Source organism: Dendrobates tinctorius, unplaced genomic scaffold (genome assembly GCF_039654945.1).
Source record: "Dendrobates tinctorius isolate UK_male_01 unplaced genomic scaffold, ASM3965494v1 ptg000231l, whole genome shotgun sequence".
Lineage (NCBI taxonomy): Eukaryota > Metazoa > Chordata > Amphibia > Anura > Dendrobatidae > Dendrobates > Dendrobates tinctorius.
Genome location: NW_027361898.1, coordinates 9321647 through 9393735, shown reverse-complemented (window position 1 = coordinate 9393735; position 72089 = coordinate 9321647).

Here is a 72089-nt window from a genome sequence, read left to right as displayed (position 1 = left end):
TGGCTACTTGCTAATGGTATTGGGAGTGTAAAAGCACAGAATGCACTCAGTACAGGTATCAAAACAGTGTTTTTTATTAACATACCAACAAGACAATTTTTTTTACACCATTTGCTCTTGCCATTCCACCCGTCCTACATCTGAGTTGAAGTAGACCGCAAATTGGTCCCTCATTTGGCCAACTTCAATTGATGACCTGAGAGGGTGCTGAGTAAATTCAGGCAATGGGTTAGGAGCAACATTATCAAGATCTAAGCTCGGGTGCTCTCTAGCAATTACAAAATTATGTAGAACTACACACGCCTTCACCACCTCATCCACTGTTTCCAGTTTCAGATTAATGGCTGTGCCGAGAATGCGCCATCTAGATACAAGTATACCAAATGCACACACTACTGTTCTCCTGGCCCTGGTCAGCCTGTAATTAAAAATTCTTTTGTTGTGGTCCAAGTCCCAGCTGGAGTAGGGCTTGAGCAGGTTTTGGCACATCTGGAATGCTTCATCACCAACCATTACAAAGGGCTGTGGCGGACCTTCGGTGTTGGGAAGAGGACGTGGCATGGGAAAATTGAAGTGGTTGCCATACAACCTCCTGCCCATGTCTGAGTTCTTAAAAGCCAGGGAGTCATTCCCACCACCAAATGCCCTAATGTCCACAGCAATAAACATACAGTCTGCATCCGCAATGGCCATGAGTACAGTAGAAAAGTACTTTTGATAGTTGTAGTACTCAGAGCCTGTTCTTTTGGGCTTGATAATCCGGATGTGTTTCCCATCCACCGCTCCCAAACAGTTAGGGAAATTGCAGACACTCCAGAATCTTTTGGTGATTTCCAACCACTTTTCTGCGGTGGGCAGAGGCATGAATTCTGGACAAAGAACGTTCCACAAAGCCCGGCAGGTGTCCGCTACAATTCCAGACAATGTGCAGATTCCAATACGGTACTGGAAGTGCAGTGAAGAGAGGGTCTCTCCAGTAGCCAGGAATCTGTGACACAAAGAAAAAAAAATTTATATTTGTGTATAGGGATTTTTGTACACACCTAAAATTCACTAAAAAATATATATCTGCAGCCTTTTGTTCAATACATGCCATAAAAAAATTACCGCAGCCTTTTGTTAACTACATGGCAGAACTCTAATTCTGCCAGATCTGGAAGAGTACATGTCACAACAAAGAAAATTAGGCAGGCATTGATTTTGCAAAACTACATACCGTAATGTGACCAGGAGCTGTTCCTCAGGAGTAATCGCACGCCGAAGCTGCGTGTCCTGTCTCCGGATGACTTCTTGGACCTAACCAAGCAAATAGTTAAAGGTTTCTTGGGACATCCGGGTATAATCTGTAAATTTCTCCGGGTTTGCTTGTAGCTCACCGTAGAGGGTGTGGTACGCTCCACGGCTCTCCCGGAGTTCAATAATGGGATGTATCCAAAAACGCCGCCGCTGCCGTCTTCGCTGCCTCTCTCTCTCTCTCCCTCTGTTCATGGCAAGCAACTGCATAAGCCTGAGCCATCCTCATGTCCAGATCCAAGTCAAAGTAAAAACTCTTCCAGTGCAGATCCATGTTTATCAAGGCAAATGCAAGAAAATGTGAAGAATTCAGCTGTAAACAGGGTCTATATAAAGAATTTCCATAAGCCACTCCCACTGCCGTCCCATTGGTGGAGTGGGTTGCAAGAATTTTTCAAGGATTTTTCCTCCTGTGAAGTGACACCATTGCGCATAAAAAATGCAAAAGCATGAAAAACGCTGTTAAACGCATAAAAACGCTGCGATTTTTTGTCGTAATGCGCACAAAAATGCTACAAAAAAACGCAGCATTTACAAGCGTTTGCATGCGCTTTTGACATGCGTTTCATGTGCGCTTGATACACTGCGCAAAAAGGCGCAAGTGTGAAACTAGCCTTTGCGATTAAGTCTTTGGGACTTCCACCACCCCATGTCGTGGGTTCTGGCTCCGAGCGACGTCCCCCCCGGCTCAGAGCCCTCTAGTTTTAATGGCCGCCGGGTGGGTATATCCCACGCCACTGACACTCTCGAGAGAAATGGCCAAGTTCTCCACATTCACAGCACTGCCGGGGTTGTGAGGGCCGGCCGCCCCTGGGATTGCGGGGCGCCCAGGGCCCCAGGCATGCAGGATGCTCACTGGTGGCCTCGGTCTTCCTCTTCACCTCAGCCAACTCGCCCCTGATGCTTTTCAGCTCCTGTTTCATCTCTTCCACCCATTGGGGCTCCCCAATGGCGCTCATGGAGACCTCTGTGCTCTGGACCTTTCCCACAGGGACTGCCAGTCCCTGCTCCTGCTCCCGGGCATGCGCCTGGCTTCCCACCTCGGGAAAAGCCATACGCGGGTTCAACCGAACTTGCTCTCATAATGCCTGCTAGGTCAGAGGGTCTCGGAGTCCAGTCACTAACAGGTCATGTAGGTGTGGCGCCTCTGAGGCTCAGTCGCCACAGAGGTACTGCACCTTCTCCTAAGGTGTAGTGCCCCACCAACTAGGTAAGGATAGCAGAGCACCTTTCGTAGGTCCTTGCTTCGTAACACGAGATGTGCTGGGAGGTGGGCGGAGTTGAGATATATAAAAGAGTGGGAAGGTTTAGAATTCCAGTTCAGCTCAGTCTGGAGTTCAGTCAGACGGGGAGTCAGAGTCAAAGAGCAGGCTGAGAGGAGGTCAGCCTGACGGGAGGTCAAGGCGGAGGAAGACAGTCAGTCAGGAGAGGCTGATGACTGGTCTTAGTGGAACAAGCTCCCTAGAAGAGGAATAGAAGAAGGAGTGCTGCAGCTGTCTCTGTGATCTGAGTCAGCAGGGACTGGAAAGGAACAGAAGGAGAAAGACGTAGAACTGCAACCTAAGCTTCCATAGGAGAGAGAAGGAACAGTGCGGAACGAAGGAGTAGGAGAACAGAGAGGAGTTGTGGGTTGGAAGAGGAACCCTGCCTATAGGTTCTCAGCGCAAGGCCGGGGCCCGGTCCCCGAGGTTGTATGGACACTTGCGCTCGAGTCCGACACATCGCTGAGCGGGTTGACAGATTACTGGGAGGGGCTGGAGAGGATCCAGCGGTCATGGTGCACATTGGCACAAATGACAAAGTTAGAGGTAGGTGGAAGGTCCTTAAAGATGATTTCAGGGAATTAGGCTGTAAGCTTAAAGCAAGGACCTCCAAGGTGGTATTTTCGGAAATACTTCCTGTACCACGTGCCACACCAGAGAGGCAACGAGAGATTAGGGAGGTTAATAAGTGGCTCAGGAATTGGTGTAGGAAGGAGGGGTTTGGGTTCCTGCAGAACTGGGCCGACTTCTCAGTTGGCTACAGGTTCTACGCTAGGGACGGGCTGCACCTCAATGGGGAGGGTGCCGCTGTGCTGGGTGAGAAAATGGCTAGAAGGTTGGAGGAGTGTTTAAACTAGGGACGGGGGGGAGGGTATTCCTTTTATAGGAGGGGAAGACAGTGCAGATAGAGACCTGGGCACAAATAATGACATTGGGGGTGGAGGTGGCATGGGGGGTGGGGTTAGAACAGTTAATAATTTAAGAAAGAATAGAGGTACAGAGAGATACATAAAGTGCATGTATACTAATGCCAGAAGTCTCGCCAACAAAATGGAGGAATTGGAGTTAATGTTGTTGGAACATAATTATGACATGGTGGGGATATCTGAGACATGGCTGGACGAGAGCCATGACTGGGCTGTTAATTTACAGGGCTATAGTCTGTTCAGAAATGACCGAACAAATAAGCGAGGGGGAGGCGTGTGTTTATATGTAAAATCATCCTTAAAACCCATCCTTCGTGATAATATATATGAATCTAATGAAAATGTAGAGTCCCTGTGGGTAGAGATAAGGGGAGGGGGGAAAAATAATAAATTACTGATAGGGGTTTGTTATAAATCTCCAAAAATAATGGAAGCTACAGAGAATATCCTCATAAAGCAAATAGATGAAGCAGCGACTCAAGGAGAAGTCATTATTATGGGGGACTTCAACTACCCTGAAATACATTGGGGAACCGAAACCTGCAGTTCCAGCAAGGGTAATAGGTTTCTGACAACGATGAGAGACAATTACCTTTCACAACTGGTTCAGGACCCAACAAGAGGGGGGGCACTGCTAGACCTAATATTAACCAGCAGGCCAGACCGCATATCAAATGTAAGGGTTGAGGGTCACTTGGGTAATAGTGATCACAAATTAATAAGTTTTCATGTATCCTTTAATAAGACGTGTAGTAGAGGGGTTACAAGGACACTAAACTTCAGGAAGGCAAATTTCCACCGGATGAGAGATGATCTTGGTGCAATTAACTGGGACGATATCCTGAGACATAAAAACACACAAAGAAAATGGGAGACATTTATTAGCATCCTGAATAGGACCTGTGCACAATATATACCGTATGGGAATAAACATGCGAGAAATAGGAGGAAACCACTATGGCTAAATAGAGCTGTAAGGGGCGCAATAAGGGACAAAAATAAAGCATTTAGAGAATTAAAGCAAGTAGGTAGTGATGAGGCATTAACTAAATACAGAAGATTAAATAAATTCTGTAAAAAGCAAATCAAGACAGCAAAGATTGAGACAGAGAGACTCATTGCCAGAGAAAGTAAAAATAATCCCAAAATATTCTTTAACTACATAAATAGTAAGAAGCTAAAAAATGATAGTGTTGGTCCCCTTAAAAATAGTCTGGGTGAAATGGTGGATGAGGATGAGGAAAAAGCCAATATGCTAAATAACTTTTTTTCAACAGTATTTACACAAGAAAATCCCATGACGGATAACATGATCAGGGATAAAAATTCTCCATTAAATGTCACCTGCTTAACCCAGCAGGAAGTACGGCGGCGTCTACAAATCACTAAAATTGACAAATCCCCGGGCCCGGATGGGATACACCCCCGAGTACTGCAGGAATTAAGCACAGTCATAGATAGACCACTATTTTTAATCTTTAAAGATTCCATAATAACAGGGTCTGTACCACAGGACTGGCGTATAGCAAATGTGGTGCCAATATTCAAAAAGGGGACAAAAACTGAACTTGGAAATTATAGGCCAGTAAGTTTAACCTCAACTGTGGGTAAAATCCTGGAGGGTTTTCTAAGAGATACTATACTGGAGTATCTGGAGAAGAATAACCTTATGACCCAATATCAACATGGGTTTACAAGAGACCGTTCCTGTCAGACTAATCTGATAAGCTTTTATGAAGAGGTAAGTTCCGGACTGGACCAAGGGAATGCAGTGGACATGGTGTACATGGACTTTTCAAAAGCTTTTGATAAGGTGCCACACAAAAGGTTGATACATAAAATGAGAACAATGGGGATAGGGGAAAATATGTGTAGGTGGGTTAAGAGCTGGCTCAGGGATAGGAAACAAAGGGTGGTTATTAATGGAGCACACTCGGACTGGGTCACGGTTAGCAGTGGGGTACCACAGGGGTCAGTTTTGGGCCCGCTTCTTTTTAACATATTTATTAATGACCTTGTAGGGGGCATAGAGAGTAGAATTTCAATATTTGCAGATGACACTAAACTCTGCAGGGTAATTAATACAGAGGAGGACAATTTTATATTACAGGAGGATTTATGTAAACTAGAAGCTTGGGCTGATAAATGGCAAATGAGCTTTAATGGGGATAAATGTAAGGTCATGCACTTGGGTAGAACGAACAAGTTGAATAATTATGTGCTTAATTGTAAAACACTGGGCAAAACAGTCACTGAAAAAGACCTGGGTGTATGGGTGGACGACAAACTCACATTTAGTGGCCAGAGTCAAGCAGCTGCTGCAAAGGCAAATAAAATAATGGGATGCATTAAAAGAGGCATATATGCTCATGAGGAGAACATAATTTTACCTCTATATAAGTCACTAGTGCGACCACACTTAGAATACTGTGTACAGTTCTGGTCTCCGGTGTATAAGAAAGACATAGCTGAACTGGAGCGGGTGCAGAGAAGAGCGACCAAGGTTATTAGGGAACTAGGGGGTCTGCAATACCAAGACAGGTTATTACACTTGGGGTTATTTAGTTTGGAGAATCGAAGGCTTAGGGGTGATCTTATTACAATGTATAAATATATGCGGGGACAATACAAAGACCTTTCTAATGATCTTTTTACTCTTAGACCTGTGACGGGGACAAGGGGGCATCCTCTACGTCTGGAGGAAAGAAGGTTTAAGCATACTCACAGACGCGGATTCTTTACTGTAAGAGCAGTGAGACTATGGAACTCTCTGCCATATGATGTTGTAATGAGTGATTCACTACTAAAATTTAAGAAGGGACTGGATGCCTTTCTTGAAAAGTATACTATTACAGGGTATATACACTAGTCTCCTTAATATTGCGTTGATCCAGGGAGCTAGTCTGATTGCCGCATGTGGAGTCGGGAAGGAATTTTTTTTCCCCAATGTGAAGCCTACTGTTGCCACATGGGGTTTTTTTGCCTTCCTCTGGATCAACATGTTAGGGCAAGTTAGGATAGGATATGGGTTGAACTAGATGGACTTAAAGTCTCCCTTCAACCTTAATAACTATGTTACTATGTTACTTATGGTTCTGCAGCAGACACCGGTGGAGTAGTTGGCTGTAAATGCACTACTCCCATCCAAGACTTGGGACACAACAGCAACACGGATAGAGAGCCGGGATCCAGGAGGTCCCTGATCAGGCTAAAGCTGTCTGTCATACAAGTAGAGTTGTTAGGAACATCTGACAGGAGGAACTTCAGAGTAACCATGGTACTGGAGCTCTTCACACTAAAAGGCGCAATAGAGGAGTCATTCAGGAAAGGTTCATGTTGGCGGAGTGTTGGAGAGGAGAAGCCTAACTTGCCTGGGAGGTTGATTGAGTCTCTGCCCCGGAGGACACGGCATGGAAGTGGGCACCAGTGGTTACCAAGAACTGTGAGTAAAGCGTTGAAACTGCAAGCCCTGGTGTCCTCCATTCCTTCTTGCGTCCGCCAGCACTGCTATATTCCCTGCGCCGGACACTACACCATCAAGGTGTCCCCACATCTACACTGCCCTGGGACAACAGCCCTGCCTGTGGAGGGCTATACCACCATTGCTGCATCCCACCATCTGTCCCAGAGGATCTGTCTGCAGCGTCGGCTTAACATCTCCCTTGCCGAACACAACAAGTGGCGTCACGAACTCTTCAATTCCATTACATCATTACATTTCCCTATTACTTGGGTGCCCAGGGCCATGGACCGGGTCACTGCTGCTGTGGCACATCCCACTGACACCGGCCCGGTACCGAGTACCCCACAGCCCTGGGAGGGCGACCCATAGGGTGATGTCATTGGCCCCACTCCCACACCATCCTTCCGCTCAATGGCCGTATATAATTCCTGCAGGATGTTCATGTACTGGGTGACTGTCTCCCCTTCCCTTTGCATACGGCTGAACAGCCGGGTTCTCAGCTCCCCCACATTTATCGGGTCCCCATGGGTCTCCTCTAATATCTGCAAGACCCGAACGAAGGTGTTTCGATGCCCGGGGGGACTCAACATTACTGAATCCCGAGCCTCCCCATCCAAGGCCATAAGGGCCACCTCTGCTTCTAGGTCGCGGGTCATTGGGTGCATTCTGAAGAGGCCCCGCATCCGCTCTGTCCAACTCCACAGCATAGTGTTGGAGCCGGAGAACCTAGGCAGGTTGCTCAGCATAGCCCCCCAAAGATATACTAGACCGGGGGCCTTCGTTGTCGGTCGGGTCCACGACCCTGCCTTGGTCCGTGGCACCTCCGTCCGTGCTCAGAGACTGCATCCTGCTGACTACGCCAAATGTATGCAGGTGTGCCGACCGGGGGTGGCCCCTCTCTTTGCCGTGAACAGTCTGAGACAGAGACTGATGTGCGTCCAACAGGTCCTCCTTTATTGGCCGTCCTCTCAACGACCGCAGCACCACACAGCAGCTGCACAACAAGCTCCGCACACAGGTCCGGGTCCCTTTCACTTTCTTCTGTCTTCCTTATTGACGTCCCTTGCGGCTCTTTCACTGTGGCTGCCCTAGGCCTACCACCACAGCGCTTCACCCGTCTGAGTCTGTCTGTCTCCGATACCACGAGGCCTCCTCTGTTAGGGACGACGGAACGCACTAAATATTAAATAATAGAGAGTGCGTTCGCCGCCCAGGGTCCACCATGCAGAGGTGTTAAACTGCTGCTATAATAATGGTGGACGCACAATATGGCGGTATATCGCACATGGGTTGAACGTCACCCGGTGTGCACTGGGCGTACTCTATTATCTTCACAGAGACGCCTAATGAATTAACACAAATGCTGAGTCTGTTGGACTCACAGGTCTCAGAGAAATGCACGCACGGTATATGGTCACAGGAGCTGGGCCCGAGGCAGCGTGTCAGAGTCCTTCTAGACCTACCGTGCGTGCGGCGTCGCTACCGCGGACGCCCTAAAGTATTGCTGATGGCAGTGCACCGACTGAGACAGCCGCTATATAACAATGCCCAGGAGGGGCGCACTGTCGGACGCTAGCTTTGTGGAGATGAGCTCTGTGGCTTGCAGCATGCCACTGACTGGCGCTGACTCTAAGGCCGGAGTCATACTGGCGAGGAATACGGCCGAGTGAGAGGCGCTAAAAGCACGCATTAGACACGGACCAATGATTCTCTATGGGGTCCCTCGCACCAGCCGTATATTTCTCATCTGTATTCTACGGTCCGTGCCAATCGCAGGATGCTGCGATTGTCAGCGTACTACGGCCGTAATACACCAATGCAAGTCTATGGGTGTGCAAAAAATATGGATCACACACGGACCACACATGTGACCTGCGAGCAATACGCACCCGGTGTCTTTTAGCAAAGCCGGCAATTCAGTGCGCTATACAGTAAACTCACACTGACAGGTTTAATAAAGAAACGAAAGAATAGATATTTACACATAGAATACATATATATATATATATATATATATATATATATATATATATATATGTGTCTATATCTATTCTTTGGCTTCTGTTATAAACCCTGTCATAGGGCTCCATTATATGTCCATTTTGCAAGCCTGCGAGAAAATCTCGCCATACGGATGCCATACGGATTACATACGGATGCTTACATGCGCAAAATACACGACCACACCTTGCTTACGGATGACATACGGAGCACTATTTAGGGGTCTGTCATCCGTATTACGCATGTAAAATACTGACCGTATTTTGCGTCGGTTAGTGTGACCCCAGCCTTAGGCAAAGTCCCTATCCACACACGTAATATCAGAGGGAGGGGATCTTAATGAGTCATTCGCAGGTTCATGCATTCATCATCATTCACACAGTAGCAATTAGAGACTATACCAGCGCATGGCCGAGTGGCCATGCGGGCCTTTTATAGCCGTGCGCTTCCGTGACCGTTACATGCACCCCAATAAACCTTTGAACCCACATACTGGATGGCCACAGGAAAACCAAGTTCACTTTATTCTTTTGGTACTGCCAAAGTGTTAGCCTATGCATTGAATGCAAGGCCTGCCCTGCACCAAAGTTACGTGCACCCCAATAAGCCTTTGAACTCAGGTACTGGATGGCCACAGGAAAACCAAGTTCACATTATTCATTTGGTTCTTTCATACCATTAGCCTATGCAGTGAATGCAAGGCTCATCTTGCCACAAAGTTACACGCACCACAATAACCCTTTGAAATGATGTACTGGATGTCCACAGGAGAACCAAGTTCACATTATTCATTTGGTTCTGCCAAAGTGTTAGCCTATACATTGAATGCAAGGCCTGCCCTGCACCAAATTCACACACACCCCAATAAGCCTTTGAACCCAGTTACTGGATGGTCAGAGGAAAACTCACTTCACATTATTCATTTGTTACTCCAATACTGTTTGATTATGCATTAAATGCAAGGCCTGCCCTGCGCCAAAGTAAAACGTACCACAATAAGCCTTTCAATAGACATACTTGAGGGCTTCAAAACACAAATGTTCCTATTAGAAGAAAGTGTGTCTCCCATAGTGTTTGCCTATGAATTGAATGCAAGGCCTGTCCTGCACCAAAGTTACATGCATCACAATAACCCTTGGAACAGATGTAGAGGTGGGCCTCCTGGAAACAATGTTTCCATTATTAGGAAGTGAGTTTCCCATAGTGATTGCCTATGCATTGAACTCAAGGCCTGCCAAAAATTAGGAGGCACTCCAATGCCTCTTGAAAGAGACGTGGAGGAGGGCCTCATAAAAAAAATGTTCCCATTATAAAGGAGCAGGTCTCCTTTACTTGGAATGCTCATACACTAAGTGTATGGGCTGACAAGCATTTCCTCCTGTGGGGTACATATTTTTTTTTAAATTTTTTGACGGGCATCATAAACACCCTTTCAAAAAAACTAGAGTGGCTGTAGCAGCACAGAACACGGTCACCCTCGTGTTCTAGTGGTGGTGGTCTGGTGGATGATGAGGATGAGAAGGAGGAGGAAGACACCAATTAGCCAAAATCAGGAAGTGTATACCCATGTGTGGGTGTGAAAAGGTGCATGGGAATACAGCTCCCAAAAAAGACACTGTATTGGAGGTTATGTTTCGCTGTTATCATTCGGTGGTGTAGAGAAGTTTGGCCCAATCCAGCCCTTTTTCATTTTTCTAAGAGTCAGTCTGTCTGCATTTTCAAATGACAGGCGAATGCTCTTATCAGTTATAATTCCACCAGTGGCACTAAAAACCCGCTCTAACAAAATGCTCTGATAAGCGGGGGACGTTGCTAAGGTCAGCAAGATACTCCATCAGCATCTTTCAAAACATTCCATTCCTTGTGACATTACCCCGCGCCTCAGGGCCAGGGCGATGGGAGGGTCTGAGAAAACTCTCTCAGAACTTTGCCAGTGTTCCCCTGCCTCTGCTTTATTGAAGTTGTGTCTCTCTCACCTGTACTCCTTGGTTGTCCAACATACTGTGACATCTGCCGCCAGCGTTTTCAGATGAGAATTTTTTTAATAATTCCGCAACATGGGCCAACTGGTACTGCACCAATTCAATAGACCTGTCTGCCTCTGAAAAATGAGATTCACAGTTCTCCTTGTAGTGTGGGGTCGAGAAGTGTCAGCAACCAGTAATGCGTGTCACCGTAAATTTTCATAATGCGAGGGTCGCGAGAAAGGCTGCGCAACATAAAGTCGGCCATGCATGCTAGACTGTCCTCACCAACAGGACGACTGGTGTCCTCCTCCTCCCCCTCTTCCTCCCTGTCCTCAGGCCTTCCACGCTGAAGATGTATTACCATGGCCGCCAGGGGGTAGCTTCTGCGGTCGTTCCAGTACTCTATGTGCTGGAGGCTGTTTCATCACCCATATGCTGTTCACTTTGAGGACTCAATTGACTGCAGGCAGAGGCTGGAAACAACTTTAACAACTCAGCTTTATTCTCTTCAGGGCACAGCATATCCACAATGGCTACCGGACTCTTTACTCGATAACAGCAATACATCTTCATCTACAGCAGTATGTCACTTCTTCCTTCACTTCACACGTATGAACCACACAGACAAGCTGATACGTCACACGGAGCACAATGAACATGGAACACTTCCCTTCTTCCAGAGCCCGACTTCAGCCCACGAAGGTACCTGACCTATCCATTACAGCTCACACCTTTACGGCACTGTTGCTCCTGTTCGAGTCCTAGGTTGGCAGCTCACTGAACTCTCCACAAAGCTCCCGTACTCCAGCTGCTACTTCCACAGGGGCTCACTGTAGTGAAACCTCCACCAGGGGGAGCTAGTGAGGGAAGAGAGGTTACACACCAAGAGCAGCAACCCTGAGCAACAGCACAAGTGCCACAGGTAACGAGAGAGAATAGTCAGACGAACCGAGTCAGAAACTAGCAGGAGCAGACTACCAGAAGGAGCAGCAATACACATAGTCAAAATGCCAAGCCGAGAGTCAGAAAGCCAGAACATGAGCACGGGGTCCAAAACGTGAGACAAAATACGTGGTCGGGGTACAAGCCGGGGAGTCAGATGCCAGAGAGGGAACGTAACAGCAGAGACGAATACCAAGAGACGGGGTCAGAAATCAGTCCGGGTCATACACGTGAATATCAGTCAAAGGCAGGAGGATCACCAAGGTACAAGGGTCAGAGGCTCTAAACTGGAAGCTTGAGCTATCACTAACACTGGTCAGCAGGCTGTGAGAGACTGAAATAGCCCAGCTAGCTCCAGAACGAGGATGAGGAGATTAACTCCCGCATGACCAGTCCGGAGTGAAGACAGCAGAAAATTAACTCCGGACTGGACCATGACACTCACACTGACCTCCCTGGCTTGCACAATTCCAGACACGGGCTGATTTCAATAGACTGGCTTGGTTGTCACTTCAGCTCTTCCTTGCTAGCTGACTTGACCACTGAGACTCCTTCTTCGGTCTCCCTAGTCATGCAGTTCCCAGTCTCTAACTGCAGGACCTACAGCACCATTACGTGCTGGCTACTGCTGTAGGCATTCGCTGTGTTCACTTCTGTCCTGTCCAGCTACCCCTGGTTCAACCGACTCATGGAGGGAAAACTATCTCCTTTTGTGTCTCTCACTAGCCACTCCTCTCGGGTTCCCTCCTAACAGTCTTCTCACTAGTTGAGCTCAGTACCCCCATCTAGTGGCCCTTTTCTAATACTACAACTAACTAACTAATGTTGTGTGGATGCAAACACACACACACAACATACATAAAACACACAAATACACAATAATGTTACTATTTACAGGGCGAGGCCCTTGACCTCCTTACACTCCCCCTTCCTGAAATCATTGACGTCCCCGGCATTGCAGTCACACATATTAATCTCTACAATTTGTACACGTCTATATCTAAAAATTCTCTCTTTTTTTTTTTTTTTTACACATTTTTGTCTTAAATGCTCCTACTAAGCATAAACACACTTTACTAGCATATCTATATATATATACGTCTCAACATATCAAATACCATTTTTTTAATATATTTTTCCATTAAATATATCAATCATCAATATCTTGCGAAAAACACAGTTACGTATTACAACTATCAAAGTTCTCTTTACATCTTGTAAAAATGCAGTACACAGTTTTTCAGCATCAAAACTCTTATCACTTCTACAAAAGTATGTCACACGAGAAAAACAATAATGTCCATTTTTTCCTTTGTAACACGATGACGCACGTGTCCATATATAAAACTTCTTCAGAGAAAAAACAAGTGTCCTTTGCCCCCCTTCCTGTAAGGGGAGCACCACTTATTTTCTTACCACATGCTGGTGTGCTGAAACAGTCCTCCTAAGCACACCGTCAGTCCATCTTTACAAAATATCTTCACTAGAGCAAACCTTAAAGGGGTACACCCCCTTCCTGGTGTACAGCACAGTCCGGTGCTACATGTGCGGGCTGTCTGGTAATCATACGCAGTCTGTTGCTGCAGCCGCATTTGGTCCCGAAGTCCATGGACCTATGGCCCCACGCAAGGGAAGTCCCAAAATTCAGTAGAAGGGCCATCACTACCAATTATATACAAAATAACATTTTCTTACAGGCCATACCGGCCGCATTGCTCCCAAACTTGAGAGCGCATAAGTGCTCCTTGGAAAAACACAATAAAAGGGGAAAAACATCTTCACAAAAAAGGTCTCGTAGACCTTCATAGGCTCTCCAGAAGAGTGTTGCAGGGTTCCCTTACCCTGAGGGGACGCGGAACAGTCCCAAATGGTGCAACAGGCACTTAAAGGGTTAAGCAAAGTCAGTTCAGCAGTGCGCATTCTGCGCAATTTTTCTACTTGTTGCCCGGCCCCTGGTGCGGGCTAAAAAGGACTCTGCAGTCGCAGAGTCTCCATAGCACAAGAGGGCCCAGATCTCTCCTTAGCCTTCTACCTGGCTATGATGTCCATGATCCACACGGACAATCACGTAGGTGGCGATGGACCGGTATCTCCAGGGGAGGGCTGGCTAAAAAGTGGAGGCTCCGGGGCCTCGTCAAGCACCTGGCGATAGTGCGGATGCTCAGTGAGGTGGAACTTGAGCCGAGTGTCCCCGCAGTGGGACAACGCTGGGGCTGTGTGATCTGCTAATGGCGGAGGCTGAACAGCACTCACCTCCGTCTGCACCACAACTCCGCTCAGGCCAGGTCGCAGCTGCTCCTTAAACTTCTGCCATTGGGAAGTAAGGGTCGCCTTTGGCTCTGTACTCTCTTCCACTGCAGCGTCACCGCCAGGCTGATCCTCCTCAATATGCTGGGGTCCTTCTTCCTCCTGCCGTCCTGCAGGAACAACGTCCTCAGGCTCCTCGAGGTGAGAAGCGGGCTCTGCTTCTTGCGAGATTTCTGGTGTCGCGTCCTGCGGTGAGTGAGGGCATCTCTCCGGTGCAGCAGGGCCAGGTGTTGGTGGCTCCGTGGGCAGCGGGACTGCGGTCCAGGTAAGAGTTCAGCACTCCTGCAGCTGCTGCTCCCAGCTCTGAGTGACACGTCCGGCCTCCTCCTTCCGTCACCATCGCCACTTTGCACATTTTGCAGGGCCACTCCCATTCCAGGGTGGAGCTCTCGCCGGTCTCTCAACCTACTTCTCAGCATTCAGGATGAAAGTGCGCTGCACATACCACTCCTTCCAGGGCCGAACCCGACATTGCTGACAGCTCACATTTGGCACCATCCAGACGCTGTCACGCCCACGAACCACAGCTTGTTGACAGACAGTCCATTTTGGTGCCAGAATTCTCCATCTTGCTGGCAGCCATTTTTGGTTTCACAGGGTCACTTTGCAGATCTTTTTCTTTGGTCACATATGGTCTCTTGGTCTCACTTTTCATTATTTTTTCAGTCACAATGGATATTTTTATCATCTTCATTTTCCCATCACTGCATTCTTTAATTTGCATTTTATAAGGCGCTGCAGTCACTGTCACTTTCTTCACCTCCACTGCGGTCTTGCCGCCATTTTGGGCAGCGAGATCCTGCCCAACTACGCCAAATGTAATAGCATGGCCGCCGGGGGGCAGCTTCTGTGGTCGTTCCAGTACTCACTGTGCTGGAGGCTGTTTCATCACCCGTATGCTGTTCACTTTGAGGACTCAATTGACTGCAGGCAGAGGCTGGAAACAACTTTAACAACTCAACTTTATTCTCTTCAGGGCACAGCATATCCACAATGGCTACCGGACTCTTTACTCGATAACAGCAATACATCTTCATCTACAGCAGTACGTCACTTCTTCCTTCACTTCACACCAGAGGCGTAGCTATGGTTTCGGTTCAGGTGGGGGCGAAACTTCTGAGTGGGCCCCTAACTAGGTAACTTTGATTACAACTCGGTGACGCACCCTAATAGTGGATGTAGGAGATGACTGTGCTGTTACTGAAAATAATCCCTATATAAAGACCAACATGGATATTACCGCAATAAGGTCAGTGGTAAATACCAGTCCTACAAAACATGTGATTACTGCACAGGTATAGTTTGTGTCTTACCGCTGACGTTCTTTCTGATGGAATCGGTCACTTTTCACGTCTTTTCCATCTGGCCCAGACCGACATGACAACTCCTCCAGCCAGGACTCGGCTACAGAGAATACAACAACGACACGTTTCACTTCTCATATTTTAGCCCCATCACCATGTATCCCCAACCTGCACAAACCCATCATCCTGCTGATACCCCAATGCTGAGCCGCTGCTACCGTATGTGTCCCTATTACTGCACCTGATACCCCAATGCTGAGCCACTGCTGCTGCCGTATGTGTCCCTATTACTGCACCTGATACCCCAATACTGAGCCGCTGCTGCCGTATGTGTCCCTATTACTGCAGCTGATACCCCAATACTTAGCCGCTGCTGCCGTATGTGTCCCTATTACTGCACCTGATACCCCAATGCTGAGCCACTGCAGCCGTATGTGTCCCCATTACTGCATCTGATACCCCAATACTGAGCCTCTGTTGCCGTATGTGTCCATATTACTGCACCTGATACCCCAATACTGAGCCACTGCTGCCGTATGTGTCCCTATTACTGCACCTGATACCCCAATACTGAGCCACTGCTGCCATATGTGTCCCTATTATTGCACCTGATACCCCAAAGCTGAGCCACTGCTGCTGCCGTATGTGTCCCTATTACTGCACCTGATACCCCAATACTGAGCCTCTGCTGCCGTATGTGTCCTTATTACTGCACCTGATACCCCAATACTGAGCCGCTGCTGTCGTATGTGCCCCTATTACTGCACCTGATACCCCAATACTGAGCCTCTGCTGCCGTATGTGTCCTTATTACTGCACCTGATACCCCCTATACACACACGGCTCTGCTCCACACCCCCTATACACACACAGCTCTGCTCCGTACACGCTGTACACAAGCGGCTCCACTCCGTACACCTTGTACACACCTGGCTCCTCTCTGTATACCTTGTACACACACGGCTCTGCTCTGTACACCCCGTACACACACGGCTCTGCTCTGTACACCCTGTACACACTTGGCTCTGCTCCATACACAAACAGCTCTGCTCACCCCATACACACACGTCTCCGCTCCTCTGTACACCTTATACATGCATATCTCTGCTCCGTACACCTTCTACATACACGGCTCCGCTCTGTACACCTCATACACACACAGCTCTGCTACATCCACCCTGTAAACCCCTCCTGAGCCCACACAGAAACTTACTTCACCTCATCCAGCACCATGACAACCAGCACAGCAGAGCCCTGTGCTGAAGCCCTGATCATGTGACCACCTGACTCCGCCCCTCCTGTGACCTCATCACAGGTCCTGTGCGCACAGAAAAGCTCATAATGACGTTGCTGGCTGTGAGGTGGGGGGCCCACTGCTGGCACCGGGGCCCCCCATGCCTTCTTAGGGGCCCATAGCGGCTGGGCGGCAGAGTAGGGAGATGGATTCTTCCTGCTCTGCCGCAGAATGTAACTGTATGGGCACGCTGTGCACACCGATACAGTTACAGTAGCGTAGCTCAGTGGGCCCTTCAGAGCTCGGGGCCCAGGGCGACCGCCCCCTCTGCCCCCTGGTAGCTACGCTACTGCTTCACGCGTATGAACCACACAGACAAGCTGACACATCACACGGAACACGATGAACATGGAACACTTCCCTTCTTCCAGAGCCCAACTTCAGCCCACGAAGGTACCTGACTTATCCGTTACAGCTCACCCCTTTATGGCACTGTTGCTCCTGTTCATGTCCTAGGTTCGCAGCTCACTGAACTCTCCACAAAGCTCCCGTACGCCAGCTGCTACTTACACAGGGGCTCACACTGACCTCCCTGGCTTGCACAATTCCAGACACAGGCTGATTTCAATAGACTGGCTTGGTTGTCACTTCAGCTCTTCCTTGCTAGCTGACTTGACCACTGAGACTCCTTTGGTCTCCCTAGTCCTGCAGTTCCCAGTCTCTAACTGCTGGACCTCCAGCACCACTATGTGCTGGCTACTGCTGTAGGCATTCGCTGTGTTCACTTCTGTCCTGTCCAGCTACCCCCGGCTCAACTGACTCATGGAGGGAAAACTATCTCCTTTTGTGTCTCTCACTAGCCACTCCTCTCAGGTTCCCTCCTAACAGTCTTCTCACTAGTTGAGCTCAGTGCCCCCATCTAGTGGCCCTTTTTCTAATACTACAACTAACTAATTAATGTTGTGTGGACGCAAACACACACACACAACATACATACAACACACAGATAATACACAATAATGTTACTATTTACAGGGCGAGGCCCTTGACCTCCTTACAAACAGATGGTATGACTGTTGTGCTTGTAGTACCTTCTATAGCGCATGAAAATAGCTCCTGTTCTTCCTCCTCTTCCTCATTGTCAACCAATTCACGTTGGGATGACATGAGGCTGAGCTGTGTGTAATCAAACTGTATGGTTCCTTGCTTCATGTCCTCGTGCTCCACTTGCAATGCATCCTTTTTCATTGTGAGCAGAGAACTTTTCAGAATGCAGAGAAGCGAGATGGTGATGCTAATTATGGCATCATCGCCGCCCACCATCTTGGTGGAGTACTTAAAGTTTTGGAGGATGGTACATATGTAGTAGTGGCTCGGATTGGGGGGTGGTCCACTGCTTACCGCACACAGCCGACACAGAGACAAGACAGGGGCAGATTTCAGTTGCAACAGGTCTGGATTTTATTGGTCGTCCTCCTGACGACCGTAGCATACACATACACCGCAGTTCCTTTACAGCTCTACGTACTCAGGCCCGGGTACCTTCACCTTTCCTTCAGTCATAGTGACGTTCCTCACGGATCTTTCGCTGGGGCTGTCTTAAACCTATCTACCGCCAGTGCTTCACCTGCCCGAGGTTGTCGTCCAATCGGTACCCCTGGGGCCTCGTCTGTCCTGCGGTTCTTGATGTCAGGGCCACCCCCTGACTGTCTCTCCCTGTCAGTCCCCTGGTCGAACACTCCACCGTTGTCAGTCTTCTGCTCCAGAGCTCCTCCCGGGACTAGACTCTCCTGGAACCCCGTCCTGTCCTATTTCTCCCCTCCCTTGGGAATTTCCCTCCTGGGTTCCTATCTCCCCTTCCCCCCTTGACTAAGCGGTTACTATAGCCGTAAGCTGCTGTCAAGTCCTAAACTACACTCCCCCCTGCCATCTTGTGGTCAAATCTAGGTATTGCACTCCCTTTTCTATCTTCCCCAGCTGTTACCCTTCTGTCAATGCCAATATCCGTCTATAGTGCACAAACCGTCCCTTCTTCCTCCAGTTAAGTCTGCCCGTCAAGTCACCTTCCCCACACATATGTCTGACATCCACCCCTGAGGTCTTATGTGAGGAATCTGACCTGAATAACGAGGGCCTTGTTGAGGTTGGTAGTCAACAACTGCCTTCTTCTGCTCACAAATCCTTTCCAACATATGCAGTGTAGAGTTGCAACCAGGGGCAGACACAGACTGTAGTGGGCCCCTTTGCAAGAAATTTTTCGGACCCCCTAACCCTTCATAGGGCAACAAAGTTATTTGTTATTTGTTGTTATCTAATATTGAGGCTATGCAGGGCTGGATATAATATCTGTATAGAACATAATGTAACCCCCCCAAAGAATATAATGCAGTCCCCCCCATATAGAATAATGCAGCCCCTCCATAGAATATATTGCAACCCCCTCATAGGATATAATGCAGCCCCTTATATAGTATAATGTAGCCCCTCCATAGAATACAATGTAGCCCTCCTTATATAGAATAATGCAGCCCCCATAGAATATAATAAATATAATACAGCCCCCCTATAGAATATAATGTAGCCCCAAATAGAATAAAATACAGCCCACCTCCCCATAGAATATAATGTAGCCCCCCATATTATATAACACAGCCTCCCCTTATAGAATATAATGTAATATGTACCCCCATGGTATATAACACAGCCGAATAGTATATAGCCCAGCACCACATGGTATATAGCCCACTCCACCATGGTATACAGCCCACCATGGTATATAGCCCACCATGGTATAATACAGCCCAGCATGGTATATAGCCCCCCAGAATGGTATAATACAGCCCAGCATGGTATAGTACAGCCCAACATGGTATATAGCACCCCCAGCATGGTATAATACAGCCCAGCATGGTATATAGTCCCCCAGCATGGTATAATACAGCCCAGCATGGTATATAGCCCCCCCAGCATGGTATATAGCCCCCAGCATGGTATAATACAGCCCAGCACGGTATATAGCCCCCCCAGCATGGTATATAGCCCCCCCAGCATGGTATAATACAGCCCAGCATGGTATATAGCCCCCCAGCATGGTATAATACAGCCCAGCATGGTATATTGCCCTCCCGAGCATGGTATAATACAGCCCAGCACAGTATATAGCCCCCCCAGCATGCTATATAGCCCCCCAGCATGGTATATAGCCCCCCAGCATGGTATGATACAGCCCAGCATGGTATATAGCCCCCCAGCAAGGTATATAGCCCCCCAGCATGTCCCCACAGTCATGCATGGTATATTGCCCCCCATCATGGTATAATAGCCCCCCAGCATGGTATGATACAGCCCAGCATGGTATATAGCCCCCCCAGAATGGTATGATACAGCCCAGCAAGGTATATAGCCCCCCCAAGCATGGTATAATACAGCCCAGAATGGTATATAGCACCCCCCAGTATGATATAATACAGCCCAGCATGGTATATAGCCCCCCAGTATGGTATAATACAGCCCAGCATGGTATATAGCACCCCCCAGTATGGTATAATACAGCCCAGCATGGTATATAGCACCCCCCAGTATGGTATAATACAGCCCAGCATGGTATATAGCGCCCCCAGCATGGCCCCACAGCCCAGCATGGTATATAGCCCCCCCAGCATGGCCCCACAGCCCAGCATGGTATATAGCCCCCCAGCAAGGTATAATACAGCCCAGCATGGTATATGGCCCCCCAAGCATGGTATATAGCTCCCCCAGCATGGTATATAGCCCCCCAGCATGGTATGATACAGCCCAGCATGGTATATAGCCCCTCCAGAATGGTATGATACAGCCCAGCAAGGTATATAGCCCCCAAGCATGGTATAATACAGCCCAGAATGGTATATAGCACCCCCCAGTATGATATAATACAGCCCAGCATGGTATATAGCCCCCCCAGTATGGTATAATACAGCCCAGCATGGTATATAGCACCCCCCAGTATGGTATAATACAGCCCAGCATGGTATATAGCACCCCCCAGTATGGTATAATACAGCCCAGCATGGTATATAGCCCCCCCAGCATGGCCCCACAGCCCAGCATGGTATATAGCCCCCCCAGCATGGCCCCACAGCCCAGCATGGTATATAGCCCCCCAGCAAGGTATAATAAAGCCCAGCATGGTATATGGCCCCCCCCAGCATGGTATATAGCTCCCCCAGCATGGTATATAGCCCCCCCAGCATGGTATGATACAGCCCAGCATGGTATATAGCCCCTCCAGCATGGTATATAGCCCCCCAGCATGGTATATAGCCCCCCCAGCATGGCCCCAGAGTCCAGTACTCACACTAATTTAAAAAAAGCAAACAAAAAACAACACACTCCTCACCTTCTCCTCGTGCCTGCGTTGCTCCTGTCTCCTGTCTCCTCTCTTGCACTGTCTGGTATACAGTGAGAGCGTGATGACGTCATCGCGCACCCACTGTGTCAGAGGCAGAGCGGGGAATGATGGGAGAGGGAGCGTCAGCTGATGCTCTCTCCTCCAGGCTCCATCACTGCCTCCTTCAATGCGGGGAGGGGAGGGTGGAGTCGGCGCTGGGGGCAGGCAGGCCCCCCTGCCTCACAGAGGCCCCTTTGCCTCCCGCAGCACTGCTCTCCTCATTGCACTACTCATGGCTAATTTGAATTTTGACATAATTAGCCATGCGGTGCTGGAGGGGCCCCCATGCAATGCACGGTCTGCACGGGCGGTAGGTCCGCCCCTGGTTGCAACGTGTGGGGACATCACAAACGCTGCTGAAGCATGGCAAGGATGACGGAAGCTGGAGCAGACTTTCAAAAATGGGCACACAGGCAGCATACTTTCACAAGCAGATCCGGCAGCTCTGGGTAGCTTTTGAGAAAAGGTTGAACAATGAGGTTAAGCATGTGGGCCGGGCCTCAGAGCTGCGACCAGGTTGCGGCCATTGTCACACACGACCAGGCCTGGCTGTAGGTTCAGTGGTGCCAGCCACACATCTGCCTGCTCTTTCAGAGCTGTCCACAACTCTTCAGCATTGTGCGGTTTGTCACCTAAGCATATAAGCTTCAGTACTCCCTGTTGATGCTTGGCTGAGACAGTGCTGCAGTGCTTCCAGCTGGTGACTGATGTGCTCATTTCAGAGATGGAGGCTGAAGAGGAGGAGGAGGAGTTGCAGGAGCTGTAGACTGTGGGGGCAACCTTGATTGTCATAGGGTCCGCAATCCACGGTGTCGGGAGGATGTGTTCCCTTCCAAGGTCCGTCTGGGTCCCAGCTTCCATTATGTTAACCCAGTGTGCTGTCATCGAGATGTAGCATCCCTGCCAAAAGCACCTGTCCACGTGTCCGTGGTTAGGTGGACTTTCCCAGTAACAGCATTGTTCAGGGCACGGGTAATGTTGAGGGACACTTGCTTGTGTAATGCTGGGATGGCACACCAGGAGAAATATTAGCAGCTGGGGACCGAGTACCTTGGGATGGCTGCCGCCATCAGCTTGCGGAAAGCTTCCAACTCCACAAGCCAAATAGGAAACATTTCGACATCAAGCAGATGAGAAATGTGTGAATTTAGTACTGTGGGGCATTGGCTGCATATTTCCGCTTGCGTTCCAATGACTGGGGTATGGACAACTGAAGGCTGTGCCGGGACAAGGACGTGGACGTGCTTGATGATGGTGGTAGTTGAGTGTGGGCAATGACAGGTGCAGGGCAGGAGGCACCTTCGCATGCACCGTGTACAGGGCATTGGCTTGCATGCACAAAAGTGAAAGAAGCAGTGTTTTCACCCACAGACACTGTTCCTGGAGCCTGAGGTTCGGCCCACAAAGTCCGGTGCTTTGCTGCTATGTGCTTGATCATGCTGTTGGTGGTCAGGCTGTTAGTTTTGCTACCTCTGCTGATGCGGGTAAGGCAGGTGGTACAAATGGCCTGTTTGTGGTTATCGGCAGAGTTTTTAAAAAACAACCAGAGTCGGGAAGACCTAACAGTTAAACTGCCAACTTCTGTCATGCTGGTGTTACGAGGAACGGTTGCCCGCCTTCTGTCTGCAGCCAACACACTGCTTCTTCCTGCCTGTTGGGGTGCTACGTCTACCTCCCTCTGTGTGCTGCTGTCCTCGCTCTGCATGTCCTCCTGTCAGGTTGGGTCAGTTACTATATCATCCACCACCTCTTCTTCCAATTCCACACGCTGGTCCTCCTCCTGACTTGCTGGCAATTGTGTCTCATCATCATCCACCTCTTGTGACGTGTTCCCACCATTGCCTTTGTGTGACTGTGGCTGCTCAAATATTTGGGAATCGCTACATGCAATCTCCTCTTACCCCGCTTCAAGTGGACCGGGCAAGAGACCCAAATCTATAAATGGTGTAGAAACTGCAGGAACTTGAGATGTCATCACAGACAGGAGACAGATCAAGAGTTAGCAGAGTTTTATTAACAACAAATACACTCCACGCAGGGAGTGGCAGGATAAAGGGGGGTATGTTAGGACAAAGGATGGGAAAGGGAGTTTGAACGGGGCGAACGAAAGTTCAGGGAAAAAAGAGGGAAAAACTTGAAAAATCTGTAGTCTTCTTGACTGCAGCATCTCAGTTCTCCAACGGTTGCACCAGCAACAGCGGCACATGGCGTCTTGGAGGTGTCTGTAGAGAACCGGTTTCCAATCCATGGAGAAGGAGAAGAGTCTCTGAAGGGGGCGAGAAGCTCCCGCACCCAGGAACTCCAAACGCTGTGTTATTCTTGAACAAGTGACCGCTGGAGTGAGGTAATTACACACAGCCCAGCCTCATGCCATCCCAAAGTGGATTGGTTGACAATGAGGAAGAGGAGAAGGAAGAAGAACAGGAGCTACTTTCATGTGCTATAGATGGTACTACAAGCACAACTGTCATACAGTCTGTTCAGCGTGGATGGCATGAGTACAGGAGGAGGAGGAAAGCATGATCAGTCATCGTGTTGGTGAGGACACGGAAGTCTTGCCTGTTAGCAGTCTGGCACGCATTGCAGACTTTATGTTTCGCTGCCTTTCCCGTGACCCTAGCATTATCAAAATTTTGGCTGACAGTCATTACTGCTTGGTAACACTTCTATACCCATGCTACAAGGAGAACTTTCAATCTCTTCTTCCAGAGGCAGATAGGTGTACTAAAATGTTGCAGTACCAGACGGTCATTCTTGCGGAATTATTCAAAAGATTCCCATCTGAAAACGCTGGTGGCAGAGGTCACAGTTCGTTGGACAACCAAGGAGTAGAGGCGAGAGAGACACAGCTCCAATACAGCAGAGGCAGGGGAATACTGGCAAAGTTCTGGGACCCTCCCATCGCCCTGGTCCAGAGGCACGGGGTACTCTCACCAGGAGTGCAAACTTTGGGAAGATGCTGAGGAATACCTTGCTGACTGTACCAATGTCCAACGTGATTCCTCTGTGCCTTTTAATTATTGGGTATCCAAACTGGACACGTGGCGTGAACTGGATCTCTACGCCTTGGAGTTCCTGGCCTGCACTGCCACTAGCGTTTTGTCAGAGCGGGTTTTTATTGCCACTGGTGGAGTTATAACTGATAAGCGCATCTACCTGTCAACTGAAAATGTTGACAGGCTGACTCTTATAAAAATGAACAAGAGCTGGATTGGGCCAGACTTCTCTACACCACCGAATGATAACAGCGAAACATAACCTCAAATCCAGTGTCTTTTTTTGGGAGGTGTATTCCCATGCACCTCTTCACACACACACATGGGTATACGCTTCCTGATATTTTGGCTGTTTGGTGTTATCCTCCTTCTCCTCATCCTCATCATCCTCTGCCACTAGATCACCATGGATACTGTGGTCCGTGATGCAACAGCCAACTTACTATGTAAAAGGGTTGTTTTGATGCCCTTTGAAAAAATGTAAACACAGTATGTTGATGTGTACCCCCAGGAGAAAATTACAAGTTTAGGAGACCAGCTCCTTTAAACTGGGAAAACATTTTTTAGAGGCCATCCTCCACGTCTCTTCAGGCACCTCCACTTGAACATGAGGGTGAACGTGTTCCGTGATGCAACAGCCACTATACCTTTTAGCAAGAGTGCTTATGATGGCCGTAAAAAAATATTTACACAGTAGGATGATGTGTACCCCCCAGGGGGAAATGTTTGTCAGCCCATACACTTAGTATATGGGCATTACAAGTATAGCAGACCCGATCCTTTAAACTGGGAAAACATTTATTTGTGGCCTTCCTCCACGTCTCTTCCGACACCACCACTAGATCACCAGGGTGAACGTGTTCCGTGATGCATATATACTCGAGTATAAGCCGAGATTTTCAGCACATTTTTTTGTGCTGAAAACACCCTCTTGGATTATACACGATTCATTGCCAGCTGGGGAGGGGGAATGGGGAGCAGAAGACATCATGCTCACCCTCCTGGCTCTGCTACATCTCCTCAGTCCCTGCATCTCTGGGCACCGGCATCTCTCTTCCTGTCTCCTTCCTGTGCTGAGCCGTCACATGGTACCACTCATTAAAGTAATGAATATGCACGCGTCTCCACTCCCATATGGAGTATCTTATGGGGCCATCATTAGCCTTTGTGGAGCATTATATGGGGCATATTATTCTATGGAGCATCTTATGGGGCCATAATTAACCTTATAGAGCATTATGTGGGGCATATTATTCTATGGATCATCTTATGGGGCCATCAACCTTTGTGCAGCATTATATGGGGCATATTATTCTATGGAGTATCTTATGGAGCATTGTATGGGGCATATTATTCTATGGAGCATCTTATGGGGCCATCATTAACCTTTATGGAGCATTATATGGGGCATATTATTCTATGGAGCACCTTATGGAGCCATCAATCTTTGTGCAGCATTATATGGGGCATATTATTCTATGGAGCATCTTATGGAGCATTATATGGGGCATATTATTCTATGGAGCATTTTATGAGGCCATCATTAACCTTTATAGAGCATTATATGGGGCATATTATTCTATGGAGCATGGGATGCATGTAACTTTGGGGCAAGACAAGCCTTGCATTCAATGCATAGGCTAACAGGATGGCAGTACCAAATGAAAAATAATGGGAACCTTGGTTACATGTGGCCATCCAGGATGTCTGGTCAAAGTGTTATTGTGGTGCCTGTAGCTTTGGGGCAGAGCAGGCCTTGCATTCACTTCATGGGCAAACTTTCTGGGAGTACAAAAATCATAATAATGGGAACTTTGTTTTCATATGGCCATCCAGTACATCGGTTCAAAGGGTTATTGGGGTGCGTGTAACTTTTGGGCAAGGCAGGCCTTGCATTCAATGCATAGGCTAACAGGACAACAGTACCAAATGAAAATTAATGGGAACTTTGGTTTCATATGACCATCCAGGACATCTGGTCGAAGTGTTTTTGGGGTGCATGTAACTTTGGGGCCAGGCAGGCCTTGCATTCAATGCATAGGCAAATACTATGGAAGACCCATTTTCTTATAATGGGAACATTTTTTCATGAGGCCCTCCTGTACGTCTCGTCAAAGGGGTATTGAGGTGCGTCCTAATTTTTGGCAGCCCAGCCATTCACTGCATAGGCAATAACAGTATAGGAGACCCACTGTTTAATAATGGGAACAATGAAAAAATAGCCGGCTTATGGCTCTCTAAGAAAAGTGAGGGCCGACTGCTGAGCCTATAAAAATAGACTTTGTGACTTTCAGAGTCCCTCCTTCATAAATGAAACAGGATTTGTCTGATGATGTGTCATACTCCACATGGCCAGCTAAGGTTATTAAATGTTAAAATTACATTTCCCAGTGAATGCATTTGTATTGGTTGAAAGCATTGCTACCGTGGAAAAATGCATCAAAAACGCTACGTGTGAACATAGCCCAAGTGGTGGAGGAATATTATTGTTTTGTGCTATTTATTTTGCCTTACATACAAATCATTACCCTGGAAAGGATGTTCCTTAACATATTTCCCAGGAAAATCCATTTTGGTTTAGTTTTTGTATGTTTTTGTGTGCGCCTGTAAAATTGGCATAATACTCTGAAAACATTGTTCACAGCTGTGAACTGGGAGTCAGAAATGCTTCCAAGGGTGCTCTCCATGAGGTTCCCATGGCATTTGAGCAATGTTACTATCGATTTCAGACATTTTTAGACCCTAAAAGGACCCCCGGTGGGATCGTGGCAAAAATGCTTGGTTTTCCCATTGACTTATGTAGTCCCAGTCCAGAGTGTGTCTGTCCCTTTAAGTAGTCCTGGATTGTGAGTAGCTTCTGTACACTAAAGCTCACTCTCTAACTGCCCCTCTACATTATCCCCTGCATTTGTGAGCTATAATTCTCCATTTCTAGTCATCTCCATTTTAGATGCAATGCATTTCTCATTTGCTGTTTTCTGGCACCATCTAATGGTGAAAGTGTACAATGACTTGCTTTGCAAGGATCTGAGATGTGAATTTGGTGTCCTATTGGCCAGCTCCTAGTCACATGGTTAATAGGAGGAGCTGTTTTCCAGGCAAGTCTAGAATGTTCTTTAGTCTGAGGTATGTCTTCAGAGAGAGCAGAACACATGAGGAGGCTGTTTTCACTACAAGATCTCCTGCAGACCTAAGAGACTGGGTTCCCTCTCTAACCTGTACAGACAGGGCCGCCATCAGGGCATGACAGGCATTACACCTGTATGGGGCCCCCCTACAATTATTTCAGCGGTTTGGGCCCCCATTTTCCCCCTCAGCCTGCTCTGCCTGTGTCGGATGGTCACTGCAGCTCCGCCCCCGGCTCACGTGATGTGACGTCACACATTGCCTCTTCACTTCCTCATTCCTGAGAAAGCTGAAGAGCGGTGTGCACGTGCCATCGGTGTGGGAGCGGCTGCAGGCCTGCAGCAGAGCAGAAGACATTGGGCCCCTGGGCTGGGTGGCAGTCTGACGGTGCTGTGGAGGTAAGTGAATTCTTTTTATGTCTGTATGTCTGGCTGCAGCCTGCTGATCATGGGGATGGGGACATTGGGCCGAGGGCCTGTTGTCTCAGTCTGATCATGGGGGTGAGTCTCTGGGGGCCCCGGCGCCTGGGGCTGGTTGCTGTCTGAACATGGGGGGGAAGTCTGGGGGCCCCGGCGCCGTAGGCTGGTTGTCTGATCACAGGGGGGGAGTCTGGGGGCCCGGGGGGGCTGGTTGTGTCTTATCATGGGGACATTGGGGGGCCTGGGGGACCCAGGGGCCCAACTGATGATGGGGGGACCCAGGGGCCCGGCTGTCCGTGGGTGGTCACCCAGGGGCCCGCCCGGCTGTTCGTGTGGGATCACCCAGGGGCCCACCTGGCTGTCCATGGGGGGGGGCCTGGGGGACCCAGGGGCCCAGCTGATGATGTGGGGGACCCAGGGGCCCGCCCAGCTGTCCGTGGGGGGTCACCCAGGGGCCCGCCCGGCTGTCCGTGGGGGGTCACCCAGGGGCCCACCCAGCTGTCCGTGGGGGGTCACCCAGGGGCCCGCCCGGCTGTCCGTGGTGGGTCACCCAGGGGCCCGCACAGCTGTCCGTGGGGGGGTCTGGGGGAGCCAGGGGCCCAGCTGATGATGGGGGGGCCTGGCTGTTCACGGGGGGGTCTGAGGGGCCCGGCTGATGGGGGGGGGGTCTGAGTGGCCCAGCTGATGGGGGGGCCCAGGAGGCCCGGCTGATGGGGTGAGCCAGGGCCCAGGGGGACAGATCTCCAGTGCCAAGATTAGTAGGCACATTGTCTCCACCTGCAGCTCAGCCCGTAGTCCTATCCTTTTAGTTATCACAGACTGTGCTGACCAGTACCAGCATGTTGACTGTCTCCTCCTGCAGCTCAGCCCATAGTCCTATCCTTTCCGTCAGCACAGACTGTGCTGCACATGCACAGAACCAGCATGTTGACTGTCTCCACCTGCATCTCAGCCTGTAGTCCTATCCTTTTAGTCAGCATAGACTGTGCTTACTAGTACCAGCATGTTGACTGTGTCCACCTGCAGCTCAGCCTGTAGTCCTATCCTTTTAGTCAGCATAGACTGTGCTGACCAGTACCAGCATGTTGACTGTCTCCATCTGCAGCTCAGCCTGTGGTCCTATATGGGGTATCAGCCTACTCAAGACAAATTGCACAACTACTGTTAGGGTCCAATTTCTCATGTTACACTTGGGGAAAAACAAACATTGGGTGTGAAAAGATCATTTTTGTGAAAATAAAATTAGATTTTAGATTGGCGCCTAATAAAAACCAAATACAAGCGGTTAGTATGTTAATCAAAAGCCCAAGACAATAGAAAAGGCCGCTTTGTAAACAGGGTTAAAGTTAGAGTAGAAAAAAAGGGGTTACTAGAAATACTAGGGTCAATGATAATACCCTTTTCTTATGAAAAGTGACTTCTTCCACTCCTGATGAAGTCACGTTAGTGACGAAACGCGTCGAGTAACAAGAGTGGCATCCCGTTCCTGGGACCAGGGCATTCATTATGGCTCGTCATGTTCAGTGAGCATGTCTTTGTTCTGCTAGTAGCAAGGGTGGCTTATCATAAGAAAAGGGTATTGCAAAGTGGCCTTTTCTATTGTCTTGGGCTTTTGATTAACATACTATCCGCTTGTATCTGGTTTTTATTAGGTGCCAATCCTATTGCTAACATGGCTGTTTGTTATTTATAAGGTGGCTTGTTGTAATATCATCAATATTTCTTGTTTAAGCATAAGACTTTTTTGATTGTAGAGTTATTTGAAATTCGGAGGATTTCATTGGCCACAACTAATACACTGAATATATGTGTTTATTATGTACTTGTAGCTCTGGCATGCTACATAGAATACGGAACTTTTATTGAATATTGTTGTACATTTATATATTGCCCAGGACCGTCTAGCCGCTCCCTTATATACAGGTCACGTTTGGTGACACCTGCATATATTTTAAATGTTTTTATCATTTGTGGTGTTTTTCTGCACATCTATATGTACTAAAAATTAACTTTATAAGGGTGATCCCTGCATGTGTGTATGTCTACTATGCTTTCTTTTTTTCTATTTGGATCTACTTTTTGACATACAGCGGTTGGATCCCCGATATATTTGGTCTGATTGAGGGCATGGTGAAGTTTTTCGATGAAAGCGCGGAGGGATTTTGGAAGGTTCGCATGGTGAAGGAGGAGCTAGGGTGGAGGCGGAACTCGGGGTGGAGCCTGGGCGGAGTCTCAAGGGGGCCCCATAAATTTTGCCAGTATGGGGCCCCGAAATTCCTAGTGGCAGCCCTGTGTACAGACATCATTCTAAAGTCTTTCTGACAGGATTCACCACAGTTTTTACATTCACCTATAATACTTGTGCATGTGCCATGACACACTGTGGAGTTAACCCCGAGTATAGGTCTGTAACCTCTAATTGCTGCGTCTACCTCCTTCTGTAAACTACCAAAAGACACTGTCCAGTGCTCTTAAAGCTCCAGACCTCAATAACATCTCAGTATCTAAGCATGAACTGTAATTGCCATGGACTTCCCATGAGAGACTGTTCCTTATTTGTTCCAAGTTATAATTCCCGTTCCTGCTGAAGTAAAAGCAACTGTTATCCCCAAGACCAGTGTGTCATAATTACTTCGGCTGTGGACACCGTGTGGGGGTGGATAGCAGGGAACGTTCGGCCTGGTCATTAGACTTACAATGGGCTCATTACTCGGGTCGAGCACCCGAGCATTCCAATTAGCTCGACCTGAGCAACGTGCACCCGAGCATTTAGTGCTCGCTCATCAATACTAATTATTAGTTTAAAAAATGGATATATTATCCAGTTAGATCTCACCTTTAACTGTGTACAGATGCCCTTGTATATATCTGCATAAATCGTATGGTCTTTCCTTTAAATTCTGGTAAGTTTGACAGGATGTGTCATGTAGTTATATCCCCTGATCCTGTTGCAATTAAAAAGCACCACATGCTGGAGAGAGGAGTGCTCGATCAGAGAGCTAATATACAAATGACTAAAAGACTGACTGGCACTTCCAAGATAGAATCCTGCCTACCCATAAATTCAGGCTTTAAAGAGAGGTATTCACATCTACCCAGAAAATCAGACTTTAGTCTAAGGCCGGGGTCACACTTGCGAGAAACTCGCACAAGTCTCGCGTCTCAATACCCGTCACTGCCGCTGGTACTAAGGACCAGAGTGTGCGGCTGCATGTATTTCTATGCTGCTGAGCGCTCCAGTCCGAGTGCCGGGTATAGAAATGTGAGACTTGTGTGAGTTTCTCTCAAGTATGACCACGGCCTAAGAGAGGTATTCACACTAGACACGTAGGTTCCCAACAGTTCTGAGACCGCCTTGTCGCTGGCTGCTGGGCATGCATGAATTGGCCAAATTATGTGCTAAGCATCTCAGTTTTTTCCTATTGTTCAGAAGCAGTATTGCTATTCATATTTCAGATCGTCATGCTTTAGCTCTACAGAGTGCAACTTTTTTGTTTACAGGTTGTGTTTGGCATAGCAGCTTTGCTTCAACAAAGTTAATAGAGCTGAGCAGCAATGCCATACATAACTGATAAACAGACGTGATGCTGTTTTTGAAAAAATGCAGACATAGTCTTCCTTTTCTGGACAACTTCTTTAAATTTCCAATTTTGATCTGGCTTGCAGATCAAACTCGCCCATTGAAGTTAACGGTAGCAAGAAAAAAAATAGACAGCTGGGTGATGTATTTTTTCACTGACTAGTTGAAGATGAATCTTGGGATTCTCTATTAGAGAAAAAAGGATGACACACGGATGGGAAAAAAATAGACGTGTGAAAGAGACCTAAACTGAAGTGTACCCCTCAAGTAAATGAGACCCTCCACCAGAGTGAAGAAATGGGGCTCTGTGGCTACAAAGTGAGACATTTGTTTGCAGGTAGTCCCTTCTTTATCCTTTTCGAAAAATTATCATGGTAATGAATGCTTAAAGTAGTGGACTACCCCTTCATGATCTAAATGTTTGGCCGGGATAAAATAAAAAAACCTATACTCTCCTCCCGTGCCGGTTCAATTCGACAGGAGGTGTTGCAGTGACGCCAACGCTGATTGGGCGCCGGTATCATGTGTCACAATAAAAGCACGGGAGCCCTGGGGAGAGCAAGTGCCGACACCACGGGAACGGAGCCGGCTCAGGAGGTGGGTACAGGCTTCATTATTGTATCAGTGCCAAGCATGGAGTGAGTAGTAGACTTCTTTAAATATAAGTAATAATGAGACAGCACCTGTGTAAGTTTACTTGGCCACATTGGAAAAGCAGTAAAACCTATAAGTTCGTGGAGCCTATGTGCAGCTATACAGTGGTTATGTGAAAGTCTTCAGACCCCTTTACATTTTTCACTCTTTATTTCATAGCAGCCATTTGGTAAATTCAGTAAAGTTTGGTAAAGTTCATTTTTTTCATTAATGTACAATCTGCACCCCATCTTGACTGAAAAACCCCCCAGAAATGTAGACATTTTTGCAAATTTATTAAGAAAAACTGAAATATCACATGGTCATAAGTATTCAGACCCTTTGCTCATTATTGAGTAGAAGCACCATTTTGAGCTAGTACAGTTATGAGTCTTCTTGGAAATGATGCAACAAGTTTTTCACACCTGGATTTGGGGATCCTCTGCCATTCTTCCTTGCAGATTCTCTCCAGTTCCGTCAGGTAGGATGATGAACATTGGTGGACAGCCATTTTCAGGTCTCTCCAGAGATGCTCAATTGGGTTTAGGTCAGGGCTCTGGGTGGGCCAGTCAAGAATGGTCACAGAGTTGTTCTGAAGCCACTCCTTTGTTATTTTAGCTGTGTGCTTAGGGTCATTGTCTTGTTGGAAGGTGAACCTTCGGCCAAGTCTGAGGTCCAGAGCACTCTGGGAGAGGTTTTCATCCAGGATATCTCTGTACTTGGCCACATTCATGTTTCCTTCAATTACAACCAGTCATCCTGTCCCTTCAGCTGAAAAACACCCCCCATAGCATGATGCCACCACCATGTTTCACTGTTGGGATTGTATTGAGCAGGTGATGAGCAGTTCTTGGTTTCTACACCAATATCACTTAGAATTATCATCAAAAAGTTCTATCTTCGTCTCATCAGACCAGAGAATCTTATTTCTCATAGTCTGGAAGTCCTTCATGTGTTTTTATTATCAAACTCTATGTGGGCTTTCATATGTCTGGCACTGAGGAGAGGCTTCTGCCGTAAAGGCCCGACTGGTGGAGGGCTGCAGTGATATTTGACTTTGTGGAACTTTCTCCTATCTCTCCATTGCATCTGTGGAGCTCAGCCACAGTGACCTTCAGGTTTTTCTTTACCGCTCTCACCAAGGCTCTTCTCCCATGTTTGCTCAGTTTGGCTGGACAGCCAGGTCTAGGAAGACTTCTGTTGTTCCCAAACTTCTTCCATTTAAGGATTATGGAGGCCACTGTGCTCTTAGGAACCTTGAGTACTGCAGAAATTATTTTCTAACCTTGGCCAGATCTGTGCCTTGCCACAAGTCTGTGTCTGAGCTTCTTGGCCAGTTCCTTTGACCTCATGATTCTCATTTGGTCTGACATGCACTGTGAGCTGTGAGGTCTTATACAGACAGGTGTGCGCCTTTACAAATCAAGTCCTATAAGTTTAATTAAACACAGCTGGACTCCAATGAAGGAGTAGAACTATCTCAAGGAGGATCACAAGGAAATGGACAGCATATATGAGTGTCTGAGCAAAGGGTCTGAATACTTATGACAATGTGATATTTCAGTTTTTCTTTTTTAATAAATTTGCAAAAATTTCTACATTTCTGTTTTTTTTAGTCAAGATTGGGTGCAGAGTGTACATTAATGAGGAGAAAATGAACTTTTTTAAATTTACCAAATAGCTGCAATGAAACAAAGAGAGACAAATTTAAAGTGGTCTGAATACTTTCCATACCCACTGTATGTAGAATCATGTCTTTTACATGAAATTACAGCTTTTTGCAGTATTTCCTGCCCTTCTATAACGTAATCTCTAGTGTTGCCATATTTTGCAGTGAGAGTTAAAAGTGGGACTGGACAGTCGGTGATTTTCCACTCTCTGCTATGTAGAAAATTTGCAAAAAGGTCAACAGAAAAATGACAAATCTGCAGAGGGAACAGGGACCCTCTTACAAGTAGATGAATGTCCATATTTATACACAGCAGCTGGGAAGTGTGCAGATCACTTTAACCCACAGAGTGCTGTTTCCCACAGCAGATCTCAGACTGAGATACTTATCACTGAATGGCTGTGGTTTATTGTTTTTCTTGAGAATTGTCACATTTGTCTTAGATCCACTTATGTGTAGACTTTAATACATTCTGTACATTGATCTCAAATGCCATAGTTACACGTCAAAACCATTAGATTTGCCCTAATATCCCAGCAGTTGTAAATTTCCATGTTATGATATGTCAGATGCGAGAATTGGAGAATTTCCCAAAATGGGCCCCATTGCCGAGATTTTAACCTTCCTGCTGAATTTAAAATTCCATGCAAAAACCATAGTGCTCACAGGATAGTCCCTAGCCCCTGCCAGCCCCCAGAACAAACAGCCACTCAATTCATTCAGACGAGTGAACACCATACATTACAATCTGTAATTACAAGCTTACCGGGAAAGTTATGAAAGTCACATTTGGACATTATTAAATAAAAAAAAGCAAAACTGATAAGTTTGTAAAGTGATGAAATCTGTATCAGAAAATTATTGGTTAATCGCAGCATTGTCGAGGTTGCTCCGTTTTTTAGATGAAACTCGCCTATTCAAATCTATGGGTGCACAAAAATAAAAGGGACCCCATACAGATCAACCGTATGGCATCTGATTATTGTGGATACATTGCCATTATTACCTGGGATATTGTATTTGATCATGTGCATTATAAAATCTTGATGTATAAATGTGGATGGCATACGGATGTAAGAAACAGACAAGGATGACGAATGGATGACAGCTGTCCAATTTTTCCGGATGAAAGTCAAACCATATTTCATCGGCTTATCTGAAACCGACTTGTGTTATTTATCTGGACATAATCTGGACACAACTCCTACGGGTGACATCCCTATTTTTTTCCAGTCTTGTTAAGGTAAAAGGTCCTTAATTATGAAGAAATAGGGCACAGAAGATGGCTTCCTCTGTAGCTGGGTGAGATGCTACGTAATAATCTGGTAAGCTGAGTGACGGGACATGTAACATATGTCAGTCATATTCACGCCACAAACAGGTAAATGCTTTCAGAGGTAAACGCTCATTAGAAGAAAATACAACTCACATACTTCTTCCTTTTAACCACGAGTATTGATTTTGCTTTTGTAAATTGATAATCAAAGACTTCTACAGGTCTCACTAGCTTAGGCTGGGTACACATTGCATTAGGGCAATCTGTTTAACGGATCCGTTTGTAAGCAGCACTAAGGAATGTAACAGACAAGTTAACAGACCCATAGACTTCCATTAGTGTAACGGATCCTAACGCATGTCAAAATTGGCATGCATTTGCAATGGTCCGTTAGTTTGTGACTCACCTTTCAACGCGAACTACCACGTTTTCGGGTCCGGTACGGCGAACGCACTGTAAATGGAAGCGTTCGTTCTGCTATAGAATGCTATTGCAAACGCAGGCAGGCGCAATTCAACCAATTTTACAAATTTTAGCCCAGCATTGGATTGCGTTCATGAGGGTTTGTGTGACATCGGCGGCTATGCCCGCCGATGCCCCTCCAGCAGCAGCGCACGCCGCAGCGTCTCCTTACCCACGTGCCCCCGTCCAGGCGCGCGCTCATCCTGCGTTCCTCCTCACTGCAGCTCCTGGTACCCGCTCTCTGTCGCGCGCGAGCGCGCCCCCTCCCGCTCTCTCCCTCCAGCGGTGGGTGGCGCTGAGGGGCAGGGCAGGGGGACGCACTTCCGGGTGCTAGGATACTTCAGGCGTCCTCGCAGTGAGGAGGACGCCTGATGATCGTGTAGTCTCCTGCACCCTCTGGCCGCTACAGTACTCTGTAGTTCCCTTTGTCCATGCTCTGTCTCCCTGCCGTGCCCTGTGTTTCATGCCTCTGTAGTTCCTCTTGTCCACGCTCTGTCTCACTGCCTTGCCCTGTGTCACATTCCTCTGTCCGTCAGTTCCGGGCTCGAATCTAAGCCAACCTCCTCCCTAGTCCTTATTTGTCCGTGGAGCCGTCCCTCTTGGTTCCGGTTGTCGCGCTTCCGTCCCCTGTGGTCCTGCCCCAAACGATCCCTGTATAGGGGTCGGTCTTCACCTGGTGTGCTCGGCCCAGGGGCTCCTGATCCGCGATCCAGAGGGTCCACTCTCCAACGTAACTCTTACCAAAAACTTCACAGTATCATCAGGCCATGGACCCCGCCGGTGCCGCGGCTGCCACTCAAAAGGAACTGCTGTTCTTAAGGGAGAATCAGACCCGGATTATGTCCTTCATGAAATCCATGGACACCCGGCTTTCCGTCCTGCAAACCGCTGACCCTTGGGCACGCCCCTCTCTTAGCCAGTCTCCAGCAGGAGCTTGCGCAGCAGCGTGATGCTCAATCTCACATTCTGGGGTACATGGCGTCCGTGGATGATCGACTGCTTGCTCTACAGTCCTCCGCGGTCGCCTCTACCCAACCCCGGGACGCTGTCCCATCTCCTCCTCCCCGTCTTGGAAAGCCGCCCAGGTATAGTGGGGACCGGAAGTTGTGTAGGGGATTTTTAAACCAGTGCAGACTGCACTTTGAGCTTCTGCCCCAACAATATCCCACGGACCGCGCTAAGGTGGCCTTTATAGTGTCCCATCTAGAGGGAGAGGCGCTGGCTTGGGTGAATCCCTTATGGGAGAGGGATGACCCGGTGGTCACCAGTATCCGGAGTTTTTTGGAAACATTTCGCAAGGTATTTGATGAACCCAGGCGCCTTGCTTCCACTACGGAGGCCCTCTTAAACCTTCGCCAGGGATCCCTGACGGTAGGGCAATACGCCATTCGTTCCCGAACCCTGTCCTCGGAGCTGGGGTGGAATAATGAAGCTCTTGTAGGTGCCTTTTGGAGAGGTCTTTCTAGTAAAATCAAGGATGAGCTGGCCGGGCGTGACTCTCCAACCACCCTGGAAGATCTCATCTCTCTGGCTACTCGTATTGATCTGCGTTTTCAGGAACGCGCCAGAGAGTCAGCCAGGGAGCGAAGGCCCTTTAGGTTATACCAAGCCCCCATTCCGCGCTCGGTTGCACCCTCTAGTAACTCTGCTCCTGAGCCTATGCAGGTGGATCGCGTCAAGCTGTCCGAACAACGGCGCAGGGAGAGGATGACTAATGGACTCTGTTTATATTGCAGAGGGGCCAACCACTTCGTACGCACTTGTCCTGAGAGACCGGGAAACGCATCCACCTAGGCCAGGTAGGAGAGGGCCTCCTAGGTGATCAGACCTCCTCTCTTCCACTTACCCTTTCAGCTCTGCTTATTACAGGTCGGGGGCGTGGCTCCGTGGAGGCGTATGTGGACTCGGGTGCAGCGGGCAACTTCATCCGCCAGGAAGAGGTGGACAAACTCCAGATTCCCGTGGTCGTCCTAAGAAACCCGCGAGCAATCACCTCCGTCGATGGCAAACCTCTGCCCGGACTCATCACCACGGTTACCACCGAAGTTGAGCTACAAATTGGTGCCCTTCACTTCGAGAAGATTGCCTTTTATGTCCTGCCTCAACAATCCCACGCCATTCTCTTAGGGTTACCCTGGCTCAGGCGGCATGAGCCAGTAGTCGACTGGCGCTCAAGGGAGATCTTGCGCTGGGGGCACGCCTGCCATGCACGCTGTTTGCGGACCCTTGTTCGTCCCCATTCTCTGCCTAGGCCAACCGATCTCCCGGGCCTTCCTGTTCCATATCACGCGTACGCTGATGTTTTCTGCAAGAAGGAAGCGGATTCCCTGCCACCACATCGGTCCTATGACTGCCCTATTGACCTGATTCCCGGAGCTGTCCTTCCCAGAGGAAGAACATACCCTCTTTCCCCAGCCGAGATCTCTGCCATGACGGAATACATTCAGGAAAACCTGATCAAGGGGTTTATCCGGAAGTCCTCTTCCCCTGCGGGCGCGGGTTTTTTCTTCGTCCGGAAGAAGAATGGATCACTGCGACCTTACATAGATTACCGGGGCCTAAACAATATCACCGTTAAAAACCGATATCCCCTTCCGTTGATTCCTGAGCTCTTTGACTGGCTGAGAGGAGCTCGGATCTTCACGAAGTTAGATCTGCGGGGAGCTTACAACCTGATCCGGATACGCGCAGGGGATGAGTGGAAGAAGGCCTTCAATACCCGTGACGGGCATTATGAATACTTAGTCATGCCATTTGGTCTTTGCAACGCACCAGCTGTATTTCAAGAATTTATTAACGAGGTGTTCCGGGATCTGCTCTATTCCTGTGTGGTGGTGTATTTAGACGACATTCTCGTTTTCTCGCCCGATCTGTCCTCCCATCGCATGAGCGTCCGCTTGGTCTTGCATCGCCTTTGAGAGAATCGACTCTACGCCAAGATTGAGAAATGCCTTTTTGAGCAGACGTCGTTGCCCTTCTTGGGATATATCGTCACCGATTCCGGTCTGAAGATGGATGCCGAAAAACTCAGTGCAGTACTCAAGTGGCACCGTCCAGTGGGGATAAAGGCCATCCAGCGGTTCCTTGGGTTCGCAAACTATTACCGTCAATTCGTGCCTCATTTTTCTACGGTTACCAAACCCATCACGGCCTTGACCCGTAAGGGAACGAAATCCAACAGCTGGTCCCCCGAAGCTGAAGACGCCTTCCTGGCTCTGAAACGTTCTTTTGCATCTGCACCCATCTTGCATCGGCCAGTGACCTGCAGGCGCTTCGTCCTAGAGGTGGATGCCTCCTCCACCGGAGCTGGGCGGTCCTGTCCCAGCAGACCTCATCCGGGCGTCTGGTTCCTTGTGGTTTTTTCTCTAAAACCTTTTCGCCTGCGGAGTGCAACTACTCCATTGGAGACCGGGAATTACTTGCCATTAAGATGGCCTTGGCTGAATGGCGATATTTACTCGAGGGGGCTGTACATCCCTTCACCATCCTTACGGACCACAAGAATCTGGCTTACCTGCAGTCTGCCCAAAGACTCAATGCCCGGCAACCCAGGTGGGCCCTGTATTTCTCCCGCTTTGACTTTCAACTTCACTTTCGACCTGGTAATAGGAACATCAAGGCCGATGCCCTTTCCAGGTCATTACAGTCACCAGAGAAGGATGATGACCCATCCTATATTATCGAGCCTGCTAAGATGATCACAGTGGCTCCTGTGAGTTTTTCCACTCCTCCGCCAGGTAAAACTTTCGTCCCTCAAGGCAGACGTTCGGAGGTGCTGCGCTGGGGACATTCCTCCAAAGTTGCTGGGCACATTGGGACTAAGAAGACTCTCTTGCTGCTTTCCCGGTATTACTGGTGGCCCACGCTTCGCCAGGATGTGATAGACTATGTAGCCTCGTGCACAACCTGTGCCCAGAACAAGGTGGCTAGGGCTTTGCCCTCCGGTCTTCTTCACCCATTACCAGTTCCAGAGGCTCCCTGGCAGCAAATCGCTATGGATTTTGTGACTGATTTACCCCGCTCAGCTGGATGTACCACCATCTTAGTCGTAGCAGATCGTTTTTCCAAGATGGCACTTCTCCAACGCCCATCAGGACAATTAGGTCGCGCTCCTACCTTGGGCTGAATTCTCACACAATAACCATCCCAGCGAATCTACCGCCAAGTCACCATTCTTTGAGGTAACCGGTCAGAATCCAGGTATTCCGCTACCCTTTTCCACGTCTACGGGAGTGCCCGCAGCAGATTCACTCGCAATGGAATTCTCGCAGATTTGGAGGGAGACCAGGGAAGCGCTCAAGAGTGCCAAAAACCGAATCAAGAAACATGCGGACAAAAGACGAAAGGACGTGCCTCCATACCATCCGGGTGACAAAATCTGGCTTTCAACCAGACATATCCGTCTGAGAGTTCCCTCTTACAAGTTGAGCCCTCGGTACATTGGGCCGTTTGAAGTGATCGGACGCATTAATGAAGTGGCTTATAAGCTGAGGTTGCCTGCTTCGCTCCGGGTTCCCAACGCCTTTCATGTCTCGCTCTTGAAACCCATAGTCATGAATCGGTTCCAACCAGTTTCCATCGCCTCTCCTTCACCAGTTGGCTCGGACGACGTCTTTGAGGTCAAAGACATCTTGGCTATGGAGAGAGTCAAGGGAAAGACCCTTTTTCTTAACGATTGGAGGGGTTTTGGCCCCGAGGAAAGGTCCTGGGAGCCTCGAGAGAATATCAATGCCCCCCTGATTCTGAAAAGGTTTTTGGCCAATCTCAGTAGGGGAGGACGTAAGGAGGGGGTACTGTGACATCGGCGGCTATGCCTGCCGATGCCCCTCCAGCAGCAGCGCACGCCGCAGCGTCTCCTTACCCACGCGCCCCCGTCCAGGCGCGCGCTCATCCTGCGTTCCTCCTCACTGCAGCTCCTGGTACCCGCTCTCTGTCGCGCGCGCGCCCCCTCCCGCTCTCTCCCTCCAGCGGTGGGCGGCGCTGAGGGGCAGGGCAGGGGGACGCACCTCCGGGTGCTAGGATACTTCAGGCGTCCTCGCAGTGAGGAGGACGCCTGATGATCGTGTAGTCTCCTGCACCCTCTGGCTGCTACAGTCCTCTGTAGTTCCCCTTGTCCATGCTCTGTCTCCCTGCCGTGCCCTGTGTTTCATGCCTTTGTAGTTCCCCCTGTCCATGCTCTGTCTCCCTGCCGTGCCCTGTGTTACATGCCGCTGTAGTTCCTCTTGTCCACGCTCTGTCTCACTGCCTTGCCCTGTGTCACATTCCTCTGTCCGTCAGTCCCGGGCTCGTATCTAAGCCAACCTCCTCCCTAGTCCTTATTTGTCCGTGGAGCCGTCCCTCTTGGTTCCGGCTGTCGCGCTTCCGTCCCCTGTGGTCCTGCCCCAAACGATCCCTGTATAGGAGTCGGTCTTCACCTGGTGTGCTCGGCCCAGGGGCTCCGGATCCGCGATCCAGAGGGTCCACTCTCCGACGTAGCTCTTACCAAAAACGTCACAGTTTGCTATGTGGTCATTTGACAGGAAATGTGATTTCAGCCATTTGGAGCCTACACTCTGCAGTCTGCAACCCAAGCAACACTGTGTGCACTGTGTGACCTACTGGAGCCAATGTAAGCACTATTTTTATATATGTACTAGCTGAAGAGCCTGGTGCAGCCCGGGCATAGTAACTCCGCATAGCCACATTCACTATAATATCCCACATCATCCCGTCAGCCAGAGCTACCGGACTACTACCCCTAATATCCCACATTGTCCCGTCAGCCAGAGCCATCGGACTACTACCCCTAATATCCCACATCATCCTGTCAAAGCCACCGGACTACTACCTCTAATATCCCACATCATCCCGTCAGCCAGAGCTACCGGACTACTACCCATAATATCCCACATCGTCCCGTCAGCCAAAGCCATTGGACTACTACCCCTAATATCCCACATCATCCTGTCAAAGCCACCGGACTACTACCTCTAATATTCCACATCATCCCGTCAGCTACCGGACTACTACCCCTAATATACCACATCGTCCCGTCAGCAAGAGCCACCGGACTACTACCCCTAATATCCCACATCATTCCGTCAGCCAGAGTCATCGGAAAACTACCACTAATATCCCACATCCTGTCACAGCCGCCAGACTACTACCCCTAATATCCCACATCATCCCATCAGCCAGAGCCACCGGACAACTACCACTAATACAGTTGTGGCCAAAAGTATTGACACCCCTGCTATTTTGTCAGATAATACTCAGTTTCTTCCTGAAAATGATTGCAAACACAAATTCTTTGGTATTATCTTCATTTAATTTGTCTTAAATGAAAAAACACAAAAAGAATTGTCCTAAAGCCAAATTGGATATAATTCCACACCAAACATAAAAAAGAGGGTGGACAAAAGTATTGGCACTGTTCGAAAAATCATGTGATGCTTCTCTAATTTATGTAATTAACAGCACCTGTAACTTACCTGTGGCACCTAACAGGTGTTGGCAATAACTAAATCACACTTGCAGCCAGTTGACATGGATTAAAGTTGACTCAACCTCTGTCCTGTGTCCTTGTGTGTACCACATTGAGCATGGAGAAAAGAAAGAAGACCAAAGAACTGTCTGAGGACTTGAGAAACCAAATTGTGAGGAAGCATGAGCAATCTCAAGGCTACAAGTCCATCTCCAAAGACCAGAATGTTCCTGTGTCTACCGTGCGCAGTGTCATCAAGAAGTTTAAAGCCCATGGCACTGTGGCTAACCTCCCTAGATGTGGACGGAAAAGAAAAATTGACAAGAGATTTCAACGCAAGATTGTGCAGATGTTGGATAAAGAACCTCGACTAACATCCAAACAAGTTCAAGCTGCCCTGCAGTCCGAGGGTACAACAGTGTCAACCCGTACTATCCGTCGGCGTCTGAATGAAAAAGGACTGTATGGTAGGAGACCCAGGAAGACACCACTTCTTACCCCGAGACATAAAAAAGTCAGACTGGAGTTTGCCAAAACTTACCTGAAAAAGCCTAAAACGTTTTGGAAGAATGTTCTCTGGTCAGATGAGACAAAAGTAGAGCTTTTGGGGCAAATGCATCAACAGAGTTTACAGGAGAAAAAAAGAGGCATTCAAAGAAAAGAACACGGTCCCTACAGTCAAACATGGCGGAGGTTCCCTGATGTTTTGGGGTTGCTTTGCTGCCTCTGGCACTGGACTGCTTGACCGTGTGCAAGGCATTATGAAGTCTGAAGACTACCAACAAATTTTGCAGCATAATGTAGGTGTCAGGAACACCGCACTGCACTTGCTCACTGTGCCAGTGCGGGTGTCCTGAGTACAAAGACAGTACTCACAAATACCTGTGGAGCAGGGCAGCAGCGGTGACGATGCGTGCTTCAGAGTATCAGGACCTGAAGCACATGACTGCTGGGGGCGTGGCCTAAGCTCCACAGATCTAGGAGCTGCAGGGAAACTCCTAGAAAGGTAACTACGGGGCAATGTTACCAAGGGGCATAGACAGAGACAGAAACCAGACGAAGCCAGGGTCAAAGCACCGGATAGCAATACAGTACCATGGGGTTTAGACAGAAAGGATAGTCAGGACGTAGCAATAGGTCAGAAAACCAGAACGGGCAATAGACGGTACAATAGGGACAAACTGTAACAGAGTAACGATAGCCAAGCCAGGAGGTCAGAACCGGAGAAGACAGTAGTACCAAAGCGAGAGACGGAGTACAGAGTGAGGGAACAGGCCGGGTCATACACGGGAATCAAACAAGCAACGCAGAATACACACACACCAGGGGTCAGACACACCAGAACAACAGTATAGCTGACAGAGAACCCTGGTAAAGAGTGAGTATAAATACCCCTCCCAGATCCAGAAAGAGGCCACGAACACTTAACCCTGTGAGTGCAGGGCAAGAACCATGTTGAAACCATGACAGTACCCCCCTCTTAAAGGGTGGCCACTGGACCCCCAGGCTTGTCTGGGTATCTGGCGTGGAAAGCCAGCACCAGACGATCGGCATGCACCGAACTGGCCGGAACCCATGACCGATCCTCCAGAGAGTACCCCTTCCAGTGTATCAGATACTGGAGTCTCCGGCGCACCCACCGGGAGTCAACAATGCGCCCTACTTCATACTCCAGCTGCCCCTCTACCAGCACTGGCGGAGCATTTGATGAGGGATCCTCTCTCACCGTCCCCACAGGCTTTAACAGGGACCTGTGGAAGACATTAGAAATTTTAAAAGAGGTGGGAAGCTGCAGTCGGTAGGCTACTGGGTTAACAACCTCCACAACTTTGTATGGGCCAATAAACATGGGGCCCAGCTTTATAGAAGGTATCTTAAGCTTGATATTGCGGCTGGATAGCCACACCTTCTCCCCTACTGCAAATGCTGGACCTGGCCCCCTCCTCCTGTCAGCAAACCGCTTATAGTTTTCCTGGGCCTTGGAAATATTCCTCTGAACCTCCCTCCAAAGAATTCTAAGACGTTGTGTCACATCCTCAGCACCAGGACAACCTGAATCCATATGGGAAAACTCTCCAAAATGTGGGTTAAAGCCATAGTTGACCTGAAAAGGAGACTTCCCAGTAGACTGACTCACACGACCGTTGAATGCAAACTCTGCCATGGGCAATACCTCACACCAGTCCTCCTGCCTGGAAGAGGCCAAGCATCTCAGAATCTGCTCCAACGATTGGTTCGTGCGCTCCGTCTGTCCATTAGACTCTGGGTGGTAGGCAGAGGAGAAGGACAACGAAATCCCCAGCTTTTTGCAAAAAGCCCTCCAGAACCTGGCTACAAACTGTACCCCTCTGTCTGACACCACATTCATAGGCACTCCATGTAACCTAATTATATGCTGCATAAATAAGCGGGCCAGGGTTTCAGCAGATGGTAACGCGGGGAGAGGTACAAAGTGAGCTTGTTTTGAAAACCTATCCACCACCACCCATATCACCGAGTTGCCCCTGGAAGGGGGAAGATTTGTGATAAAATCCATGGACAAATGTGTCCATGGTCTATCCGGAATTGGCAAAGGCACCAATTCCCCGGCCGGCCGGACCTGAGAACTTTTAGAACGAGCACACACCCCACATGCAGTCACAAACTTTTTAATATCTGTTACCATAGAGGGCCACCAGAAATCCCTCGCAATTGCCCCCCGGGTAGCTGCAATCCCAGGATGAGCACTCAACACAGAATCATGAAATTCCTGCATAAGTCCGAGACGGAAACGTTCCGGTACAAACAATTTACCCGGGGGTTTACCACCAGGAGCCCGAGCCTGGGCCTCCAAAATCCCTCTCTGTAACTCAGATGAGATTTCGGCCACCACTACTCCTGGCTGAAGAATGGAGGAGGGAGGTTCTGGAGGGGACACCGAATCAAAGCTTCGGGATAAGGCATCAGCCTTGATGTTTTTAGATCCCGGGCGGAATGTGATGGTAAACTGAAAACGAGAAAAAAAAAGTGCCCACCGAGCCTGTCTGGGGGTCAATCTCTTGGCAGACTCGATATAGGCCAAATTTTTGTGATCAGTGATGACTGTAATGGGATGAACAGACCCCTCCAGGAAATGCCTCCATTCTTCAAAATCCAACTTTACCGCCAACAACTCTCTATAGCCGACATCGTAATTTCTCTCAGCAGAGGAAAATTTTTTAGAGAAGAAGGCGCAAGGCCTCAGGTTAGTAAGGGTAGGAGGGCCCTGAGACAAAACTGCCCCCACCCCCACTTCCGAGGCGTCAACCTCCACGACAAAAGGTCTGGACGGGTCGGGTTGTACCAATACAGGGGCTGAAGAAAAGCACTTTTTTAATGTCATGAAAGAGTTTTTTGCAGCTACAGACCAATTTTTTACATCAGCTCCCTTGAGAGTGAGGTCCGTTAGAGGCTTTACCACCTGCGAAAAGCCCTTAATAAATTTCCTATAAAAGTTGGCAAAGCCCAAAAATCGTTGCAACCCTTTCAAGTCATGAGGTTGCACCCACTCCGTAACAGCCTGGACTTTCTTAGGATCCATGCGGAACCCCTCTCCTAACACAATCAACCCCAGAAAGGATACTTCTTGCATGAAAAATGAGCATTTTTCCAGCTTGGCATACAAATGATTCTCCCTCAGTCTCATGAGAACCATCCGCAAATGGTGCAAGTGAGATTGACTGTCCACCGAGTACACCAGAATGTCATCCAAATAGATAACCACAAAACGACCGATTAAATCAGAGAAAATTACATTAATAAAATTCTGAAAAACAGCAGGAGCGTTGGTGAGACCAAAGGGCATAACCAAGTTTTCGAACAGCCCTTCAGTCATCAGGAATGCTGTTTTCCATTCGTCCCCTTCACGGACTCTTATAAGGTTATATGCCCCACGTAAATCCAGTTTAGAGAACCACTTGGCCCCGGTGAGTTGGTTACATAAATCAGGAATTAGGGGGAGAGGGTATGTATTTTTCACAGTAATTTTGTTTAATTCCCGAAAGTCGAGGCACGGCCGCAAACCACCATCTTTTTTCTTAACAAAAAAGAAGCCCGCTGCCACAGGTGAAACAGAAGGCCTAATATGCCCTTTGCGGAGACTCTCAGTAATGTACTCCTTCATGGCTAGACGTTTGGGCCCGGACAAATTGAACAGGCGAGCCTTGGGTAACTTGGCTCCAGGGACTAGATTAATGGCACAATCAAAGGGTCTATGTGGTGGTAGTGCCTCAGCCTCACTTTCAGAAAATACGTCTTGAAAATCTTTCAGGCACTCCGGAATACCTTCCAGATCGACAGACGACACTGACACAGATTTTACTGGGGTGACAAGGGTTGTCAAGTTACAACATAGACCATTAGCCATACAACCCCACTGAATGATCTCCCCTGTGACCCAGTCAATAGTAGGATTGTGACGTTGAAGCCAAGGCATACCCAGTATCAGTCCAGCCGGCAGATTATTTATGACAAAACATCTTAATTTTTCCACGTGAGTGGAACCCACTTTCAGAGAAAAGGTATCAGTCATGAAACAAATTCCCTCCTTGGTGATAGGAGAAGAATCAATTGCCACGATTTTAACAGGATCTTTTAACCTGACTGTCCCTATCTTATGAAAAGTCACAACTTTGGCATCGATCAGATTAATAGAAGAACCACAGTCAACAAAGGCGGTAGTCCCAACCGGGCCGCCTGTAAGTTCCAGTTCCACCGGAAGCAGAATTTTAGTAAGCGAGTAAAAGGGTACCTGGGAGTCTGGGTAACCTCCTCGATTGTTACCCAGACTCAGTCGTTTTCCTGACGGCTTCACTGAAGAAGGGCAAGAAGGACAGTTCCTTCTCCAATGTCCAGCGGATCCACAGTAAAAGCACAATTGGTTGTTTCTTCGGTGTCTCCTCTCTTTTTCCTCCAATGACATGGCACCAACCTCCATAGGCTCAGGACTAGATGCAGAGTCTCTCAGATTGGAGAATAAAGGGGTCTCCTGCAGCATGACCCCTCTTGCCCGCAGCCTACGGTCCATGCGGACAGCCTGGATCATAGCGTCCTCCAAAGAATCCGGTGGAGGATGAAGGGCTAGGGCATCTTTCAAACGTTCGGACAGGCCTCTACAGAACAAACCCCGGAGGGCAGCGTCATCCCAGGAGACCTCCGCTGCCCAGCGTCTGAACTCAGAGCAGAACCATTCAGCAGAGTTCCTTCCCTGTGTCACACTCATCACCATATCCTCTGCCAGACGCACTCTATCAGGCTCATCATAAATGTGCCCCAGAGCCTCAAAGAACAAATTCACAGACATGCGTTCAGGAGCAGAGGAAGAGAGAGAGAAAGCCCATGCCTGTGGAGCCTCCCGAAGTAGGGAAATGACGACCCCCACCCTCTGGAACTCATCCCCGGAAGAGCGGGGCCTCAGAGAAAAAAAAAGCTTGCATCCTTCTCTGAAAGACCTGAACTCCTTTTTATCCCCTGAGAAAAGGTCTGGCAATTTGACAGGAGATTCTGGGAATGCCAATGACACATCTCTATCCCCAGCACAAGAATCCCCTGTAGAGGCAGCCCCCTGTACCGTATCCACCAACTGTTGCTGGGTCTGGGCCATCATGCGCTGTTCCACATTAAGTTTGTGGAACATTTGGGTCAGGGCTTGACCTGATCAGCCAAGGCTTGTATGGGATCCATGAGGATAACACACTTTTTTTTTTTTTTTCTCAGAGGGGGAAAAAAAACAAAACTGAAATGGTCAGCTATAATGTCAGGAACACCGCACTGCACTTGCTCACTGTGCCAGTGCGGGTGTCCTGAGTACAAAGACAGTACTCACAGATACCTGTGGAGCAGGGCAGCAGCGGTGACGATGCGTGCTTCAGAGTATCAGGACCTGAAGCACATGACTGCTGGGGGCGTGGCCTAAGCTCCACAGATCTAGGAGCTGCAGGGAAACTCCTAGAAAGGTAACTACGGGGCAATGTTACCAAGGGGCATAGACAGAGACAGAAACCAGACGAAGCCAGGGTCAAAGCACCGGATAGCAATACAGTACCACAGGGTTTAGACAGAAAGGATAGTCAGGACGTAGCAATAGGTCAGAAAACCAGAACGGGCAATAGACGGTACAATAGGGACAAACTGTAACGGAGTAACGATAGCCAAGCCAGGAGGTCAGAACCGGAGAAGACAGTAGTACCAAAGCGAGAGACGGAGTACAGAGTGAGGGAACAGGCCGGGTCATACACGGGAATCAAACAAGCAACGCAGAATACACGCACACCAGGGGTCAGACACACCAGAACAACAGTATAGCTGACAGAGAACCCTGGTAAAGAGTGAGTATAAATACCCCTCCCAGATCCAGAAAGAGGCCACGAACACTTAACCCTGTGAGTGCAGGGCAAGAACCCTGTTCAAACCATGACAGTAGGGCCCAGTGTGAGAAAGCTGGGTCTCCCTCAGAGGTCATGGGTCTTCCAGCAGGACAATGACCCAAAACACACTTCAAAAAGCACTAGAAAATAGTTTGAGAGAAAGCACTGGAGACTTCTAAGGTGGCCAGCAATGAGTCCAGACCTGAATCCCATAGAACACCTATGGAGAGATCTAAAAATGGCAGTTAGGAGAAGGCACCCTTCTAATATCAGGGACCTGGAGCAGTTTGCCAAAGAAGAATGGTCTAAAATTCCAGCAGAGCATTGTAAGAAACTCATTGATGGTTACCGGAAGCGGTTGGTCGCAGTTATTTTGGCTAAAGGTTGTGCAACCAAGTATTAGGCTGAAGGTGCCAATACTTTTGTCTGGCCCATTTTTGGAGTTTTGTGTGAAATGATCAATGTTTTGCTTTTTGCTTCATTCTCTTTTGTGTTTTTTCATTTAAGACAAATTAAATGAAGATAATACCAAAGAATTTGTGTTTGCAATCACTTTCAGGAAGAAACTGAGCATTATCTGACAAAATTGCAGGGGTGTGAATACTTTTGGCCACAACTGTATCTCACATCATCCCATCACAGCCGCCGGACTACTCCCCCTAATATCCCACATCATCCTTTCAGCCAAAGCCACCGGACGGACTACTACCCCTAATATCCCACATCATCCCATCAGCCAGAGCCACCGGACTACTACCTCTAATATCCCACATGATCCCGTCAGCCAGAGCCACCGGACTACTACCCTTAATATCCTACATCATCCCATCAGCCTGGGGTCAGAACCAGAGCGCTGAGTGGAACAGTCCTAACTTCCATACCGGGGATCCCTTTAAGAGAGGCCTGGCATCAGAACCAGAGTGCTGAGTGGATTTGCCCTGACTTCCATACCAATGATCTCTTTAATAGAAGCCTGGGGTGAGAATCAGAGCGCTGAGGGATTTACCTCAACTTCCATACTAGAGATCCCTTTAAGAGAGGCCTGGGGTCAGTACCAAAGCGCAGAGTGGTTTTGCCCTCACTTCCATACCAATGATCCCTTTAAGAGGGACCTTGGGTCAGAACCAGAGCGCTGAGTGGATTTTCCCTGACTTGCATACCAATGATCCCTTTAATAGAACCCTGGGGTCAGAATCAAAGCACTGAGGGATTTGCCCTAACTTCCATGCAGGAGATCCCTTTAAGAGAGCCTAGGGTCAGTACCAAAGCGCAGAGTGGATTTGCCCTAACTTCCATACCAATGATCCCTTTAAGAGACCCTGGGGTCAGAACCACAGAGCTGAGTGGAACGGTCCTAACTTCCATACCGGGCATCCCTTTAAGAGAGGCCTGGGGTCAAAACCAAAGCGCTGGATGCATTTGCTCTGACTTCCATACCAATGATCCCTTTAAGAGGGAAGATGTGCCTATAGGATGGAGGATGTGTGATGGTATATGGGCACAGGAGGGGGGATTCAGTTCTGTCATGTGCTCTCTGCTCCTTTTTGGGGGGCAGACAATGGCTCGGAGCTTGTGTTCCCAGGGATGCTAGATTTCTCCCACCATGTCAGTGTCTGCTGAGGTGCTGTCAAGTGGGAAAACTTGCTCATAGCAACCAATCACAGCTCAGCTTCTTTTAACCAGCTCTGGTGAAATGAGAGATGCTTAGTGATTGGTTGCAAGGAAAACTGCTGCTCGTAGCAACCAATCACAGCTCAGCTTCTTTTGAGCAGCTTTGGTGAAATGAAAGATGCTTCGTGATTGGTTGGTGATACAAACATACATACATTCAGTTTTATATATATATAGATAATATACATATTTTGTGTGTGTAGTGGCCACTGTATGTGGACTGAATATATGGTTTTGTACGTGCACAGATGTCGGATACTGAGGGAGCGTGTCTGCCAGCATGTCTGCCACCACCTCCTCGGATACGGTAAAGTCATGCCATTTTGAAAAATATTTCCAAAAAAAGTTGAATGGCACTCTAGTTTAGTGTACTGAGGGGTTTCACGTGCATTATATGTGAAATCCTTCTTTACATTCTATCTCCGCTCACTGTGGTATTCTGGATAGTTTATTGATGTGTCTGTTTAATATTTTAGGATTCTTCAGAGTCAAAGAAGCAAACCAGGCCACCCCAAAAAAACAACCTACTAAACAGAACAAAAAGGTAAATGCAAAAAATGTAGCCTTCTTGACATAAATAGCGATATGAATCTTAACGCTATATTTTTTCTATTGAAGGTTCCAACAAAAAAGAGCCAAACTACCTTCCAGCCTCGGCGTGTTGCATCACCTCCTGTTGCAGTGGTAAGAATTATCACACAGTCTATATTTCCCAGATGTCCCTCCTGACAGCACCACCAGGAGGTTGTCCTTCTTATCCTTGATAGGGACAGGAGCACAGAAGAGGTTAAATAGCCCCTCCCCACTAACACCCTTCAGTGTTTTTCCTGTCCCTATCAGGGACAGATGCAGAGGGGTGTAGAGGTGCACGGAAGTAGGCCGGCTTCCTTCAGGGTGTTGGGACCCGGTGAAGCAGGAGCTCCCTGGGAAGGCTGTATCCCTCTCCAGAGGACTCTGAGCGGCGGAGTTCTGAGCTGGCACCCACTCCGCAACAAGCACTGAAACCGCGAGAGGTCCCTCAGTGTGCGGTCAAGCTGGATGCTCCCAAACCCTGCTGCATCCCACCAGAGGGCTCTGCGCAGCAGCTGCTGTTCTGGCTGCGGTGCAGCCGGCGCCTCGTGACCTGGACTTCCGGCACGCTGCGTCATTGGGAGGCACGTCGGTAACTACTTACGGGGGCGGGGCACTTGTACCACCAGAGTTCCCACATCCTAAGAGGCCAAGAGGGGAACTGGAACAGAGGTCGACAGAAGGAGAGGTGTCAGACTATTCCAATCCAGATTCTGGAGAATGTTCCCCATCAGCTCTTCCGGAGGAAATGAAGAGATACCTTTTTTCATCTGACAACACTGACACGCTCCTACAGGCAGTCAGGAACACAATGAATGTAGAAGATTCTACGGAGCCACGAACAACCCAGGATGAGATGTTTGGCGGGGTAAGAGCCTGTAGGAATAGAATATTTCCCGTTAACAAACACATAACGGCAATGATATTGGAAGAGTGGGAAGAAGCGGGAAAAAAGCTGGTAGTCTCAAGAGACTTCAAATACTGCCTTCCCTTTGATCCGGAAGAGACCAAGGTATGGGAAACAATCCCAAAGATCGACATACCCGTAGCCAGGTTCTCAAAGAAGACAGCTATTTCCTTTTAGGATTCATCCGGCCTTAAAGATCCAATGGATAAAAGATTAGAGGACCTCCTCAAGAAAGCCTGGATATCGTCGGCAGTCATTATGAAGGCTAACATAGCAGCCACCTTGGTAGCCAGATCAATGAGCTTATGGGTGGACAAGCTAGAGGATTAGATTAGGGACAAAACCCCCAGAGAAGAGATTCTAAGATCATTACCTCTTCTGAAAATGGCAACCGACTTCATGTCAGACGCCTCAGCAGAGTCAGTCCACTTCGCAGCAAGGAATAATGCCCTAATGCAGCAAGACGAACGCTGTGGTTGAGGTCTTGGACAGGAGATACCCAGTCAAAGAAAAAATTGTGCTCCATACTGTTCTCAGGTCTTCATGTATTCGGACCCATATCGGATGAATTGATTGAGAAAGCTTCCGACAAAAAGAAGGACTTTCCGGAGGATAAGCCTAAGAGAATGCCATCCTTTGAGAGGACTCGCTCCCATCCCAGGTAGGACTATAAAGGAAAAGGGAAGTCTGGCAGGTGGAGCTACCCAAAAGGGGGAAAAGGGAAAAGTTCCCCTCAGGATCAGAGGACAAGACCCAGCAGACAATGACACCAGGAAGGTAGGAGGAAGACTCTTTTACTTCCAAAGGAATTATCGGGACATTACCCAAAACCTGTGGATTCTGAATACAGTCACAGAGGGGTAAAAGATGGAATTCACCAAGCGACCACCCAGGAGATACTGCGTAACCCAAACCCAGGCTCAGGTGACCCACCAAAGGCTTTTTTTTTTTGTCTCAATTATTTTTATTGAGGTTGAACAAGAAAACAAGTCAAAACAATGACAACCATAGTTACAACCACCATATATATGAAACTAGGGGAACGAGAGGAGAAAATAAGGAGCAGAAAGTGGGGACCGACAAATGAAAAACAGGAAAGGAAGAAGGGGGGGTGAGGGGAGGAACAGGCATTAGTGGCATCGATAGAACTATGTGTAACAGCAAGTACACATAATAAGTCTCAGTGTTCTGCAGTACAGTAATATATTCCAAAAAGGAAAGAAAACAAACAACATCCAATATCTAATATCCGGCATCTTAATTATATATGGCTAAGCAGGCTGGAGCGGGGCAACCGTGGAGTGTCTACTATGTATCCAGGGGTGCCAAATGTTCTGTCTTTTTATTATGGCGGTCATCGAGTGAGCTAGTGCTAGTTCAAGCTGGCAGTGAGTGTTAATTCTATCAATTAGTCCTGCAGGCTCTGGGGGGGTGGGATCTTTCCATATAGCCACTGTCAACACTCTAGCAGCTATCAAAATATGTGACAGCGTACCTCTAAGAATATGAGGAATTTCGTTCAGGCCAATGTGTAAAATGGCCTGGCTTGGGGTCAGAGTCATCTGGATACCCAAGACTTGTGAGATCAATAAATCAACACCCCTCCACCAAGGCTGGAGCACCGGACAAGACCACCAAGTATGCTCAAGAGTACCCCTCATCCCACACCATCTCCAGCATTCACCAGACCCACCAGCTCCAAAATATGCCGTTCGGACCGGGAACTGGTACCATCTCAGGTGTGTCTTCACCAAAGGCTTTTAAAAGACATACAAGAGCTAATGGAGGTAGGGGCCATAATACAGGTACCCCATGTTTAAAGATTTCAGGGTCACTATTCAACCTTATTCTCCAGAAAAAAAAACAGGAGGAGAATATCGAACTATAATAAACCTGAAGCCACTAAATCCGTGGGTGACCTATAAAAGATTCAAAATGGAATCTCTAAAAGCAGTCATACCACTAATAAAGGAAAAATCAGTGATGAGCACTTTAGATTTAAAGAGTGCCTACTACCACGTACCCATCCATGCATCACATCAGAAATTCCTCAGGTTCGCAATAAAAGACCACGGGAAGGTACAACACTACCAGTTCCGCTGCTTACCATTCAGACTAGCCTCCGTCCCCCGAGTCTTCACAAAACTTAAGGCAGAGGTCATGGCCTACCTAAGGGAAAGGAATATTCTCATCATTCCATACCTGGACGACTTGCAGCTGGTGGCAGAGTCTCCGCAACAAATGGAGAGCGACCTTACAACCACTGTGTCAATCCTGCAAAGTTTAGGATGGTTAATAAACTGGAAGAAATCAAGTCTCAATCCAGAAAGAGAAAAGGTTTCCCGGAGTCATCCCGAACTCGAAACGAGAATGCTCCTTCCTTCCCCTGCACAAACAGCAGACAGACATACAGGAGGTCCAAAGATGGAAGTACGTCTCCATAAGGAAGGCCATGAGAGTCCTAGGTCTCATGACCATGCATTTCCAGCGTTCAGTGGAGCCAGTTCCATTCACGGATCTTGCAACAAGAAATCTTGGCAGCTTGGGATGACAAAGAGTCATCACTAGACAGAAACATGGGAAGCAAGTAAAGCAGTCTCTGTCCTGGTGGATGGACACACAAAACCTCTGGAAAGGAAGACCTTGGAAAGCGTTACCGTGTATAAAAATCATTACCGATGCAAGTCTCAGAGGTTGGGGGGCTCACAGGGAAGGATGTTACCTCCAAGGAACATGGGGCCCATCAATATTCAACCGGTCCTCAAATTACAGAGAGCTCTGGACAGTCTGGGAGGCACTAAACACATGCCAGGGAAAACTGAGGGGTCAGAATGTCAAGATCTTCTCAGACAATTCAACTACAGTTGACTGTTGTGAGTTCATTCTCGGGTTCTCCTTCTGAACTCCCTCTGGTGGTGTCGGGAGGTGGTGCGGCTGGTTTGAACGGTGGAGATCTGCCACCTGAGGATGGGGATGATGATTGGATCTCGGGATTCTCAGATTGGATTTAAGACAGCCGACGCCCCATTCAGTTTCTGGTGATTCCTTCTGGCTTGTCAGCTCTTGGTTTTCAGCTCTGTTCCAGTCATCTAAAGCTAAGTTTTTCTGCTAATGTTCGCACTTGATTTTGTTGGTCTATTCAGTTTTTTGTGTGGTCTGCCAGCCCCGGCTGGGGGCTGAGCTGAATTTCCACTCTTATTTATCAGTATTTTGCCAATTGGCTTTTTGTCCCTTACTAGTTCAGTCTCTTTTTGCTCTGTCTCAGAATATTCCAGAGTGTTGATATAGTGGGAGAAGTCTAGTGACTTCAGGGTTAATTTTGCTATCAGAAGTGTTGGACTTTATTTTTGTAGGGTTTTTTGCAGGTTGCAGACAGTGACTTGCCTTTCCTTTCCTGTCTAGTTAGTTGGGGCCCCATCATTTGCTCAGCCTATTTTCCTGCCTGTGTTTGTGCCTTCATCTTGTTTCACCGTCAATACATGTGTGGGGGCTATCTATTCCTTTGGGGTCTCCTCTGGGGCAGTTAGTTTTCCCTTTTCTTGCTTTAGGCTTATGTAGTCCTCTGGCCATGACGAGGTGTCTAGGAACATCGTAGGCACGCTCCACGGCTACTGCTAGTTATGTGGTAAGATCCCTATGCAATCTGCATAGTTACCAACTTCTCTGGTTTTCTGTGGCTTAGCTTGTTTTGTTTTGTTTTTTCTCCTCGGTGACCCATTCATAGCAGTTGCCTTCCTTCAACATCAAGGGGGGCCTAGACACCATCACCTGCAGGACCTAGCTTACACAATCTTTTCCTGGGCAGAGAAGATGATAAAATCGGTTACAGCGGTTCACCTGAAAGGATCAAAGAACCAGGACTGTCTAAGCAGAGAGAACGACCATCCTTCAGAATACATACAGTTATCCCAGGACTGGGGGACACCAGAGATCGACTTATTTGCCTCAAGGAGGAACTCAAAAACAAGAATTTTTTTTTCTCTAAATCCAGGAGACAACCCAACAGGGGTAGACGCTTTAGCACAGAACTGGAACATGGGTCTCGCTTATACCTTCCCACCAAGAGTCTTAAGGAAGATCCAAGAAAGCAAAACATCAGTAATCTTGATTGTCTCTTACTGGCCCAAAAGGAGCTGGTTCTCCCTACTAAGATGGGGGGCGCTTCAAGATCCAATTCTACTAACAGCAAGACCGGACCTACTAACCCAGGGACCTCTAGTACATCAGAGACCAGAAATGCTACAGCTATCAGCCTGGATCCTGAGGCGAAGATCCTAAAATCAAAAGAGCTCTCCGAACTAGTGATATCTACTATGCAAAAGAGTAGGAAACTCATAACCTCAGCCATATATCGGAAAATCTGGAAGAAGTTCTGTTCTCAGTGTACAGTACCAGTATCCATCACCCAAGGTCCAAATATCCCCCACATTCTCGACTTCCTCCAAGCGGGCTTTGACAAAGGACTGCGGCCTAGTACGCTAAAAGTACAGGTTTCAGCCCTAGTTGCTGTAACGATAATGTAAAAATATGACGTAAGATTCACCTGATTATCACATTGCAGAATCTTCTATTCGCATACTGAACTATGCTATGTCAGTGTGGGGGCATGACCCCTCCTTCCTTTCCTTAGCTTCTCACACATTGCAGCTTTCTCTGCGTGACTGTAATGTGAAGCCCCAGTGTCAGCTCCTTCCCCCTTCCCCCTCAGCATACACAACCAGTGTAGCTAGAATTACTTGTCACTGGCTTCCCTCCTTACCGCAGGGGGTTTCTTTGTTCCAACATGTGCTCAAGCTCCTTATAGACAATAATGAGGATCAAATCATCTGGTCATAGATTGTGATAGAAAACTAAAAACTACACATCCGGGACGTGCGCTGACTAAGCGTCCTGGCCCATGTTTTTCACGGTTCCAGCGCCAACAGAATCAGAGAAATGGATTCCTCCTGAATGGTGTGGAACAAATAGTTCCAGTTTGGTCTTGAATTTTGCCTGCAACAGGCTGGAAAAGATGATACTATGTGCGTTTCTACACAAAGTACCCTCTATTAGTTATGGTTATTATAAGCTTTTCAGTCAGATTGCAACTGGAAGAACAGGGGGAAGGACTGTCACTAGACAGTCCCTTTGGTGATGTCACAAGCCCAGACTTATAAGTCTGCAACTTAGTCCCCCTAGTTTGTTGCTGTTTAGGAGCTGTACCACAAGACCTCATCCATTAACTATGATGTCTGGCTCCACCCCCAGCATGGTTCTGCCTGAAATGATCTAAGCATTATGTAAGTGTATTTTCTGTTTTAATCCTTTATGTTATTTGTAATTGCATTGTACATACTTGAATTGTCTCCCATCGTAAAACCTTTTTATGTTCTGTAAACACTGCCCATCTTTTGGGAATAAACTATAAAATTTATTAGTTCAGTCTCTTTGCTCTGTGACAAATTCACGTGCCTGTAAGCTAATTACGCTACTAATTTGGGTTTGCTTCAAACTCCTCTATTAATTTTACATATTAATAGGAGAAATCTGAAGCTGGTGGTAGCGAAGTGTGTTCTGGTTAGGTGGGTAGCGCTGGTAGTGACTGAGCAGGTTTTATAAGCTGATTGTGTGGCTGCGGCCAAAGCATTTATAACTCCCTCACTGCAAGTGGGCCTAATAGCCATTGCACAACAACACAGACCAAAAGAAAAAAATGGAATCAAGAGCAATAGATAAAATATAAGATTTTTTATTATACTCAATAGAATAAAATACAATATGTAGAAAAATTGGTATAGAGAATACAAAATAAAGGGAATCAGCGACACCCAGTTACCACACATAGATTAGGATAATGGTACAAATAATATTATCTAAACAAAGGCAAATGAAAAAAACCTGACTCCCTCTTAGTTATCCCTTAGATGCAGTGTCACACAGTATCTTCCATAAAGTGCATAGTGCATAAAAAGCGGTCACAGAAAAATTTCTATAATATATAGTATATATAATATATAAATAATCCTCAAGTAGGAATTTGATAACCGCAGGTAGAAAGACTGTCAGCCAATATGAATCATAGAATCATAGAATCGTAGAGTTGGAAGGGACCTCCTGGGCCATCTGGTCCAACCCCCTGCTCAAAGCAGGATTCGCTAAATCATCCCAGTTAGATGTCTGTCCAGCCTTTGTTTGAAGACTTCCATTGAAGGAGAACTCACCACTTCTCGTGGCAGCCTGTTCCACTCATTGATCACTCTAACTGTCAAAAAGTTTTTTCTAATATCTAATCTGTGTCTCCTCCCATTCAGCTTCATCCCATTGCTTCTAGTCTTTCCTTGTGCAAATGAGAATAAAGTTGATCCTTCTACAATGTGACAGCCCTTTAGATATTTGTAGACAGCTATTAAGTCTCCTCTCAGTCTTCTCTTTTGCAAACTAAACATTCCCAAATCCTGCAACCTTTCCTCATAAGACAGGGTTTGCAGACCGGTCACCATTCTGGTCGCTCTTTTCTGAACTTGCTCCAGTTTGTTGATGTCTTTTTTAAAATGTGGTGCCCAAAATTGGACACAATATTCCAGATGAGGTCTGACCAAAGAGGAGTAGAGGGAAATAATTACTTCACGTGATCTAGACTGTATGCTTCTGTTAATACATCCTAGAATTGCATTTGCCTTTTTTGCTGCTGCATCACACTGTTGACTCATATTCAGTCTGTGATCTATTAGTATACCCAAGTCTTTTTCACATGTGCTGTCACTTAGCCCTATTCCTCCCATTCTATATATGCTTTTTTCATTTTTATTGCCCAGATGTAGTACTTTGCATTTCTCCCTGTTAAAAACCATTCTGTTAGTTGCTGCCCACTTCTCCAGTTTATTTAAATCTTTTTGAATCCTCTCTCTCTCTTCTCTAGTATTAGCTATCCCTCCTAGCTTTGTGTCATCAGCAAATTTAATCAGTTTACCCTCAATTCCTTCATCTAAATCGTTGATAAAGATGTTGAACAATACAGGGCCCAGGACAGAGCCCTGTGGTACCCCACTTGAGACATTCTTCCAACTGGATGTGCAGCCATTTACGACCACTCTTTGGGTCCGATCACTAAGCCAGTTATGAATCCACCTAACAGTTGCCTTGTCCATTCCATACTTAGTCATTTTTTCAATAAGGATTGTATGAGAGACTTTGTCAAATGCTTTGCTGAAGTCAAGATATACTATATCTACAGCATTTCCTTGATCCACCCAATCAGTAATACCATCATAGAACGAAATTAAATTAGTCTGACATGACTTATTAGTTACAAACCCATGCTGACTCTGTTTAATCACTTCATTCTTATCCAGGTATTGACATACATGTTGTTTAATAATTTGTTCAAAGATCTTTCCTGGTATAGAAGTCAGACTCACCGGCCTATAGTTGCCTGGGTCCACCTTCTTCCCCTTTTTGAAGATAGGAACAACATTTGCTCTTCTCCAGTCTTCTGGCACTTCTCCTGTTCTCCAAGAATTTTCAAAGATTATGGAGAGGGGTTCAAAAATTTCTTCTGCTATCTCCTTCAGTACTCTGGGGTGTAATTCATCTGGACCTGGAGACTTGAATACATTTAGGTTAGCTAAGTGTTTCCTCACTATCTTTCTGTTTATAGATATCCTGGATTCTTCTATTCCCTTAATAGGACAGTGAATAACAGTTGATGTTACATTTCCTTTCTGAGAGAAAACAGATGCAAAATAGGAATTTAAAAGTTCAGCCTTCTCAACATCCTGTCTTACCATTTCATCATTTTCATCCTGTAAAAATCCTATAGCATCTTTGACTTTTCTTTTACTTTTGACATATCCCCAAAATCCTTTATTATTGCTTTTGACATCTCTTGCAAGCCTCAATTCATTTTCAGCTTTAGCTAATCTGATTTGTGCCTTGCAGGTTCTGCAGACAGCATTATATTCTTCTTTAGATATGCCTCCTTCTTTCCATTTTATAAACATTTTTTGCTTCCTTTTTAGCATGTGCTTAAGTTCTGTGTTCATCCATCCTGGTTTCCTTAAATGCTTCCTATTCTTCCCTCTTTTCGGAATTGTTAACAACTGTGCTTTGAGAATTTCATTTTTCAAGATTTCCCATCCTTCCTGGACATTTTTGTCTTTAAGGATATCCAGCCATTGGATCCCTCCAATTCTCTTTCTGAATCCCTTAAAATCTGCCTTTCTGAAATCTAACCTTGACGTCTGAGTCTTCACAGGTCTTCCGCCTCTAGTTATCCAAAATTCTAAAATAGCATGGTCGCTACCTCCTAGGGTCCCAGCCACTTTTACCTCCTCAACCATTTCCTCCCTGTTTATAAGGATTAGATCCAAGGTAGCAGTTCCCCTTGTTTTCTCCTTTACCTTTTGGAAGATAAAGTTGTCAGCAAGAGAGGATAAGAATTTCCTTGACCTGTTAGTTTTGCCTGAGAGAGATTCCCAACAAATGTCTGGATAGTTGAAATCTCCCATGACAACTATGTCATATTTTTTGGAGAACTTGGCCATTTGATGCATAAAGAGTTCATCCATATCTTCAGCTTGCACAGGCGGCCTGTAGTAAATGCCTACAATGGTGTCCTTTCCATTGTTCTGTCCTTGTATTCTTACCCAGACAGTTTCCACAGAACTCCCAGTCTCTGAAGCTTCAATCTCTGTGCAGATATACGCATTTCTAACATACAATGCGACACCCCCTCCTCGTTTATCAAGTCTGTTTCTTGCAAATAAGTTGTATCCTTCTAGTCTTGTATTCCAATCATGTGTATTGTCCCACCAAGTTTCAGTGATTCCAATGACATCATATTTCTTTTCCTGTGTTAGTAGTTCCAATTCTCCTTGTTTGTTGCCCATGCTTTGTGCATTAGTATAGAAACATTTTAGTTTGTGATTGGTTTCCCTTTCTCCAATATTTTTTTTAATTAGATTCTTTCGTCTTTGTTCTTCCTTTCCACTTCTAATAGCAGAGTTCTCAGTAGCATTTGTCAGGTGTATGGCTTTTTCTGGTCTTTTGCTTCCCTTCCCATGTTGTTCTAGTTTAAAGCTCTCCTTACAAGTGTAGCAAGGCGACTTCCAAATACCTGCTTTCCAGTCTTCGTAAGGTGCACCCCATCTCTAGCAAGTAGTCCATCGTATAAGTAGTTCACTCCGTGATCCAGAAATCCAAATCGTTGCTGACGGCACCATCGACGTAGCCAGTTGTTCACCTGCAGAATCTTATTCCACCTCCTTGTTCCATGGCCATCCACTGGGAGGATGGAAGAGAAGACCACCTGCGCTCCCAGTTCTTTCACTTTCTTGCCTAAGTCTTCAAAGTCTCTGCAGATGGTTTCCAGGTCGTTTCTTGCGGTGTCATTTGTCCCCACATGTAGTAGCAGGAATGGGTAGTCATCTGTAGGTCTGAAGAGTCCTGATATCCTGTCAGACACATCTTTAATTTTTGCACCTGGAAGACAGCACATTTCTCTTGAAGTTATATCCGGTCTGCAGATAGCGGCCTCTGTTCCTCTCAACAGGGAATCCCCCATGACCACCACTCTCCGTTTCTTCTTCACAACATTTTTCTTTCTCCATCCAGGAGGACTCTGAAGGCGTACAAGGTTGCTGTTTGTTGGCAAAGTCTTATCCTGATGTATTTCTTCATCGTTTTCCTGCGTGAGAGCCTGGTACTGGTTTCTGAGCAGTATGGGTGCTGACTGCCTCCTGATCCTCCTGCTTCTCTGGGTCACATGTCTCCATTCCTCTGTTTCTTCAGGTGCACTTCGAATTTCTTCTCTTTCTGTAACATGAAGAGATAATTCTGCTCTGTCCAAGAACTCTTCACCTTCCTTAATGATCTTCAACGTAGCTAACCTCTCTTCGAGATTTTGCAACTTTTCCTCCAACAGGGTCACAAGCTTGCATTGAAAAAAAGCAATAGATACTGGAGGGAAGAGAGCCAGAGATATGTAAATGCCTCAGAGTCGATGATAAGTGTATAAACAAGTACCAACCTATCTGTAGTGTGGACTGCGGGACCCCGCTTCTTGCTTCTTCGGGGGGGCATGATGTCAGAGTCTAATCAGCTGGCTTTTATATGCTGGTAGGCGGAAATCTATCAGGGCAACAGGAGTGCGGCGCTTGCGGTCAAACAGCGGTGAGTCAGAGGCAATGGACCCAGCATCTGATGTCACAGACACGCACCCACCAGCAGGACATCACTGCTAGGCGGGGGTAAGCCTGCGGCGCCGGGGGAGATGCGTGACCATGGTAACGAGTCAGCACCTTGAAATGGAAGCGCTCCCCACATCACATGACATCCAGCAAGAAATAACCAATGTGAATACCATGATTATCTAACGTTATCTAACAATCAGTGTAAGTAAGTAATAGCCAGAACAGGTGGAGGAAACCTGAAAAGAGTAATCGCTCATAAAAGGAGCATTTCATGATGATCCGCTACACTATACAAAAACTGGTTGAAAAAGAGGAAAAAATAACAAATTATATATGAAAAAATCTTTTAAAGGAGAATAATCTCCAATATAAAAAGACAGATAAATAGGTCCATATAATAAAAATATATATAAAAAAGAGAAGAGGGCCATCATAGTAAGGACATTGCAAAAATAAAGTGCTATACAAGACATGTAAAGTGCGCACTATCCACAGAGAGCCATACATAAGTGCAGGCCCACATGTTGAAAAGCGCACCAACATGCGTGCACATATCAAGAAAAAGCCATAAGAATATAGATAAACAGAATAGTGACATATACATATATGAACATGCATATGTGAAAATTATGCAATTTAAGTACAATGAGTAGCAAACACTATATATAAAGCATGCGCACACAGAATCACATGCAAGCAAAAGCGCACATGCAGAAGTGTGCATACACACGCGTGTGCACATTCAATTATCAATAAAGGATAAAAATAAAAAATTAAAATGATGCAAATACCAAATTATATGTATAAAAAATACTCTATATGTGAATTGCATACATTAACATGTAATAGCTAAATAATCCATGTGTCTTAAATCATGAACTGTGATATTGGTGAAGTGCCATACAAGATATTACATTTATTAATAAATATAGTGAGAATATAATAATATATAAATAAATAAATGTTATATCCAACACCAAATGAAGTCCAAGATGCAAAAAGTCCTTATGTTGAAGGCCATCAGGAAAAAACAGAAACTAGAATGAAAAAAGTGAGAGTTAAAATACAAAACTAGATGTGTATTTCCTGAAGGAAGTACAGATAGTGCTTTGAAATGGTGCCCGGGCTGCCCCTTTAAGAGAGACTTGCCTGCTGCCCCTGCAAGACTTTCAACTCAGGATCCGTTTTAATTGTGGGTGCCTCTCAGGGGCCACTTTGGCCTGTGGGGCCCCTCAGGGTCTCATTTGGTGGATGGGGCCCCTCAGGGTCTGATTTGGTGGGCGGGGCCCCTCAGGGTCCAATTTGGTGGGCGGGGTCTCTCAGAGTCCAATTTGGTGGCCGGGGCCCCTCAGGGTCCGATTTGGTGGGCGAGGCCCCTCAGGGTCCGATTTGGTGGGCCGGGCTCCTCAGGGTCCGATTTGGTGGGTGGGGCCAACCTGGGTCTGATTTGGTGGGCGGGGCCCCTCAGGGTCCAATTTGGTGGGCGGGCCCCACCTGGGTCCGATTTGGTGGGCGGGGCCCCTCAGGGTCTGATTTGGTGGGCAGGGCCACACTGGGTCTGATTTGGTGGGCGGGGCCACTCTGGGTCCGATTTGGTGGGTGGGGTTCTCTCAGGGTCCGATTTGGTTGGCGGGGCCCCTCAGAGTATGATTTGGTGGGCGGGGCCACTCTGGGTCCGATTTGGTGGGCGGGGCCACTCTGGGTCCGATTTGGTGGGCGGGGCCACTCTGGGTCCGATTTGGTGGGCGGGGCCACTCTGGGTCCGATTTGGTGGGCGGGGCCACTCTGGGTCCGATTTGGTGGGCAGGGCTCCTCAGGGGCCGATTTGGTGGGCGGGGCCACCCTGGGTCCGATTTGGAGGCCAGGGTCGATCAGCCTCCGATCTGGAGACTGGGGTCACTCAGCTTTTGATTTGGCACGCCAGCCCTTTAAGACTCATTTTGGTGCGCCAGCCCTTTTAGAATCACTTTGGCGCGTCGGCCCTTTATGAGCCAGTTTGGCTCACTGGGCTTCTAAATCCACTTTGGCGCAAATTCTCTCTCAGGGGCATGCGTCATGTGATGAAGCTAGATTTGCATTTGTGCTTTGGGTTTCGCTTTAAGAGCTGAAATTATCTGGCAAAAACTGTGTCCTGGGGGGTCATGTGAAGTTCGTAGGCGTTGGCATAGTAACTGGGTGTGCCTGCGCATATCAATAAGCTTAACTGCCATTTGAATCGCCTCAGGGCATGTTTTCTCTGTGGCAACATTTTCCCATTGAAATGCATTGAGACAGTGCATTAATTGCAGAAATCAACTGAATAAGAAGAAGTTAGCAGTGTTCGGATTACAATATAGTGCTTTTTTCAAAAGCACTATAACAAAGACAACACAAATTCACAGAAAAGGAACAAAACTAAGAACCTCATTAAGTCCCTTAGTACGAGCACAATCCACTTTGACAATCCATTGTGTCTCAAGATGAGCCAATTTTCTCTTTGTATCTCCCCCACGTTTATCAGAAATAACATGATCAATCCCTTGAACCCGTAAAAAACTGCTGTTACAGCCATGTGCCTGTTTGAAATGTCGAGGTATGGGCTTGAGCTGTTCAAGTGATTGACATTTCACGGCATTTTGGATGTCTCTAACATGCTCTCTTACTCTCACACGAAGTTGTCGTGAGGTTAAACCGACATAAATAAGCCCGCATAGGCACATTGCATAGTATATCACATTTTCAGTAGAGCAAGTGATGTGGTGTGTGATAGAAAATTCCTTGCATCAGTCACTTGATTTAAAAGAAGTGGAGCGTTCCAAATTTTTGCAAGCCGTGTAGTTCATACATGGGAAAAAGCCCCATTTGGAGCCTCGCGATCCAAAAGGGCATTCACGTTGCTGTCCTTTGTAATGACTATGGCTCAGAAGGTCTTTGAGATTTTTATTTCTCCGATAAGTCATGGAGGGTAACAATTTAACATTTTCGGCCAAAATATGATCCGGTCTTATCAATGGCCAATATTTCTCCAATGCTTTCTTTACCAAATAAGAGGAATTCGAGAAAGTTGAAATAAATCTCTCCTCTTGCCCAGATGATGTCTTCATTTTACTTTTCAATAGATCCTCTCTTTCAACGTTTGAAGCTTTATTTCTGCATCTTCTGATGGTGCGTCCAGAATATCCTCTCTCTTCAAAACGTCTCTGAAGATCGTCCACCTGTACTTGGTAAGTAATTTCTCCAGAACATATGCGTTTGCCCTTAGAAATTGACCATAAGGTATGTTCTTTTTAAGATGTCCTGGATGTGCAGAAGAAGCATTGAGAACACTATTGACCGAGGTTTCTTTACGGAATAAATCAGTCTGGAGGAGGCCATCGTTTCCCCGAAAAATTGCACAACAAGTAGCTTGTCCGGCGACTAATTATCCTAGGTGTAGTTCCCTGACTGACCTAAGGGTAAGGGGGGTGCCGGAGAGCTGCAAGTTCCAAAGGGGAACTGGAAAGTGGGATATCCATAAATCCCGACAGCTTGTAACATATTGTGGCAGTGGTGGGATAACCAAAATAAACCCCCCTGTGGTAAATTGTTAGGGCAAGACTAGCTTGCTGTTTTTATCACATGGTGCCAGCGGTGGGATATAACTAAGATAAGCCCCCTTGTGCCTGTGATAGCCGTGTGCGGCCAAAGGTCACTACCCCCGTCCGTGACAGGTGGATATTTCGATTATCCACTAGCCAATCATTCCTGGGTGGTGAGGTTCATAAAAGCCACACAGCCTATGAGACCCACTATCCGTAGCTAAATACCACCTTGGGATCTCAGCTTAGTCCTAAACGAACTATGCAAGAATCCATATGAACTGTTAGAGCAGGCCCTCCTAAAGTCAGTAACGTTCAAAGCTCTTTTTCTCGTAGCAATAACTACTGCGAGACGCATAGGGGAGATCCATGCCTTATCCATAGAACACCCATATTTAAAAATACAGGAGAACTGCATTTTCTTAAAATTAAATCTGGCCTTTCTTCCCAAAGTGGTTTCCATATTACCTACGTTCTGCCAGAATTACAGCAACGAGAAAGAACATTCTGTCCACCTCTTAGACGTTAAAAGAACCGTTCTTCAATATTTAAAACTCACAGAAAACTGGAGAGTGGACTCTAACCTCTTCGTCCAAATGGCAGGCAAAAACAAAGGAAATAAAGCGTTGAAAGCTACCTAATTTGGTAATTCTCCTGGTGGTGCTGTCAGGAGGGACGTCCTGGAAAATAGGAATTAGTCCTACCGGTAATGGTATTTCCAGGATTTCCTCATGACGGCACCCCTTATATACCCTCCCTTGAATTTCCAGTCTGATATGTGATGTAAACATGTGTAGAAGGAAGTCCAATAAAATCGCATTGCATCCATCCTGGTGTGGTACTTAGAAAATCACTGAAGGGTGTTAGGCCTGTTTCACACTTCAGTTTTTTGACGAGAGAGAGAGAATTTTTAGCTGCCAGAACGGGATTTGGGGTTAAAAATCAGGAAATGAAATTCTTCCGGGCATGCTCAGTATAAAAAGGCGGATACGTCAATTAACGGTTGGCAACGGATCCGCCGCCCATAGGCGTCCATTACAACTCATTGCGGACAGCGACGGATCTGTTGCTATCCGCTGTTTTAACGCACACAAAAAACGTTTCATTGTCCGTCCACTCAAGACAGCGGACGCCAAAATTATGACGGATCCGTCAAAAAACAGATGCAACGGATGACCATCCGTCAAAATCCGCCGCAATACAAGTCAATGGGAAAAAAAAGAATCCGTCAAAAAAAATGGCGGATCCGTTTTTTTTGCAAAATGGCGGATTTTGACTGACATAAAAAAACTAAAGTGTGAAACAGGCCTTAGCGGTGAGGGTCTATTTAACCTCTTCTATGTTCCTGTCCCTATCTAGGATAAGAAGGACAACCTCCTGGTGGTGCGGTCATGATGGACTCCTGGAAATACCATTACCGGTAGGACTAAGTCCTACTTTTTGTACAATGTTTTTTTATTTTTTTTTTAACAAATTTAGTATTCTAGCAAAATGACATTAAACCAAACCAACAAATAATGCATAGAACCCCCCCAAAATAAACTCTTTATAAAGAAAAACAAAACAAACCATACAAATTCAAAACCAGAAATGGCAAAAAAAAATACAACAAAAGGGGAGTTAGAACATATAGTGGTCTAAGGGCATGTCATAGTTGAAACAGATGTATAAACGCAATATGAACATCCACTCTGATTTGTTTTGAAACATTGTGTTTACATAGTCCAAGCCGCCATCCAAAAAAAGATACCTTGATAGAGAGCCTTAGAGAGGTATTCACACAGTGTAGGTACCCATCAGACTTTGTGGCCACCTTGACGATGTTTGATGGGCAGATATAATTTGGCCAAGTTATATGCTAAGCGTCTCATATATTTTTCCTAATACTCCATAGCCGTATTGCTATTCAAATTTCATATATTCCACATTGACATGCTTTAGCATGAGTGCAACCTAATTTTGTATACAGTAATTAGTGTTGAGCATTCCGATACCGCAAGTATCGGGTATCGGCCGATACTTGCTGTATCGGAATTCCGATACCGACTTCCGATATTTTTTCAATATCGGAAGTCGGCATCGGAATCGGAAGTTCAAAGTTGATTGACAGCCTGACGTCATCATGATGCGCGGTGTGTGCGCATCATGATGCGCCGTCATTTCGGGCCTTCCGGGGGTCTCTGCCGGCCTGCCGGGGGGCTGTGTGGACTGCCCGGGGTCTGTACCGGCCTGCCGGGGGGCTGTGCTGGCCTGCCGGGGGGCTGTGTGGACTGCCCGGGGTCTGTACCGGCCTGCCGGGGGGCTGTGCACCCTGTGGGGGTCTGTACCGGCCTGCCAGGGGGCTGTGCCGGCCTGCCGGTGGTCTGTGCACCCTGTGGGGGTCTGTACCGGCCTGCCGGGGGGCTGTGCCGGCCTGCCGGGGGGCTGTGCCGGCCTGCCGGGGGGCTGTGCTGATGTCCGGGGGTCTGTGCAAGCATCGTCCGATGGGACTATAAGTCCCATCTGGCGATGCCTGCTACCATGACAGTGATTGACACATTAGCCAATGATGGGACAGTAGTAGTCCCATCATCCGGCTAATGTGTTAAATGTTAAAAAAAAAAAAAAAAAAAAAAAAAAATACTACATACATACTACATACATACTACATGCATGCTACATACATACTACATGCTACATACATACCACATACATACTACATACATACTACATACATACTACATGCATGCTACATACATACTACATGCTACATACATACTACATATATACTACATGCATGCTACATACATACTACATGCTACATACATACTACATGCTACATACATACTACATACATACTACATGCATGCTACATACATACTACATACATACTACATGCATGTTACATACATAACACATATATACTACATGCATGCTACATACATACTACATGATACATACATAGTACATACATACTACATGCATGCTACATACATACTACATGCTACATACATACTACATATATACTACATGCATGCTACATACATACTACATGCTACATACATACTACATATATACTACATGCATGCTACATACATACTGCATGCTACATGCATGCTACATACATACTACATACATACTACATGCTACATACATACCACATATATACTACATACATACTACATACAATACATTCATACAATACATACATAGACATACAGTACATATAACATAGAGTAACATACTTACCAATACTTGTCACATTGTTCCCCGAAGCCATTGTCTTTTACGGAATAAATATTAACATAACAAACCACAAAAATACTCACCCACGATCCGAAGCAGTCCACGAGTGTGTCCCACGACGATCTTGGGTAGAGAACTGCAGCATCAGCTGATGCCGCCGTTCTCTACGGGCTGCAGGAATCCAATGACGGAAGGTAGGTATCCTTCCGCACTGTATTCCTCCGCCACTTAAAAAAAAAAAAGTCCCTAGTCTCACTTTATGCCATTGCTGCGTGGGAAACTGATGCTGCAGTTCTCTACCCAAGATCGTCGTGGGACACACTCGTGGACTGCTTCGGATCGTGGGTGAGTATTTTTGTGGTTTGTTATGTTAATATTTATTCCGTAAAAGACAATGGCTTCGGGGAACAATGTGACAAGTATTGGTAAGTATGTTACTCTATGTTATATGTACTGTATGTCTATGTATGTATTGTATGAATGTATTGTATGTAGTATGTATGTAGTATACACTCACTGGCCACTTTATTAGGTACACCATGCTAGTAAGGGGTTGGACCCCCTTTTGCTTTCAGAACTGCCTCAATTCTTCATGGCAGAGATTCAACAAGGTGCTGGAAGCATTCCTCAGAGATTTTGGACCATATTGACATGATGGCATCACACAGTTGGCGCAGATTTGTCGGCTGCACATCCCTGATGCGAATCTCCCGTTCCACCACATCCCAAAGATGCTCTATTGGATTGAGATCTGGTGACTGAGGAGGCCATTTGAGTACAGTAAACTCATTGTCATGTTCAAGAAACCAATCTGAGATGATTCGAGCTTTATGACATGGCGCATTATCCTGCTGAAAGTAGCCATCAGATGTTGGGTACATTGTGGTCATAAAGGGATGGACATGGTCAGCAACAATACTCAGGTAGGCTGTGGCGTTGCAACGATGCTCAATTGGTACCAAGGGGCCCAAAGAGTGCCCAGAAAAAATTCCCCACACCATGACACCACCACCAGCCTGAACCGTTGATACAAGGCAGGATGGATCCATGCTTTCATGTTGTTTACGCCAAATTCTGACCCTACCATCCGAATGTCGCAGCAGAAATCGAGACTCATCAGACCAGGCAACGTTTTTCCAATCTTCTACTGTCCAATTTCGATGAGCTTGTGCAAATTGTAGCCTCAGTTTCCTGTTCTTAGCTGAGAGGAGTGGTACCCAGTGTGGTCTTCTGCTGCTGTAGCCCATCTGCCTCAAAGTTCGACGCACTGTGCGTTCAGAGATGCTCTTCTGCCTACCTTGGTTGCAACGGGTGGCAATTTGAGTCACTGTTGCCTTTCTATCAGCTCGAACCAGTCTGCCCATTCTCCTCTGACCTCTGGCATCAACATGGCATTTCCGGCCACAGAACTGCCGCTCACTGGATTTTTTTTCTTTTTCGGACCATTCTCTGTAAACCCTAGAGATGGTTGTGCGTGAAAATCCCAGTAGATCAGCAGTTTCTGAAATTCTCAGACCAGCCCTTCTGGCACCAACAATCATGCCACGTTCAAAGGCACTCAAATCACCTTTCTTCCCCATACTGATGCTCGGTTTGAACTGCAGGAGATTGTCTTGACCATGTCTACATGCCTAAATGCACTGAGTTGCCGCCATGTGATTGGCTGATTAGAAATTAAGTCTTAACACACAGTTGGACAGGTGTACCTAATAAAGTGGCCAGTGAGTGTATATGTGGTATGTATGTAGCATGTAGTATGTATGTAGCATGCAGTATGTATGTAGCATGCAGTATGTATGTAGCATGCATGTAGTATATATGTAGCATATATGTAGTATGTATGTAGCATGTAGTATATATGTAGTATGCATGTTGCATGTAGTATATATGTAGTATGCATGTTGCATGCTTGTAGTATATATGTAGTATGTATGTTGCATGTAGTATATATGTAGTATGAATGTAGCATGTATGTAGTATGTAGTATGAATGTAGCATGTATGTAGCATGTAATTTTTTTTTTTTTTTTTTTTTTTACATTCAACACATTAGCCGGATGATGGGACTACTACTGTCCCATCATTGGCTAATGTGTCAATCACTGTCATGGTAGCAGGCATCGCCCGATGGGACTTGTAGTCCCATCGGACAATGCCTGCACAGACCCCCGAAGCCTGCACAGCCCCCCCGGAAGGCCGGCACAGCCCCCCGGCAGGCCGGCACAGCCCCCCCGGCAGGCCGGCACAGCCCACCGGAGCCTGCACAGCCCCCCGGCAGGCCGGCACAGCCCACCGGAGCCTGCACAGCCCCCCCGGCAGGCCGGCACAGCCCCCCCGGCAGGCCGGCACAGACCACCGGAGCCTGCACAGACCCCCTGGCAGGCCGGCACAGCCCCCCAAAAGGCCCGTACAGACCCCAGAGAGGCTGTACAAGGCAAAAACAGGGTTTTTCTTATTCCGATACCGGAAGTCCCATAGACTTGAATGGGACTTCTGGTATCGGAATCGGCGATACCGATACTTTTTTTTTAAGATCGGCCCATCCATTCCGATCCGATACTTTGAAGTATCGGACGGTATCGCTCAACTCTAACAGTAATCTTATAATCTCAAGTGTGTGTGTGTAAAAAAAATTGTGTGAAAAAGTGTTTAAAAAAGTGTGGGTGAAAAGATTGTGTGTTTTAAAAGTGTGTAATAGTGTGTGTTTAGTGTGTTAATAAAGTCTGCTCAAAAAATATGGCTGAAAATATTTTGTGCAACAAGTGTGTGTTAAATTTTTTTTTTTTTTTTTTAAATATTATTATCATTACTTTATTTTGTAGAACGGTCTGCAGTACAGCTGCGCCTCAAGAGCCAGAGGCGTTAACAGAGCCATCTCGCCAGGAACCAACCCAACAAACGGGCACAAAAGATGTGTTTGTCCTGAACGAGCCACAATCGATGGACAGTAGTACTGTGGCTCCTGTTGTCATTGCCTGTTTGCAAGCACTCTGCTGCCAAAGAAGAAGTTGATGTGATAATAGTTGATTGATTCCAACGGTTAGAGGATCTGTGTCTCAGTGAACACAGAGAACTAAGGCTGGAAATTAAGGATGTCTTGATCCCAGTGCACGTCAGGGGTTAATGTCTGGAGCTCAGTACAGGTTTTGACCTGCACACCTGGGGTTAATGATTGTGGGCTCTTTTTGGTTCTGGGAGAGCTTCTTAAACCCCTGGGAATCTCCAATCCCTGTCAGTTATACTTTTGCCTTTGGCCGAGTGTGGTGACCTCTGTGTGCCTGTTCGTTGTTATAGCTTGTTTATATGGTTCTGACCCGGTTCTGTTCCCCGTTGTGAGTTGTCTGTTGATTCTGTACTTCGCTACCCTCCCTATGTATGACTCATTGCCTGTGATCTGACTACTCTCTGCTCCCCCCGCTTGTACCTTGCAGCTATCTCTGTGTATGACTCATTGGCTACGTCCTGACTATCCTCCCTGTTTATGCCACTTGGTAACTTTTTCTCGCAGTTACCCTGCTAGGAGTTCTCTTGCAGCTCCTAGCTCTCTGGAGTTTAGGCCACGCCCCCAGCGGTCACGTACTTCAGGTCCTGCTGTTCTGAAGTACGCACCTACTCGGCTGCTGCCCACTCCACAGGTATCCACAGGTAAGCTCTGGCTCAGTCCCAGCAGCAGGTTGCGGACTCTGTTCAGGGGGTGCTTTCCGCAGGCTTTCAGCAGGTGGGGAATAGAGATGTCATTTTAGTCCCACCCGAATCCCCGGTTAAATTGCCAGATACATTTTCTGGTATCAAAGATGAATTCAGAGTATTTAAGGAGGGCTGTAAGCTCTTTTTCTCTTTGAGACCCCGCTCCTCT